Source organism: Asparagus officinalis, chromosome 3, assembly GCF_001876935.1.
Source record: "Asparagus officinalis chromosome 3, Aspof.V1, whole genome shotgun sequence".
NCBI lineage: Eukaryota > Viridiplantae > Streptophyta > Magnoliopsida > Asparagales > Asparagaceae > Asparagus > Asparagus officinalis.
The window spans coordinates 51,244,683-51,307,239 of NC_033796.1; the positions used below are offsets into that span (position 1 = coordinate 51,244,683).

At 39.1% G+C, this 62,557-nt stretch overlaps 2 protein-coding genes across 2 annotated transcripts; one reads left to right on the forward strand and one right to left on the reverse strand.

Annotated features, from left to right (window-relative positions):
- LOC109834097 (cyclic nucleotide-gated ion channel 2-like) lies at positions 29,643–52,008 on the forward strand. The gene is made up of 8 exons (XM_020402007.1): positions 29,643–29,760; positions 31,549–31,764; positions 39,035–39,360; positions 40,299–40,410; positions 40,790–41,026; positions 41,143–41,229; positions 41,675–42,171; positions 51,644–52,008. The coding sequence occupies exons 1-7, from the start codon at positions 29,686–29,688 to the stop codon at positions 42,158–42,160; spliced, it is 1,539 nt and encodes a 512-aa protein (XP_020257596.1). The 5' UTR covers positions 29,643–29,685; the 3' UTR covers positions 42,161–42,171; positions 51,644–52,008.
- On the reverse strand, positions 47,916–49,025 carry LOC109835101. The gene has a single exon (XM_020403098.1). It carries the CDS (start codon positions 49,023–49,025, stop codon positions 47,916–47,918), a length of 1,110 nt encoding a protein of 369 aa, XP_020258687.1.

The following is a 62,557-nucleotide window of genomic DNA, read 5'->3' on the forward strand; positions in this document are numbered from 1 at the left end:
TACCATGCATTATGTTTTTAGATTCTATCTTATGTGTTTATTTGGCTAGCATTAAACAACTTATGAAAATAACCTTGGCACCTCTATTTTTTATCGTCATCCACTACTAAAACCTTTTTATCTTCACTCTTGATGCGTCTAATGTTACCTATCTTCACTCATGATGATAAGCTTATATTGTTTTCATTAATCTTTCCAAAACTTCTATTAACAACATTATGGGGTCCTATATCAAATGCTAAACTCATGATAGTAAATTAAATAAAATATTTGGTCATTTTTTCTTTTTGAAAAATCCACAGAAATTCATAATAGTTTCTTGAAAGTCACCCATAAATAAATAGACAAATAAATAAAGTGTCCTGTTCATGTGTGCTTCGTTGTTCCTTCCTCCTGTTTGTTTGTGTATTCTTCATAATTGTCATCATCAAGTTGGGGATTTTATCGGAGAAATTGGACCCAACTTATCCCTTACCTGGACGAGGACCTTTCCCAATTATACATGTAGGGTATAAATTAATATCCAGAGGAGTATGCTTATATTTGTATGGTAAAGAACAAACTGAATATAATCCTATCTGATCTTTCACGAACACGTTTTGTGTAGGTAATGTATCTAAGGAGTGACACCCCTATTTGACCTAATTTTCAGAATTAGAACCTGAACTTGACTTGTAATAATTATTTATATATATTAAATCCACATTAGTGCTTACATATATACTTGTCAGGAATGGTTCAAATCCCATAAACCACAAATTTAAAAGCGGATTTAAAAAAAAATGATACCAGTACGTGAGTCATGTGTTGGTCCATGAAAAGGGTGATCAACCTTCGGAGACATGTTAGATTATAAAATTATAAGCCTCAACTCTCATCACAACTTTGGAGTATTGGTGCAGTGACATGAACTTTAAGACATAAAATACCTAACCTTGTGCCAGTGAACTTTAACTTAAATACTTTATGTCAGTGCCTTTGTCACCCATTGTCATTGATACAAGTATTTCTGGGATCATTTATTTTACTTGTGAGATATTTATAATTTTCTCTAAGACTGAAATTTAAGATGTTCAATTATGTTGAGGACATCAACCTCTATCTGATAAAGTAACCTGCATATGAAAAGATTCAAACATTTGCAAACATAGAAATTGATAGTTCGGAGGTAAATTAATGTTAAAGCTCATCGATATTTTCTTTTTATTTTTTGCTGTTTATGAGCCTACATGTCTATCTCCTAAACATAACTTCATCCTTTTTGGTGTTCCATTCTCTCTTCTTCCTTATCTTCTCTCTAAAAGGTCCTTCTCAATAAATCTATATCAATCACCAAGATAGCGATTGCTGCTTAAACATGGTCTTCTCTACTTTCTAATCATCCCTAATAAAGTACAAAAACGTTGCCTTTGCTTATTCTATCTGGAGCCTTCAGACAGTAATCTGTTATCATTGATAAAATTTTACATCACAAAGCATGTACACATAATCTCCGATGCTGTCTGATTTCTAGAAGGACAAAAGAGATGTACTGAACTTCTAAACTTGTGACGGAACCTTAAAGCCATACTGGTCCTAGTCACAGAATTCACAATTTCTTCAAAAATTTTGCAGGCTTTTCAAGCACCAGAGGAGAGAACATCTGGTTCTTGTTTAATTCTGTTCTCTGCAAATAATATTCCTTGGTTGTGGATAATGTAATTTTTCTTCATGTTAGTTTTGTAGCTTAATGCTACTCCAAACTCAAAGGTCTTACTGAATAACGGAACTTTTGATACTTGCTCTATTATTTCAAATACACTACTCTGCAATTACCATGAGAGAAACTATCAGGTGATCCAAGGTTGAAGAAATCTTAGTTTAATCTTCAAACACTCTTTTTTTATTTTTATTTTTATTTTAAAATTTTGGTTGCTCATCTGAAGGTTCTTTTTCTACCAGCATCAACCATAATGTCCACTGAATAGTTTCTCCTATAATTATGATGCGTATAAAGGTGAAAGCCCACCTGATTATTGCGCAGAGCTTCTCCCCACTTGATGTAGGAAACTACAAAACCTAGCTCTTCTGTCTTTTTGTATGCAGTCCATTCTAGAGGAATATTTTTACTAGAAGCTCCAAAATCGGAGGGACCCTTGTCTTAGGCACTTTTAGTATTTGGTACTGATTCAGCGGACAAATAATCTTGGTTTAAATCATAACTCTTCAATTTGCTTTGTTCAATTGAAGGCATTGGCGTTTGGTCAAGGAGCTTTCAAGTGTATATTAGTAGTAGGCCAACCCCCTTTGTTTTCTTGTTTATGATTGCACCCTTCTTATGTACATATTTGTACGGATAGAATTATTCCAGTTTATGTATGTATATCTAATTAATGAGAGCACGTATATTAGAGCAAAAAAATACTGGTTTATACTGGAGATGTTGACTAGGACTTGACAGGATTCACATGCAATATCCGTTGCTCGGTGTGTGTTGTTATCGTACCTATATAGCAATGGATAAATAGGCTGATGCTCTTAAAATTTACATGTGGTAAAAGACTAGAATTATAATTTGATACTCTAATATGTTTCTACAGATTGAGCATCTATTTTAGTGACTGAAGGGCTCAAATCTGGGCATTCTATGCAGTGACACCTTTGCTTAACCCAATTTTAGTGCTAGTCTGGTGAGACGTAAATCTAAATGCTATCTTAAGATGTCTTCACTACACTAAAACTCTGAAATTATGATAGAAGTTGAGGATTATTGTTTTATATTTTAATATACTAGTATGTACCCCGTGCCAAGCACTGCCCTCGCATCTTTTCTACCATTGCACTTGGAACACCTCTCATCTTAGTTTTAATTACATATTATTATTGTACAATTAAAATTATAAAGCATATTAAACTTTATGTTTAAACAAATTTCCCATATGACACGTACATGAAGTTGCTATAAATTATTCCCTTCTGCTGATTGGCACCCGTGTCTATTGTGACTTATTGCCTATTTAATCTAGACTAATGGTTGAGTTTCTGATTCTTGAACTTGAAAGCATAACACTTTGATTCTTAGGAGATTGATGGCTCGAAACACAAACATCTAACTGTCCTAAAGATATGACATACAACGTGACAATTGATGAGTTAGTTGAAGTCATTGAGGATAAAAGTCTGCAGCATCAGGTTTCGAAGTCATGGCTCCAAAGAACACTACTAATGAGATTGCATTTTCCGCAATAAGACGTAGCATCAACAATCATTTAACATTAGTCGCAAAATATAAAAGAGAGAGATGTGGATATACTTAGTTATTAATTAAAAAAAGGGAACAAATTAGATAAAGAAAGACAATTATGTTAAAGGAATACAATGAGTAATATTATATTGCAAAAAGTACATGATCAAGAATAGGCCGTACAAAGAGTGATATTAAATTGCAAATTAATGCAACCAAATTGCAAGGAACAGACCAAAGCCAAAAGAAGAAAATCTGAAAATTTAAATTTTATATATGTAGAAATTGTATTAGAAAAGGAACATTAAAAGACATAGTTGTTAATTAAGAACATAGTTAAATAAAAGTTGTTATGATATTATTATTCTAAGAGTAATAAGAAACCATGGGTATCTAAATATTTGATTCATTCTAATTTCAGCTTCTACTTGGAAAACAACATAAACCTGATTTGAGAAGGATGCGGCTAGATTGATGAGAAGACCTTGAAGCTTAAAAACTGAAACCTGGCCAACAAAAAAAAAGAATAACATTCGTATTAGAATTAAATTAGCACATAAATTATAGCAAAAGAATATAAAATTATGGCATATATATCAGTTTATATACTCAAGGTTCCTAAAAGAAAAAATGGAATATAAAGCATTTTAATACTTGGTAGAGAAAAAGAAGACAATAACAAACGAAATGAAACTTCCAAATAATTAGCAATATTTCTTCCTTCTATTACATGGTTTTCTTCTGAGGATTGCTTTTGTGAGGTTTTTGATATCTGAAAAGCTCGACTACATATTAAAGGATAAAGAGTTGAAACAATTGAGATTGCCATGAGAGAGTTGGAAAAAAACAACTGACATAGTCAATCAAATTGCACATAAATTTTTTGTGATATTCAAACTTCATAACTGATGAAATTGATCAAAAAGGATTCCTATTAAGAAATTAAATCAATGTTGAAGATAGAAACAAAGGAGAACAATAAAGGACATGATTTGCAGCACCTTATTGAATTAAAATGCATTGAAACTACTAATGAGGAACAATCTTAGTTTTTGAAAGAGAAATTTTCCACATTAATGAGTAAAAACCTTAGTTCTTTAAGGATTAGTCAGTCCGATGGGATGAGGAGTTATGACTATATATATTTCCATGTCGATACGTTTTGACTTCCCTTTCAACAGCTCTGTTTATATTACAAAATCTTGGCATACGACCAACGAAAACTCAATTATTCCCAGTCATTAGCTCAGCGCGAGAAACAAAATTCGTATTGTTCACGTGCCACGTTCACAACGTGGGTCCCCACGTTCACTTCTCTCACGCTCGTGGCCCCACGCGCTTTGCAACCAACAATTCTCTACCTAGGCGAAGTTTTTCCAAAACTGAGCCGACATCAAAGCAACCAAATATCCCACTTGTTGCATCTAGTATGAAGTGGAATAAATTCACGACAATGGACTCAATCCATAACAAGTCGGGAACTCGAACGAGAGCTCTAACAATCTTCCCCCATCGAAATCAACTAATCCAACCAGCTGTATCGAAAAGACTGCCTACGTATCCTCTTGCCCAAGGAATCAAGCCTCACGTAGTTCATCCAAATGGCCTCCAAAAGCCTCAACACGGAAGAATGTTCAAAACCTCCAAACAATGATCAAACTTAACACCCGAAACAACTTTGGTCAACATATCTGCAAGGTTATCCTTTGTGTGGATCTTCTCTATTATGACATCTCCATCATCCAAGACATCACAAACGAAGTGGAATCTGATATCAATGTGCTTCGTGCGTGCATGATAGACCTGGTTTTTCGCCAAATAGATAGCCAACATGCTATCACAATATACTCGAATGGTCTCCTGTGATATCCCCAAGTCCTCCACTAATCCATGCAACCACAAAGCCTCCTTCACAGCTTCAGTCACTACCATATACTCCGTCTCTGTAGTAGAGAGAGCCACTGTAGATTGAAGTGTACATCTCCAACATACCGGTGTTCCTACCAATGTGAATACATACCCAGAAGTAGACCGGCGCTTATCAAGATCTCCCTCATAATCTGAATCCACATAGCCAATACAATCCTGCCCTGTCTTCTCATTCTTCTGAAATACCAAACCAACATCCATGGTACCTTTGATATATTGTAGAATCCACTTCACGGGCTTCCAATGACCCTTCCAGGGGTCGTGCATGTACCTAGATACCATGCTCACGACCTGTGATAAATCTGGCCTCGTACACACCATAGCATACATCAAGCTACCGACCGCACTGGTATATGGAATCTTCGACATATATTCTCTATCCTTAATTGAAACATGCGACATCTTAGCTGAAATCTTAAAGTGGAGAGCCAATGGAGTACTCACTACCTTTGCATTTCCATCAAAGCTGAATGTCTTCAACATCTTCTGCAGATAACTCCTCTGTGTAAGCTTCAATCTCCCCTTCGTCCTGTCTCTCTCGATCTCCATACCCAATATCTTCTTCGCCTCTCCAAGATCATGCATCTTAAACTCGAATGACAGCTTATTTTTTAACTTTCGAATAGCCAAAGAATTCCTGGAGGCAATAAGCATACCATCAACATATAATAACAAATAGATGTACTCACCATCCTGTAGCTTGTGCATGTAAACACATGGGTCATATGGGCTCCTCGTATACCCTCGGCCAATCATAAAGCCGTCGAATCTCTTCTACCATTATCGCGGCGATTGCTTCAATCTGTAAAGAGACTTCTTCAGCTTGCACACTAATTCTTCCTTTCATGCAGCTTTGAACCCCATAGGTTGTGTCATGTAGATCTCCTCTTCTAAATCTCCATGTAGAAAGGCTGTCGTAACATCCATCTGGACCAAATTCAAATCCAACTGTGCCACCAATCCATCTGGACCTGCGAAAACATGCATGGTCCGGACCCGGGCCCGGCCCAGAGATCGGGGCACCAAAACCGGGTCGAGCGGCCCGGGCCCGGACCCGGCCGCAACGGTCACCAGAGGTGACCGTTGCTGGAAAATGCCGGGTCAGGCCGTACCAATGGTCACCTTTGGTGACCGTTGGGCAGAATTGACCTGGTCGGTTAAAAAGGACCGTTTTGACAGAGCTGTCCGGCCCGGCCCGGCCAAAACGGTCAAATAAATGACCATTTCGGCCTTTTGTCATTTGCCTAGGAGGCTGCCTCTATAAATAGATGGAGGTTTTCACTTTTTCTCACACCAAAACTCATCTACTTCTCTCTAATACTCTCTTATACAATCTTATACTCTCTTAAAATCTCTTATATTTTCTAATACTTCTATCCAATGGCTTCTGGATCTGATTATGAAGAGCAACACCTATCTCCTACCGATCAAGATTTGAGTCATCCTCCTACAACTACTCCTCCTATCGGTGTTAATCCTGAATCTGGTGGCGACAAATCTGCACCAAGAGCTCCTAAAAGGCTGAGATCCGATGTGTGGAATTTTTTTAAGAAAATAGACGTCACCAAAGATAAACACGGTAGGATCATCACCCAGAAGACTAAATGTCCACGGGGCAAGAAGGGGAGAGATCTACTATTAGAGAGAAAGAAAATACAAATAGGGTTTACAATCACACAAAGTCTCACAAATAAAACCCTCAAACAATCTCTCAAATCTCTAAATACAAATAGGGTTTACAATCACACAAAGTCTCACAAATAAAACCCTCAAACAATCTCTCAAATCTCTCACAATTTCTCTCTCAAAATCTCACAAATAAAACCCTCAAACAATCTCTCAAATCTCTCACAATTTCTCTCTCAAAAGGGATGCACAAAGCCTCTTAAAGTCGGCATGGAAGACTGCTCTAGATCTTCTCTCAAAGTCGGCACCTCTGTGTTTTTCTTTCAACTGTGTTCTCACCTTGCTCGCAAAACCCTAGGAACCGACGTGTGTATTTATAAGAAACCATTCGGGTGGGCCTCTTAGCCCGCTGAACTCAGCGCGAGAAACAAAATTTGTGTTGTTTACGTGCTGCGTTCACAACGTGTGTCCCCACGTTCACTTCTCCCACGCTCGTGGCCCCACGCGCTTTACAAACCAACACATTTAATAGTTAAAATCAATAGATTAGACATTGTGATACATGAAAATATAATGTAACTTCATGATAATTGTACCTTTTTATTATTTTAAATTGAATTGTCAAATTCAATTTTAATTCTTCTTTCATCTTACTCCTCACATTTTGTACACTACAAAATTCCTTCTGAGCATGTCTAACTAATTCGACTATGATGAAGTTTTAGTATCGTTTTAGCACAAAAATGATAGAATTTACAAACCACTAAATTAGAAATAATAAAAATTAAAATAAAGGAGCCTAAAATAGTAACAAATGTTGGCCTTCTTGTTTGGATGATGATTTAACAAACAATTTACATCTAATATTGTTTGTCTAGTGTTTGTATTTTGTTATTTATTGTAGACAAACAATATGTTGGAGGATGAATGGAATTGCGCATTCACGATCATATCCAATGGAGGTTGGCAGAATTGCGGAATGAAGCCTATGCAATTCAAAGTTAAAGATTCAAGTTCAAGCTTCATCCGCAAGTGTACCAAGATAGAGCTTCGTTGAAGATCACAAGCTTGGGTAAATTTAGTTTTAGGTTTTATATTATGTGTTATAGTACTTTAAGCTCAATCATATACACACATACACGCTTTGGTTTCGTATATATGTAGTTATATATATACATATATGTTTTGGTTTGATAGTTTTTAAGTTTTAATATGAAACAATTGAATATAATTGAAAATAAATTTCTTGTTTCATACTTATATGCATATATATGATTTCATCAATATCAATTTTATTTTGTTCAATGAAATCATGTTTTAGTGCATTATATGTGTATTTTGATAAAATATTATATTCATGGTTTATAGACTTCATAACAACAGTTTACATCTTTCTTCACGTCTATAAAATCATTTTGTATTGTTTCAAAACATGGTTAAGCTAAAATGTCAAAAACTCATATGTTCATATTTTCATGATTTGGACTATTTTGCAAAATGATGATATTTTTTATTTCGGAGGTCCTTTTTGAAAACCAGTTTTTTAGCATATTTATTATCATGTCTACAATCATTTCCCAAAGTTTTATATTTTTTAGAATTTATTTGATATTTTTAAACAGGATTTTAAAATCAGAAAACTATTTATAAACCTGGAATTTCATATGTCAGTTTGCGGTCGACCGCCCCTGAGTCCAGAGACTCAGGAAGTTTTTTAGAGGCTCCCCCCCCCCCCCCCCCTGCTCTCGCGGTCGACCACCACGGTCGACCGTATGTTTTTCTGTCGCCAGATTTGCCTCTGGTGTTGCTCGCGGTCGACCGCGAAAATTCCCACGGTCGACCGCCGATCGCCCAACGGCTCTATTTGTACAGAATCTAATTTCTGATTCTGTGGGCTGTTTGGTCTTTTGATTGGGGTTTTTTGCTGTTGGTTTCTCTTCCTATATAAACCCTCAAACCCCTCTCTACCAGAGTAGCTAATGAAATGTTTTAAAACAAGTTTAAAAGAGTTTTTAACAAGGGTTTAAGTTTGGTTTAAAGTTTGTTTAGTTTGTTTTACAAGTGGAGGAGATCATCTACATTGATTGAGCTTCATCTTAATCCATCTCTCCATCTTGGTTTTTATTTTTTAGAGAAGAATTTCTAAACTCATATTTAGCTTTACATTTGCATATTTGTTTTGATTATCATTCTTTAAAGCTAGTTTTTATATTGAGTTTAGATTTGATAACTTATTGTTACACACACCCACATTGAGCTTATTGTATTCATACATAGTATATTTGGGTTGGTGAGTGTTGTAACTTTGAGTGTGAGCTTACATTGAGTTCTTATCTATTGTAGAGAACAAATCATTTATTATATTGTGAGATTATAAAGTTTTCGGTTAGCTAGAAAACCGAGTGTGTAGTGGAAATCTCCTCGAGGTGAGGAGCGGAGACATAGGTCGTGGGGACCGAACTCCGTGAATGAAATTGTGAGGTATAAACGTTATTCGGGTGAGCGTAGAAAACCCGGTTGTGATAGTGGATTTCTCCCCGGGAGTGGGAAGCGGAGACGTAGGACGGAAGGTCCGAACTCCGTGATCATTTCGTGTGTTTGAGTTTGCTTTGGCGCATTTGCTCTTATGTTTATATTTCTTATCGTCATTATCCATTGCTCATTATTTATATCATCCACTATCTAGTTTAGATTGTTTACCTTTGTGTTCATTGTATATCATCGCATATATCTCATAGTATATATCATTGCTAGGATATTGCTCTTTGTTCATATTGATTATTCTTGCTTGTAAAATATTGTATATCTCTCTTGCAAGAATAATTTATTAATTAGTTTTAATTGGCATAAAATCGGATTAGATTAGCATAAGACCCTAATCACCACCCCCCTCTAGGGTCTAACACTTAGTACTTTAGCGAATACTTTCTTTGTGAAGTAGGAGCTCTGATTAATTCTTCTGCTCCGGATCTGATCTGTAGGCGGTCCACAAATAAACCCCGGTACCAGCAACGATCCCGCATAAGCAATAGGAGTTAGAACTACTATTGTGTGTAATTTGAAAGAAAGTTATAATTGTTGATTGAAAGTCTTTTTCCCCTATGCTCAATGGTGTTTTAGATTCAAAATATTTGTTCAATCTAAAAATATCGATTTATGGGAAGTCATTGATTGTGCTTATATTGTGCCCATGTTGGAGAAATCCAAGTGGAGCAAACATGATAAAAGGATGTTTACAATGAACTAGATTTTATTAGAATATTTGCTAAATGCTCTTAATTCATCTATGTCTAACAAGTTTGTTCATTTTGATAGTGCTTACAACTTATGGAAACTTATTGAAGCACATCAAAGGGACTTGGAGGCGATCCGACAAGCTTTGGAGGATCCTGCTTCAAGTTCATATGGAGCATCATGCACACGGCCACTAGGCGATAGCCCTAGTGAGGGTTGCGAGTTTGAATCGATTAATGATTTATCTAGTGATGAACTTGCTTGTGCTAGTGAAAAATTATTACATGCCTTTAACAAATTACATAAAGATTTTATTGATTTACAAGGCAAGCATGATAATTTAAAATCCGATCATGAGAAGCTAGCTTCCAAATTTGATGTCATTACAAAAGAAAATATTATGCTTAAAGAAAACAATGGCTTATTAAATTTGGAAAATAAAAATTTGATCTCATCAATTGCTAGCCTATCTCATGCTAAGATTGATGCCATGTTAGAAGTAGAGAACATAAAAATTAATACAGCTTCTTTTATAAATGAATATTTATGTTCTACTTCTAATGTTAATGCACATATGTCTAATGTTAATGCAGCTTCTTTTATAAATGAATATTTATGTTCTACTTCTAATGTTAATGCACATATGTCTAATGATGAGTTGAATATTGTTAAAAATCGTATTTTATCTTTAGATTCAACTCTTAAAACATGCATTGTTAATAATAAGAAACTTATGGACTTATATGCAAAGTCTCGTGTTAATTCTTTCAAATCCAACACTCACTATGCACATATTTATAGCAAAATTTACAAATGTTCAATTTGCAATCGTAAAGGCCACATTGCTAAATTTTGCTATGATGCACACAAATCTTCTAAGACTAATGCTTCTTGTGCATCTCATAAGGCTTCTTCATCACATGCACATGTACATGCACAAACTCATCATGCTCATCATAAACATGCACATGTATTTAAATGTGATCTATGTGGTCGATTTGGCCATTTGGCAAAGTTTTGCTTTGATTTGAAAAAGATTTTATTTTTACCAAATAATTTTAAAAGACCACAGAAGTTTAAGTGTGATTATTGTGGTCGTTTTGGTCATTTGACCAAATTTTGTTTTGATTTGAGGAGAGTTTCCCATTTGCAAAATAATTTTAAAGAATAATCTATTTTTGCAAATGAGTCACGTGCACAACCGTTTGGTCAACATAAGCAAATATTTTTTTCCATTGTACTTATTACAATCGGAAGGGTCATTTGAGTAATTTTTGTTTTGACCGTGTTAGTGCACCACATGTGCCCAAACGGGTTCATAACCCTAGGGCTTCGAGCTTAAAAGATAGGGGTCATGTCCCTAAATCTATTGGTACTAAGAAATCTTGGGTACCAAAACAAATTTGATTTTTAAAACCAAGTATTTTAGTGTTTTTCTTTTTCCTTTTCTTGGTTTTGAAAATTATACTTTAAACTTTGGAACACGAAAACAATTCTTCTTATTGGTCATACTCTTTTGTTTTCATGATTATTGGTTTTGTTTTGATGAGAGGTTTGTATTTATATAACCCCCCGGATTTGTTGAGTGTTTATTCCCAAATCTTGTTTATCGGGTACTAAAAGTCCTTATATGGGTTGTTACAAGCTTAATAGCTTGATAAATTGTTGCCTCTCTTGCATTTTGTCAAAAATCTTGTTTTGATTTGTTTCTTTGAATTCATTATACTTTACTTATATGATGATATTTATGTGTTTGTGCTTATGGATCATCTATGTGTGCCTTATAATGCATTCTATATGTGGTTTGATCAAGTTCTACAAAGAAAGTTCTATTTATTGATCAAACATTGTTCTTGGACTTAAAATTTGATTTATGATTTCATTTGGTTGATTTGTTTTTATTTGAAAACTTTTTGCATGATTCTCATGTTCCTCTTTTTTTGTTTTCATAAATCTATTCTTTTATATGGTTTTTATATATTTTTTTGTGTTAATGAGACACTAATTTCATATTGACATATTTATATGTGTTCTCATTGTCTTTTTGTATGTGAGTTGTGTTTAGCATGTTTTTTTCATCTTGCTTGCTCACATATGTATGCCTTAGCATTCATTGCATATATTCATTAAGGCATTTTGATAGGGGGACCAATCCTTATATCTTTCTATGTGTTATACTCACCCATGCTTATATGTAGGGGGAGCTTTCGCTCTCTTAATTCTTTTGGTTCCCCTTTTTGATGTTGTCAAAGGGGAAGAAACATTGTGAGTATACATTTCTTTGTTTATATGCATGTGAATTATAATTTATATATTCATTTCCTTTCATGCATATATCCTTTTTGTAAATTGTTTGTCATCATCAAAAATGGGGAGATTGTTGGCCTTCTTGTTTGGATGATGATTTAACAAATAATTTACATCTAATATTGTTTGTCTAGTGTTTGTATTTTGTTATTTATTGTAGACAAACAATATGTTGGAGGATGGATGGAATTGCGCATTCACGATCATATCCAATGGAGGTTGGCGGATTTGTGGAGTGAAGCCTACGCAATTCAAAGTTAAAGATCCAAGTTCAAGCTTCATCCGCAAGTGTACCAAGATAGAGCTTCGTTGAAGATCACAAGCTTGAGTAAATTTAGTTTTAGGTTTTATATTATGTGTGTTAGTAGTTTAAGCTCAATCATATGCACACATACACGCTTTGGTTTCGTATATATGTAGTTATATATATACATATATGTTTTGGTTTGATAGTTTTCAAGTTTTAATATGAAACAATTGAATATAATTGAAAATACATTTCTTGTTTCATACTTATATGCATATATATGATTTCATCAATATCAATTTTATTTAGTTCAATGAAATCATGTTTTAGTGCATTATATGTGTATTTTGATAAAATACTATATTCATTGTTTATAGACTTCATAACAATAGTTTACATCTTTCTTCAAGTCTATAAAATCATTTTGTATTGTTTCAAAATATGGTTAAGCTAAAATATCAAAAACTCATATGTTCACATTTTTATGTTTTGGATTATTTTGTAAAATGATGATATTTTTCATTTGGGAGGTCCTTTTTGTAATATGTTTATTATCATGTCTACAATCATTTCCCAAAGTTTTATATTTTTTAGAATTTATTTGATATTTTTAAACAGGATTTTAAAATCAGAAAACTATTTATAAACCTGGAATTTCATATGTCAGTTTGCGGTCGACCGTCACGGTCTTTCAGAGGCTCGCGGTCGACCGTGACGGTCGACCGAATGCTCTCGCGGTCGACCACCACGGTCGACCGTATGTTTTTCTGTCGCCAGATTTGCCTCTGGTGTTGCTCGCGGTCGACCGCGAAAATTCCCACGGTCGACCGCCGATCGCCCAACGGCTCTATTTGTACAGAATCTGATTTCTGATTCTGTGGTCTGTTTGGTCTTTTGATTGAGGTTTTTTGCTGTTGGTTTCTCTTCTTATATAAACGCTCAAACGCCTCTCTACCAAAGCAGCTAATGAAATGTTTTAAAACAAGTTTAAAAGAGTTTTTAACAAGGGTTTAAGTTTGGTTTAAAGTTTGTTTGGTTTGTGAAGTTTGTTTTACAAGTGGTGGAGATAATCTACATTGATTGAGTTTCATCTTAATCCATCTCTCCATCTTGTTTTTTTTATTTTTTAGAGAAGAATTTCTAAACTCATATCTAGCTTTACATTTGCATATTTGTTTTGATTATCATTATTTAAAGCTAGTTTTTATATTGAGTTTAGATTTGATAACTTATTGTTACACACACCCACATTGAGATTATTGTATTCATACATAGTATATTTGGGTTGGTGAGTGTTGTAACTTTGAGTGTGAGCTTACATTGAGTTCTCATCTATTGTAGAGAATAAATCATTTATTATATTGTGAGATTGTAAAGTTTTCGGTTAGCTAGAAAACCGAGTGTGTAGTGGAGATCTCCTCGAGGTGAGGAGCGGAGACGTAGGTCGTGGGGACCAAACTCCGTGAATAAAATTGTAAGGTGTAAACGTTATTCGGGTGAGCGTAAAAAACCCGGTTGTGATAGTGGATTTCTCCCCGGGAGTGGGAAGCGGAGACGTAGGACGGAAGGTCCGAACTCCGTAATCATTTCGTGTGTTTGAGTTTGCTTTAGCGCATTTACTCTTATGTTTATATTTCTTGTCGCCATTGTCCATTGCTCATTATTTATATCATCCACTATCTAGTTTAGATTGTTTACCTTTGTGTTCATTGTATATCCTCGCATATATCTTATAGTATATATCATTGCTAGGATATTGCTCTTTGTTCATATTGATTATTCTTGCTTGTAAAATATTGTATATCTCTCTTGCAAGAATAATTTGTTGATTAGTTTTAATTGGCAAAAATCGGATTAGATTAGCATAAGACCCTAATCACCCCCCTCAAGGGTCTAACAACAAAGGGATCACAAATCTCGCCCATCTTAATTTCAGTATAAATGTGTCTATTTATTTAGGAATAGGATTGAATATTAGCATAAATTTTTGACAATTGCCAAATGTGGATCGAATCAACTTGTTAATATTCTAATATGAGACAGTTCTGGGCTTATTGCCAACAAATTATTAATAACTTTGAAACATTAACTGGATAACAAATAATTAGAATAATTTATAATATTTGAATAGAATAATTAAACGCATGACACTTTAGTTAAATTTGTATATATGAAAATTTTAGAACTTGCAGCTATAAGTTCATAATTGATGATCAAATTCTCACATGCTTGCTTAATCCTTTTCATTCTATAGCCGTAACATATATTTTATAATACATCGAAGCTGCAACATGTATTGTATAATTCATGATAGCTCCACGAACTCACAAAACTTAATTAAAGCAAAAAATACATATTCACATTCACATTCACATTTTTCTCTTAAATCAAGAAAATGCTAACGGTCCATATTAAAAATAATAAATAATAAATAATAAAGAAAAATACGATTCCTAGCAAAATCTTCAACTTGAGTTTTAAATCAGAGAAAGAATAAAAAAGAGCAGAGATTATAAGTTTATCTACTTACCTTTGTAAGTAATTGGTAATTAAACTTCTCGACATCTTCATGACATATTTCCAACTTTTCCTTGAAGAGCATGAGTATCTTTATATGCCTAAAGCAAGTTCAAAAGATCAAATGTTAGATATAATGTCATCAAGCAATATATAACAACTATTGATAATAAATTTCCTCCATTCCTCTCACTTTTTACATCTTTCTTCTTCTAAACAAAAAATTTTGGTTTTAAACAAAGATCACAATACATCTTAACACTGTGTCTGATACTTCTAGCTGTAAAAAAATAGCCTCCCATATCTTCTGAAATAAAGATCACCATGCAATAACCTAAAGAAATTTAAACAAACTCATATCACAAAATTCAAATTTTAAGAGAAAAAAATAATATTTTGTCGATGGTAAGTCTTCATATTGCTTATAGTGGCAAGCTATAGTCTCAACAATACAATATATCAAATAACATCGATTTCTTTGATATCATCAATATAAGAGAAAGTGAGTTTGTCTCAACAATACAATATATCAAATAACATCGATTTCTTTGATATCATCAATATAAGAGAAAGTGAGTTTCTAATATAGCTAAATTTTGATATCTTACATCGATTTCTTTGATATCATCAATATAAGAGAAAGTGAGTTTCTAATATAGCTAAATTTTGATATCTTCTATTGAGAACTAAAAATGGTTGCTTTATGTTACACCATATTACCCTAAACAGTATTCTACATGTTTAATGTACTATCGAGAAATTCAAAGATATTTGGTTGAATGTCCCAACATCTATATGCATTTAGGGACATCTTCTCATGCTATGAAATAATTGATGGGATTTGACATGCATGATTAGTAGACTTTAAGATTTCATATAAAGTGGTCTGTTACTTTGAAGTATAATATCAGTGAAGGAAGCAGCTTCATTTTGTTAATAAAACATATAAATAGAGAGTTCTTGTACGTATATAAAGAAACAAAGTAATTCATAATAGCTTTTGACGATTTCAGTTCTTGGATCCTTTTTAACAATTTCTAGTATTATGCACACTACAGATAGAGACTTTTCATATAATAATTATACAAAGTTAAACATTATACATATGCAACAGTTTTTCTGCAGGACATGTTGTGAGTAAACATAATATATCTTTCTCTATACAAACTCTTTTTAAGAATGGTTTTCTATTTTAAAAACTAGATACATATATCTTTCATTTGGAGTTGGTTTGGTTAAATTTGGAATTTGTTTTCCATATTAAAATATCAGTTAAAGATTATACAAATGCTGTAGTTGTCTGCAGAAAATATATATTTAGTACATCACTTAAATTTCTCATATATAAATAAAATTATGAATAACCCTAATGATCATGATCATGATACTATCATAAACAGTAAGAAAAGATTACTAATCTAGCATTAGTTTAAGATTTACTATTAAAAATCTGATTTTTAATACCTCAGGTTAAAATTAAAGCATGAAAACACATGTTCAACATCATATTAATCATCTACACTAGTTATTTAACTATGGGGATGGGTTTGGATGAAGATAATCTTGCCTTAAATATCTTTCTAAGCCTCTGAGATAAACAGCAAGCAATCCATGAGCATAAACAACCCGTTCTCCCTTGTCACACGTCGAAGATCTTGCCCTCGTGTCGGTATTGTGCTCCACAAAGCTCTCAAAATTCATAAAAAATATCTAGGGCTTTTGAGGGGAGAGAGTGGCTGCTAGGATTCATAGATATAATAAAAGAAATGAATTTTCATGAAAAACACAGGTATTTATAGAGGCAAACCCGAAACAAACATGTTTGACCCAAACCAGGAAACCTAGTCTGACTAGGATAACAATCTTCGGTATTTTAGCCATAACTTTCACGTCCGACTTTGGAATGAGGTGATATAAGAGTTTTTGGAAAGATCTTGAAGATACCTACAACTTTGGTCTTTTAAGTTTTTTCATATTCCAATTGCTTCAGTGTGTAAAATGCATATACTTTTAACTAGTCATTTTTTCCAGATTCAGGCACGTGCACGTGTGCATGATATCACTTCTATATTCACATATATACATTAAATTGATCTCAAATCAATTCCTAGCATACTCAAATATTAACAAATATTATTTTTTCATAATGCAACACATTTATTATTTATTACAAAATGATCAAACTTTTGGGGTTTTACAAGGCAGGGCTTCCTTTGTGATTGTATATGGAAGACTTCCGAATCATTATCTTGATCTAGTTCTATTACCTAAGATTCTAGGACAGAGTATTCTTACAGATCATATGGCCGAAAAGATACTACTATCCAACAGGAAGTGAAGGAGAAGATAGAGAAGTCTAATGCTAAATATAAGGCTGATGCTGATCGACACATGAAGAAGAAGGTGTTTGAAGAGGGAGTCATGGTGATGGTGTTTCTACGAAAAGATTATTTTCTAGTGGGCACCTACAACAGGCTGAAGACTAAAAAATATGGCCCATGCAAAATAATGAAGAAGATTAGCGACAATGCTTATGTCGTTGACCTTTCTACAAATTTGGCTATTTCTCCTAGTTTTAATGTTGCAGATTTGTTTGAGTATTACTCGCCAGGAGAAACAACTCTTCATGCAAGTATAAGCTCGGGGTCAAGCTCTTTTCAAGCAAGGAGGACTGATGTAGAACACACGGTGGACATATTTATGGGTAAGCGGGACAGACACAAGCCCAAACGCGGACCCAGTCGAGGAAAATAACTTGTCACGAAGAACGGGTCATATCTTTCAAACCATAAGTCGGAATTGGACGAATTATATATGAAAACCGTATATTTTTCGAGACGGAGCCAACCAAACCAATTGTTGATCCGTTGACCGCCGTCAAATTCCCTCCGGATTGAGAGATATAAGCGTTTTGTTAGTTTTTTTACTATTTTAGGTAACGTTTTAGGAGTCTGTTTTGATTAGGAAGCAAATCCCATTTGATCTAAATTTTGACCGATTTACTTTCCTAATCCTAGGGAGTCTTTTTTAGGTAGAATTTTGTTATTTCTATTTTTGTTAAAGTTTGAGCCATAGGAGGAATCTTGTTTCTTTTCTATTTAAGCACAGTATTGTAAGCCTTAGAGGCATATATTTCCATCAATAAAATTTCTCTTTCAATATTTTCTTCGTGGATTCAGAGATTGTTTTTTATGGATTCAGAGAACATCTCTTGGTGGATTCCGAGGTTTTACTTTCGCGCTGCGTTAAAATGTTTGTATACTTTCAATTTTTGAGCTGCTCATCTGTCTACTTATTAATTTTCCTAGGAGCGCATCAGAAACGTTTTTCAGTGACCTTATGGTCAAATGTGACTCTCAATCTAAATGAGGAACAAACGCTACTAAGAATGTTTGCGCTTTTACTTCTGAAATCTACTACTATCATTTCTTCTCATTCAGGGCAAATCATGATTGTCTACTAAGTGATAAATGATTATGGTTGAAGAAATGAATTTCGCACTCTGTTATAGAATCCCTTTGGACCTATTGCCAGCAAGACTGCACGATGTGCAAATCCAGATGGAACGCTTGAATAGCTCCGGATGATTTCACACATATTAACCAATAACAAAGTTGATTATAGCCTCTTTTATCCCCCTTAATCATCACAACTAAGTCATCAAACAAGTTTGTTTTGACGCACCGGAAAGGTAACCCAAGTTGAACAGCATGCCCTCAACTTGCGCATATAAATACGACAGAATCCTTGGCCAAACCAGTATGAAAACTGATCTATTGTCTTCATGTGATCTCAATCATTCATAGTATGCCTGATGTACTTGTGGCGATGAGACTGGGGATTTGAATGCGTGGAAGGCAAAATGTGGAGAAGAGCTTCGTATAGCATCAAAAGTCCCTATCATTTGCTAGTCTGAAGCTTGAACACGCTCTGTAGCCCTTTTACACTAGATAGGTAGCAACTGTTGAGAACGTTGAGGCTGTGTGGATAGCCTTCTCACCTACCCCCTCTACAGTGTTCACCTACCCTCAAATAGTGTTCATCTATCCCCATGAGAAAACTTATAAATATCCCCCTAAGTTTGATTTGTAAAGTATCTCAGTAGCAAAGAGAGAAAGAGAAAGATACAAATATAAATAATATCATTGAGAGATCTTAAGAGAGGATTTGTGAGAATTATTGGAGAGTATCTTGATTAAAAGAGGGTGTTCTCTTTTATCTTTTTTCCTTTGTAATCTCGAAAAAAACATAAAGGAATTTGGCGTCATCGTTGCCCTATGGAGTAGCTCCGTAAGAGTGAACCACGATATATCTATGAGTACTGTGATTGAATTCGTGTTTGCTGGTTTTATTCTGTGATTCCAAGATCGTTGAGGTGTGTTTTGTGTCTTTGTTTGAAGTGTTCTTGTTAGCGTGTACCCTAACAAGTGGTATCAGAGCATACGGTTCAAGAAAGATTGAATCTTTCGCCATGTGATTTATAGTTGAAGACAACAGGATTCAGATTGAGAAGTTCGGTGGCCAAAATTTTAGGTATTGGAGGATGCAGATAGAAGACTATTTATACTAGAAGGATCTCTTCCAACCCTTCTAAGAACAGGCGAGAACCTGAGAAGATGGACGACGATAAGTGGAAGGTACTCGATCGTAAAGCACTTGTCACCATCAGGCTCAACCTTTACCAGCATGTGACTTACAACGTCTCGCATGTGACCACCACCAAGGAGTTGATGGAGGCCTTGGAGGCACTGTATGAGAAGCCGTCTGGCTCAAATAAGGTATACCTGATGAAGAAATTATTCAATCAAAGATGTAGCAAGGAGCTCGTGTAGCGGACTTCCTGAACAAATTTCAGGTTGTGGTGCAATAGCTTGCTGCAGTGGATCTCAAGTTCGACAATGAGATCCAAGGTCTTCTGCTACTTTCTTGTCTACCAGATTCATGAGAGAATATGGTGATGGCGGTGAGTAACGCCAATGGCAATGACAAGATGAAGCTCAACACGGTGATTGAGGAAATTATGGATGAAGAATCTCACCGCAAAGTCTCAGGAGCTAAGGCTTCTAGCAGTGGGAGTGCTATGCATGTCAAGGCACGAGGGCATGAGCAGAAGAAGGGTAGGGGACGACAAGGCCGATCAAAGTCCAGAGGGAAGTCTAAAGGGTTGACCCGAATGGTTACGGTGAAGAAAAGTGCTTCAGATGTGGAAAGAATGGTCATTTTCACGGGACTACAGATCTTCTATTCCAGCATTAATAAGGGATGATTAGGCTGACGGTGCAGCCAATCTTATGCACGAGACGGATTCGGATGCGCTTTTCCTATCACTTGAAGACAATAGTGATGCATAGGTCATTGACTCTGGTTCATCTTTCTATGCAACTTCACAACAAAAGTTGCTTTCATCGTTCGTGAAGAAAGACTTGGGGACAGTCTATCTTGGCGATGATCAACCTTACAAGGTATCTGGGAAGGAAAATTGTACCCTCAAGATGGAGGGCGGGACCACCTTGACGCTGAACGATGTTCGGCATGTACTGGATCTCAGGAAGAATCTTATATCAATCAGGCAACTGACTAACTCCAGTTATAGAGTATCCTTCGAGCAGGGAAGCTAGAAGGTGTTCAATGGTGCCCTGATGGTAGCACACAACAAATGCGAGGGGTCTCTCTACATAGACAATGGGAAGATCGACCGCTTGCTTATCGCAGGACAAGCATCATCATCCGCCGACTGCATGACTTGGCATCGGCGACTTGGCTACATGAGCGAGAAGGAAATACAGATTATGGCCGCGGGAGAGAGGCTTCCAGGTCTGAGAAAGATCGATCTGACTTTCTGTGAGGATTGCATTCTAGGCAAACAGAAAAAGATGAGCTTTAGCAAGATCAGGCCGTCTCCAAAACTACAGAAATTGGAGTTGGTGCACACCGATGTGTGGGGACCTGCACAAGTCCCATCTGTTGGTAACTCTATTTACTTTGTCTCTTTCATTGATGATGCTACTAGAAAACTGTGGGTGTTCTTCTTGAAGCACAAGTCAGATATTTTCATCATCTTTAAAAAGTGTCTTGCCTGTGTGGAGAACGAAACATGCAATAAGCTGAAGTGTCGAAAGCCTGATAATGGAGGCGAGTATTGCAGCAAAGAGTTTGAGAACTTCTGCTCATCCCATGGGATTAGGAGACTGAAGACCGTTCCAAGCACACCTTAGCACAATAGAGTGGTGGAGCATATGAATCGCACTATCTTGGAGTGCGCCAGAAGTATGAGGATCCACTCCGGATTACCCAAGGGTTTTTGAGCCGAAGCTGTCAACACTGCTGCATACTTGATCAACCGTGAGCCATCCGCGATTCTTAGTTATGGGATACCTAAGGAGGCTTGGAACGGAAAGAAGCTGAAGCTAGAGCACTTACGAGTATTTGGTTGTGACGCCTATATCATGACCAATCCTGCAGACCAATCAAAGCTTGATCCAAAGTCAAAGAAGCTCTCTTTCATCGGCTATGGAGAAGTGAGTATGCGTACCATTTTTGGGATCATGATGCGCGCAAGGTGGTGCGCAGTGGTGACGTCGTGTTCTATGAGAATTCGGTCAAAGAGGTGAGTGAGAGTCAGCTATCTCCCCCTCTTTTCCCAGATATTACTTACAGTGAGGACGACGGTGAGATACGGAGACCAAGAGAACATGTCGGATGCATAGCAGAAGGATTCAGCAGAGTTGTCGATCGTAATTCGTAAAGCTCCAAGAAATCTAAGGGTGTCAGAGAGGTACCTTTCCACCATGAATTAATTTCTCCTGACTGACAGTGGTGAGTCAGAGAACTATGAGGAGGTACAGCAGAGCGATAAAGCTCGGGGCGAGTAGGAGTCTGCCATGAAGGAAGAAATGAAATCATCGACGACGAATGAGACTTAGGAGCTCGTAAAGCTTCCAAGAGGGCAAAAGACTCTTCGCAATCGGTGGATTTATCGGGTCAAGGATGAAGCCGATGGACGGAGACACTACAAGGCGAGGCTTGTAGTGAAGGGCTATAAGCAGAAAGTAGGGATAAACTATTCTGACGTTTTTGCTCCTGTCGTCAAGTTGACCACGATCCAGACTGTGTTGAGCATTATGGCAGTTCGAGATCTCCATCTAGAGCAGATAGATGTGAAGACGATATTCCTTCATGGATATTTGGAGAAAAAAATCTATATGCATCAACCAGTGGGCTTCGAGGAACGAGGCAGGGAGGGCCTCGTGTGTCGCCTGCGCAAGAGCTTGTATGGCCTGAAGCAAGCTCCGTGACAGTGGTACATCAAGTTCGAGAACTTTATGGAGGAGAATAGTTTTCTCAAATATGACACAGACCACTATTGTTTCATCAAGAGGTATGGTGAATCCTATGTGATACTCTTGATTTATGTTGATAACATGTTGATTGCAGGGCCCGACTTGGCCCGCATTGAGGAACTCAAGGGGTGTCTCTCTGAGTGCTTCTAGATGAAGGATCTGGGTCCAGCAAACCAGATTTTTGGGATAAGGATCATCAGAAACAGATCAGCACGTAGGCTGAGGTTGTCTCAGAAGGCTTATATTGAGAAGATTCTTGAAAGTTTGGCATGGAGAAAGCTAAACCGCTGGGCTCGTCATTTGCGAGCCATTTCAAGCTATCGAAGACCCAAGCACTAGAGACTACTGAAGAGCATGAGTTTATGGCCAACATACCATACGCATCTGCCGTCAGGATTTGATGTATATGATGGTGTGCACGAGGCCAGATATTACACAAGGAGTGGGAGTTGTGAACCGCTTCATGAGCAATCTAGGGAAGCACTCCTGGGATGTGGTCAAGTGGTTTCTATGCTACTTGAGATGCTCGTCCTACCGTTTTGTTGAGTATGATAGAGCGGATTTACAGTTAGAGGGATTTTGTGATGCAGACTACGCCGTGGACATAGACTCAAGAAGGAGCACGAGCGGCTACATCTTCATCTTGGGTGGTGGAGCGATAAGTTAGAGATCCAAATTATAGGATACTATGGCTATATCCACAACCGAATCGGAGTACGTGTTTGCACCAGAGGCAGCAAATGAGTTGCTATGGTTGAAAGCTTTTCTTCTTGAGCTTAGGGTACGCTTTGAGAAATACTTCATCCACCGCGATAGTCAAAGTCTCATTCACTTGTCAGAGAACGACGCATTCCATACTCGGACCAAGCATGTTGACGTGAAGCATCATGCCATACAGAGATGGCAAAGCAAGACTGATATGAGGTACAATCCAATCGATATGCTAAACACGCCAATTCCGCTCGAGATGGTGAGGCTGTGTGCATCCTCATATGACCTCTGTTGAGAATGTTGAGGGTCGTGCAAGACGCCAAAGATACAAGACATCTGGATGATGTAACCAAGAAACAGAGTTCGTTGAGAAGACTCTCCAAGTTGGAGATTGTTAAGAACGTTGAGGCTTTATGGATAGCCTTCTCACCTACCCCCTTCTACAATGTTCACCTACCCCCAAATAGTATTCACATATCCCCTGCTACAGTGTTAACCTATACCCCTAAATAGTGCTCACCTTCCCCTATGAGAAAACTTATAAATACCCCTAAGTTTGATTTGTAAAGTATCTCAGTAGCAGAGAGAGAAAGAGAAAGATACATATATAAGTAATATCATTGAGAGATCTTGAGAGAGAGTTTGTGAGAATTCTTGGAGAGTATCTTGATCAAGCGAGGGTGTTTTCTTTTTTTATTTTTTATTTTGTAACCTTGAAAGGAATATAAAGGAATTAAGCATCGTCGTTACACCATGGAGTAGCTCCGTAAGAGTGAACCATGTTATATCTATGAGTACTGTGATTGAATTCGTGTTTGCTGGTTTTATTCTGTGATTCCAAGATCATTTAGGTGTGTTTTGTTTCTCCGTTTGAGGCGTTCTTGTTGGCTTGTACCCTAACAGCAACCCCATAGGCATCTGTATGAGTCTACAAAGGCCACATTTTTTAGAGAGGAAGAATACAAGAAAAGTAGCGAGCGGATGCCTAATACAAGCAAGATATGTTGTTGTAGACCATTAGACCCTTCATCTTAAGTTAGTTGGTCTGGTGTTATTCAACTCAGATTCTTTATGATAAATGAGAAGGGAATGCCTGATCAGACCCAACTGCAAACGCTAAGCTATTCTTAGAGTTTCACTAAGTAGAGCAGTCTACATAGTTTGCTTGTGTTTTGAGCTTGGATGCTTTGGGAAGTTGCTGTTATTGGCCTTTTTGTTTTGATGATATTTTAACAAATAATTTATAACTAATATTGTTTGTCTAGCGTTTGTATTTTTGCATTTATTCTAGATAAACAATAATGTTGGAGGTTAGACGGATTGCGCCATAACGATCATATCAAATGGAGGTTGGCAGAAATAGTAGAGTGAAGCAATAAATCTTAAGTTAATTCAAGTTCAAGCTTCATCGGCAAAGTTTACCAAGATGAGCTACATCGAAGATCAAGATTGCTTGAGTATAATTAGTTTAGAGTTTATACCTTGTGTGTTGATACTTTAAGCTCACTCATATTACACACACACACACACACACACACACACATTGTTTTTGGCTTCATAGTTTTCACGTTTTTATAAATATGAAACATATATACTTGTTTACATATATACACATTCATATTTATCGATTTTGCTTAGCAATATGTTTAGTCACATATATATATATATATATATATATATATATATATATATATATATACGTATTTGTTTCATATCTATACATGCAAATAAACATGATTTCATTTATGGGTTAAAGAAGTTTATTTGCATAATTATGTGTTTATGGATTTAAGACTTGTTTATACCATTTTATATCTTTTCCAAAGTCTATAAATCCATTCAAAATATTTCAAGAGTTTGTTTAAGTCATTTTGTCAAAAAACATGTGTTGTTGTGTTTTCATGTTTTGGACTATTTTGTAAAATGATGAGATTTCACAATTGGGAGATGCAATTTAAAATTTTTTTTTGTAACATGTTCATTTTCATGTTTTCAAGCATTTCTCAAAGTTTCATAATTTTTAGAATTTATTTGCTAATTTTGAAAGAGGTTTGAAATTTATTTTTACTATTCAAAACAGGCTGATATTGTGTTATCGGTCGACTGATGCATGAGATCAGTCGACTGAAGAAATTGTCTGGAAAGTGTAAAAGTTTCTGCTTTTGCGACTGATGAACTATCAATCGACTGATGAGTTTATCAGTCGACTGATGAGATCTTCAGTCGACCGATAAGCTGTGAGCTATCTGTAATGGTCAGCTCATCAGTCTACTGATACTAATCATCAGTCGATCGACGTCTGTAACGGCTAGTTTTTTTAGCTTTTTGTTTTTTTTGTCTTTTTTATGGGTTTTCTTGGTTTTTGAGATTTGGTTTTAATCCTATATATACCCCTTTGCCATAACTATTTTGAACTACCAAAAAGAAAGGTTTAAAACAAGTTTACAAGAGTTTAAGATTTGTTTAAATTTGTTTTAGTGTTTATTTGGTTTGCGAAGAAATTTTCACAAGAGCTAGAAGAGATCATCCTTTGGTGTTTGAGCTTCAATCCCTCATCTCTTTCACTCTTGTTTTTCAGAGAAGTTTCTCTAAACTCAATTTCTAGCTTTACATATAATTGTTGTTGATTATCTTTTCATTAAGCTAGATTTTATATTGAGTTTAGTTTTTATTTCACTCATTTGAACACACACAATCTTTGAGCTTTTAGTATTTCATACATTGTATAATTTGGGTTGTGATGAGTGGTTCTTGAGTGTGGGCTTAATTGAGTTCTCACCATGTTTAGAGATCAAATATTTGTAATTTGAGCTTTATTGTGAGATCACTTTGTAATACACTTGTACACCGAGAGAAATATGTGGTGACAGACGGGGTTAGTTTTAAGAGGAGTGGCGTCGGTAGTCAAGCCTAGAGAGATGTCATAAATCCGAGCACTTAAGAAAGGACACGGGCTAGAGACCAACACTTAGAGGGTGTAGAGTGTGATTGCAAGAGTGTGAGATTGTAGAGTTTTCGGTGAGCTAGAAAACCAAACTTGTGAGGTGTAAACATTTTTTGGGTGAGCATCGAAAACCCGGTTGTGTAGTGGATTCTCCCCGGGAGTGGGGAACGGAGACGTAGGTCGAAAGGACCAAACTCCGTGATCATTTCCTTGTGTTTGAGTTTGCCTTTGCGTATTTTTTTGTGCTTTGTTATATTTCATATCGCCATAGGTTCATGCTATTTTTCCCTTGTTTATATTGTATATCCTTACATATAATTGTTGTATATCATTCTTGCTAGGATATATTTATTAATTAGTTTTTAATTGACATTAATGTCGGATTAGATTAGCATAAACCCTATTCACCCTCCTCTAGGGTGCTTTTAGCTGTTAACGAGTCTCTGTTTGTTGTTCTGAACTGACTAATTTGAATCCATTCGAATAATGATATTACAGATTTTTAATGCCTTTAAACATAATATTTAGGAAAAATTGTGTCAAGGCCCTAAAACTAAAACTTTCATGTCTTGCAGCCCCTCCACTTTTTTCCCATGTGATTCAGCCCTAAAAATATCACATCATGTGCTACAGTCCTTTTTCTTGTAATTATCATGCCAACTAAGAAAAAAAGAGAGAAACAAACATAAAAGCCCAAAATACCCTCATTTCCTCCTCCTTCGTTCTCTCCAGATCTATCATGTTAGGTCTAGTTTGATTCTTGTTAAGTCTAATTTAATTCCTTTTAAGTCTAATATAAATCATGTTAAGTTTAATTCAACTTGTTTTAGGTCTAAAAATAAGTTGAATTAGAGTTAACATGAATCATGTTAAGTCTAATTAAAATAAGTTGAATTAGAGTTAACATGAATCATGTTAAGTCTAATTTAACATGTTTTAAGTCTAATTTTATGTTAAGTTGTTAAGTCTAATTTAACATGTTTTAAGTCTAATTTTATGTTAAGTCCAATTTGATTCATATTAAGTCCAGTTTAATTCATGTTAAGTCTAATGTAATTCCTTTTAAGTCTAATTTTAAATCATGTTATGTCTAATTCAACTTATTTTAACTCTAATTTCATGTTAAGTCCAATTTTATTTCATGTTAAGGCTAATTTGATTCATGTTGAATTTAATTTAATTCATTTTAAGTCTAATTTTAATCCAGTTTAGTTTTAAGTCCAGTTTAGTTCATGTTAAGTCCAGTTTGATTCGTGTTAAATCCAATTTGGTTCGTGTTAAGTCTAGTTTAAATCATTTTTAGTCTAATTTAAATAGTTTTAAGTCGAATTTAAATTATTTTAAGTCAAATTTAAATTGGACTTAACATGAAATTAGATTTAAAATAAAATGAAATAGACTTAACCTGGATTACATATTAAGTCCAATTCGGTTCATGTTAAGTCCAATTCAATTTATATTACGTCCAATTTAAATCATGTTAAGTCTAATTCAACTTGTTTTAAGTCTAATTTCTCGTTAAATCTAATTTAGTTCATGTCAAGTCTAATTTAATTTCTTTTAAATCTAATTAAAATAATGTTATGTCTAATTTAACTTGTTTCAAGTCTAAAAACAAGTTGAATTAGATTTAACATGAAACACATTAAGTCTAATTCAACTTGTTTTAGGTCTAATTTCATATTAAGTCCAATTTGATTCATGTTAAGTCTAATTTGGTTCATGTTAAGTCTAATTTGGTTTATGTTAAGTCTGATTTAATTCGTTTTAAGTCTAATTTATATTATGTTATGTCTAATTCAACTTATTTTAAGTCTAAAAACAAGTTTAATTAGACTTAACATTAATTATGTTAAGTCTATTTTAACTTATTTTAAATCTAATTACAATCATGTTAAATTTCTTTTAAGTCTAATTTAAATCATATTAAGTTTATTCAACTTTTTCTTAAGTCTAATTTCATGTTAAGTCCAGTTAAACTAGACTTAAAATAAGTTGAATTAGACATAACATGATTTAAATTAGACTTAAAAGAAATTAAATTAGACTTAACATGAATTAAATTAGACTTAACATGAAATTAGACTTAAAACAAGTTGAATTAGACTTAACATTAATTAAATTAGACTTGAAACAAGTTGAATTAGACATAACATGATTTAAATTAGATTTGAAATGAATTAAATTAGACTTAACATGAATTAAATTAAACTTCACATGAAATTAGACTTTCATGTTAAGTCTAATTCAACTTGATTTTAGATTTAATATGAAAGAATAGAGGAGATAAGGGCACACTTTGGGGTTTTTATTTTTGATTCTCTCTATGCGTAGTTGGCGGGTAATAATTATTACTAAAGAAGGGTTGCATAACATATATCTCCAATTTAAGAGCTAAAACATATAGGAAAAAGTCAAAGGGGCTGCAGCACATGAGGTTTGGTTTTGAGTCCTTGGCACAAATTTTCCTAATATTTACAAGGTAGTTCACGTAATGTTTCAATCATGTTGCCCCACTCCTGCTGTGTATGATCAAAACGGAAATCATGCAGGCCGGTAGCTTATCAGATGATACTGAAGCTATACTCTGAAAGAGATTTTGAGATAATGCACCAAGAAATTTCTGAATTTACCCCGAAAATGTTTGTCAGTTAGCAAAAAATCGCAGAGACGATCAAAAATCCTATAAAATTTACGTTCTGCAAGGGAGACGTGAGCGAGGAGCTCGCCCCTGCCGCTGGCCCATGTGGACTGCCACGCACGTGGCACCCGGTTAACCACACCACCTAGACAGGGGGCCCCACTTCCCAATAATCATCCGTGGAATCAACGATACATCCTCGGCAGCCATATGAGCTCCCTTACCCCCCCCCCCCCTACCCCCACCCCTACCCCTGCCTTTATATCTCACTTCCCTTCCTTCACGGCCATCAAACATTTCTCGCAGTCATCACTCTCTCTCTCATGCGTTCCTGTAATTTTATGGAAGAGGAGGGAAAAGAAACATGTCACTGCTATCTAAACTCCACTCCACTCTCTCCAAACTCCGACACATTGTATCCTTCCGGACACAACAAAACCCGCTCCGACATCGACGAAGACGACACGAACCCTCCAGCACCGAGCAGCCGCCGGTTCCTGCGCCGCCGCCGAATGCTACGCCTGCACGCAGGCCGGCGTGCCGGCCTTCCACTCAACGAGCTGTGACCAGGCCCAATCCCCGGAGTGGTCGGCCAGTGCCGGCTCCTCCCTAGTCCCCATCCGCCACAACCCCCGCCGCCGAAACCGCGCGTCGGGGCCAGCGCGGATGGATCTTCGGGTCGGTGCTCGACCCGAGAAGCAACTGGGTCCGCAATGGAACGGGCTATCCTTTTGGCTCGGGCGGTCGCCCTCGCTGTCGACCCGCTGTTTTCTACTCGCTGTCGATCGGGCGGGGAGGGGCGCGTGCTTGTACATGGACGGAGGGCTGGCGGTGATCGTGACGGTGCTGCGCACATGCGCGACGTGGTGCAGGTAGGCGCACGTTGTGGCTGCAGCTGAGGATGGCGTACGTGTCGAGGAGTCGCTGGTGGTTCGGTTCGTGCGGAAGCTGGTGTGGGATGCAAGGATGATCGCGGAGCATTATGTGAGGTCGGTGAAGGGGTTCTGGTTCGATGTTTTTGTCATTCTCCCTGTGCCTCAGGTGATCACCATCTAATTGACCAATTAATTAATTAAACTAACTTAGATCATGATTATAGCATCATTAACTAATGTTTGTGTAGTATCATTAATTAGGGGAGAATGCTATGATTGTCGTAGGAGGCGTATGTTAGCTATACTTGGAATGAATATATATGTAACTAGTGTGATTTGGATAAAGATACGCATAGTGCGTAACTTTATTGTCATGTTGGCCAAGTTTACTAGTTAACAAATGACTACGTATCTTTCAGCCAAGCAGTCCGTGAGTCTACAATTGGGATTCAAATTCTTCCCATAATTACTAGCAGACGGATAGTGGAGAAATAAATTCTTTAATCACGTAAGTTTATTATTTAAATGAGTGTTAAGGTTTTCTGTTGAATAAAAAAAGCAAGTGACGCAACTTCGAAGAGATCTTATGATCATTATATATAATTCTAGCGAGGTATAAAAATAGCAACTTAAACTAGATCAAGTTCGGCCTTAGGTCACAGAGAATGCACAAAACTTACCCTGGGTGTCTCAACGTGACCGAGGCCAACTCAAATCAAGCCAACTAGCTAGGTTTTGATCCGGGTTTGGTCCAGGCTCATGAGAGGAACGCAATAATAGAGTCCGGAGAAGGGGACTCATCTGCTTCCCTTCACAGAAACTGGGTCCCATAATGGGGAAGTGTTTGTTAACACAGGACAAAATTGGACCGCTCGCTAGTGATCCTAGCATTAATCGTACCACCGTGTACAAACAAAACAGATCACGAGGAGCGCCAGACGTTTTTGATCTGTGCGGGATATTTTTTTTGCTGTAAAACAGCAGCAAACAAACGCTTGGCGCTTTCAGCCGAACAAACACAGGCATGTACTCTGATTACTGGTAAAGTGCAGAGGGCTTTGTTTGTGTCGTCTTGCCAAACTACAAGATGTATATTATTTGCGATTGAAATTATTTTTGAGAAAAAAAACATATGTTTGATATGTTGTTTGAGTATCGTGTTTATGGTTCGTACGCTGACCGCGACCTGTGGAACAATAGCGTACGAGTGGAAATGAAACAAACGTGTGTACGCCACAGTCGTATATGATAATGATGCTAGAATGCTAGATTAAATACCTGTAGGGTAGAATATTTTGAACTCCCTTGGCTGGTAACGGAATACTCAGTGTTGTACTCTGTTGCTACTTCGACTTTTGGGAAAGTTTATGGTAGTTTACTAATAAAGCTAAAATGCGAATGGGTTTAAACCCAATGAATATATTTTATGAAGGTCTTTTGATTTCGAACTAATGACTGCTGTGCTACTGCACAGAAAACATTACAACTGTATGAAAACTATGTTTTTCAGAGCCTTAGAAGATCTCCATAATATCCTAACAACAAAAAGAAGACTAGATTTGGCTTCACCTGTAGTTTCAAATGACATTTTGGCCTAAAAAAATTAGACGAAATGTTGCAACTTTGATTTGTACTTTTGTTTGTTTTACAAGGTTGATTAGTGATCCTAAACATATGTTATTTATCTATTGTATGCCTAGATTTCACTAAGTATGTTGAAATTACATTTTAGTGTGTTATACTACATATGCAAACATCCGTTACGGCATTCCGATATTTACCACATATTCCCGATTTCTGCAATCCGATATGAATATTAGTCATCCGATATTTCCCCGATATTCGATATTTACAGCCTTGCTCTGTTTATTGATTGCAAATAAATTCTTCTACATCTCCCGTACATAATTTTGTGGTTCCAAGTACTAATTCATGTTGGTTCTATTTCATTCAGGCAATATTCTGGTTGGTGGTACCAAAACTGATAAGAGAAGAACAAATTAAGCTCATAATGTCAATACTTTTGATGATGTTCCTGTTTCAATTTCTTCCCAAGGTATACCACAGTATTTGTATAATGAGGAGGATGCAGAAGGTCACTGGTTACATCTTTGGAACAATCTGGTGGGGATTTGCGCTTAATCTCATTGCCTATTTCATTGCATCACATGTAAGTGTATTTATGAAGTTGCTATATTTGATTATCTCAGCATGTGCGTTATTTGGAATGCTCAAAATGTAATATACCAGTTTAGAAGGGTTAAGTGAGGGGTTAAGGAGACTTAACCCCTTCTTAACCCGCCAAACACAAAAATATATACAAGGGTTAAAGTGAGTTAACCATCCATAATTTGCCAAACATAAAAAATATAGAAGGATTAAGCTAACCCTGTTGGAAATTTGTCAAATAATTAAGATTATAGCATGAAATAAATCCGAATAAAATAAATAATTAAATCTGGCCTGATCGGGAGCAGTAGTGTATTCACTGTCCTAGAAGATTGAGGACCCGCCTATCGCCCTAGCGCAGATGATCCCCTCTCCCCTAGCGGTAAAAACCCCCGGAATCGACCGGCCTCTGTACTCGGGCGAGAGTACAGAGCTTCTGCTCAGATGAAGAAAGTTGCCCAAAAATAAAACCAATACTATGAAAAAATAATATGAAGAGGAGAGAAGAGACTTGTTGTTTTTCTTGTTGTTTTTCTGAGAATGTGAAGGGCTACTTATATAGGGGTCTTAGAGAGCCGTTACAAATCCTAGCAATCAATACAGTAACGTACGCCATAATGTCGACCGTTACGCAATAAACCCGTAATTAATATGGTAACGTTCGTCATAATTATATATATAGCCATTATGCACGTATTAATTGCTGAGGAAAATAAAATATGTAAAACATGTTAAATTGTCTTTTCTTTAATAAAATATCCAACAAACCCCTCTAGAGGGATTGAAATGAGTTAACCCCTCAAAATAAGGGGTTTACTAATACTCCTATTTAGAAGGATTAAGAGTTAACCCTTCTAATTATAAAAAAAAAATTAGTCAAAATCCTTATTATTCCCAAACACTTCAAATGATCATAAGGGTTAAAATAAAACTTTTATAAGGGGTTAATAATTTAGTCATTCAGATTATCGAATGGGCTAACTATGTTAATCATTCTCCTTAATTCCTCTTTCTTAACTCTTTGCCAAACGGGGCCTGAATGTGTCATATTTTAAAAATTATAAATGTAGTAAGACAATTACTGACGTGAAAGCTACAAACAGTTTGTTCCACATGATGATATAAATAACTTTAGCGATGGGTGTACCAACTTTTAAAGGCGTGGAGGTTGCAACTTGACATTCGACGTTGTCTACATTTAACTCATAGAAACATTGGTTTATGGTCTTAAATTCATATAAAAAATAAAAAAATACAAATAAAAAAAATAAATCTGAGTTACTTATCAATATCTCGTCTCTTGTCAATAATGAACTTAATCACTAAGAGAAGCTTCATATAGAACTTAAGAGGTGACTAAGATGGGGAAGTCTACATCCGACGCAGTCACTCAGGCACAGGGCATCCTATTAGAAGCCACTATTTCGCATTAAATGAAGGCCTATAAGGATAAGATGAAAAATTGAAATCCAAAAGTTCAAAAAGAAGGCCTATTTTACGAATAAATAAAAAGAAATCACATGGATGTTGGCTTTTGCAATAGGATCGGCCCGAAATACAAGACCTGAAAGCTTTGTAAAACCTGAAAGCAAAGCTTCTTTACCTGATTTTGGAGAAACCGAACACCAAATAACCACCCACGGGACTTTACTGCAGGAAGTTTTGTGTCTCTGCTCCTGCACTTGCTATTGGCCGAAAACAGAGCCTGGGACCTTTCCTTTTGGGACCGAACAACAGCCAATTGAGAGCTCAGGATCTGATTTGTTGGTGAACACAAAAGAGAACCTGTAAACAGAGAGAAGAGAGAACGAACAGAGGAGAGAGGCAGGAACTTTTCTGGAGTTTTCTTTTTATTTCACGTTCTACTACTTACAAAGATTGTTTACATATATATAGGAATAAGATTACAACTCTAATCTTATCCAATAACTAGAAAAACTATCCTAACTAGTATTCTATTCTAACTAGAACTCTATTATAACTAGGACTGATTAACAACTCACATTCTCCCCCTTAATCTGGACTAGACTCTAAGTCCCTTACTCCTAGAAGCTCCCGCATCTCGATGAACTTCACCCTCGCTAGTGCCTTCGTAAGAATATCCGCTCGCTGCTCGCTCGTGCTCACGAACTCCACTTTAATCTGTCCTCGCTCAACACACTCACGAATGAAGTGAAACCGTGTGTCGATATGCTTGCTTCTTCCATGGAAAACTGGATTTTTCATCAAGGCAATCGCGGACTTGTTGTCAACGAAGAGTGTGACCGGCTTGGGCTCACTCCCAATCACCTCGCTGATTAAACTCCTCAACCACAAGCCTTGGCATGCTGCTGCAGTCCTCAACCACAAGCCTTGGCACGCTGCTGCAGTTGCCGCCATAAATTCTGCCTCGCAGGATGATAATGCCACCGTCTTCTGCTTCTGTGATGTCCAAGTGACCAAACTGTCACCTAGATAAAATGCCATGCCGCCTGTGCTGCGCCTATCATCAACATCTCCCGCAAGGTCACTGTCAGTGAATCCCACCAACTCTTCATTGCCTCGACCTCGTTTGTACACCAATCTGTAGGACATAGTACCCTTCACGTACCTCAAAATATGCTTGACAACCTGTCTATGCAAAACTGTAGGGTGCTCCATGTATCTACTCACAATCCCCACGGCATATGTGATATCGGGTCGGGTGTGAGTTAGATACCTCAAAGATCCGATAATGCGTCTATACTCCGTCACGTCCACCGGTGTTCCTTCAGAATCCTTTCCAAGCTTTAGCTTTGTTTCCATAGGATATTGCGTCGGGTTGCAATCCATCATGCCGAACTGACCCAAAACCTTCTTCGCATAGGCCGCCTGCCTTAGTGCAATACAATCATCTCGCTGATCCACCTCGATACCAAGATAATAGGAAAGCAATCCAAGGTCACTCATCTCGAACTCCTTCATCATTTGTTGCTTGAAAAACTTTATCTCATCCGCCCTCGAGCCCGTAACGATCAAGTCATCTACGTACACGCCAACAATGAGTGTATCCCCTCTGTTACTCCTTGTGTATACCGCCTGCTCCTGAGTGCATCTTGCAAATCCGATGCCCTTCATGCACTTGTCGAGGCGCGTGTTCCATGCCCGAGGTGCTTGGCGTAGACCGTAGAGTGCCTTTGAAAGCTTGTAGACCTTGTGCTCTTGATTCTTCACAACGAACCCTTCAGGTTGAACCACATACACTTCTTCCTGGAGATCACCATTTAGGAAGAATGCCGACTTCACATCCAGATGGTGCACCTCCCACTCATTCTGTGCTGATATGGCGAGGATTATTCTGATGGTATCAAGCCTCGCCACAGGTGCAAACACCTCATCAAAGTCCACGCCTTGCTGCTGGACGTACCCTTTTGCTACAAGTCTTGCTTTGTACTTGAGAATGTTGCCTTCATTGTCCTTCTTCAGCTTGTACACCCATTTGAGACCAATGGGTTTAGAACCTCGCGGTAGCTCCGTGAGTATCCAAGTCTTGTTCTTCTCGATGGCCTCCATTTCCTTCTCCATCGCTGCCTCCATTCTTGAATCTGATGCCAGCCTCGGAGATAGGTTCGTAGCGTTCTTCAGAGATTCAGAACATGTTTTTCCCTCTGCAGGAAGCGTGATCACCTCCGTCTCCGCCATAAGATGGTCCGCAAGGAATCGAATAGCCGTAACAGGAGTTTCATAAACTGCGAGGCTTTCAGGGGGCGAACGCTGTCCAAAACAGTGGGCGTCGCTGGCCTCCGCTGCAGTTTCTGACCAGCGTGAGCAAACTACCCTGCGTTCGCCTGCCAACAATGCCAACATTTTGCGGGTGTTTGGCCTGCAGCAGTGCAGCAGCAGCAGCTCCTGCCATGGAGCTACTGTTCGGTTGTGCCGGCTGTCAGCGGTCGTCTTCCGCGTCAGCCGCCGCCTGCGAGACGAGTTCCTGCAGGGGCTGTTGCGGCCAGCAGGTTGTTCCAGGAACAAAACTGCAGCAGATCGGCTCTGCTTGCTGCTCCATTTTGGACTGCAGCAGACATGCGGCCGGTTTGTGGGTCGACAGGCTGCAGTTGTCGCCTTCACTGTTATTCCATAAACCAGCTGGGTGCTATCTTTCTGACTCCTTTCGGCTCCTTCCCACTCTTTTCCTTCCTCAAACGCGAACACCCTGCTGCACGTAGTCTTGTTATGTTGAGGCGTCGTTATAGGCGATGCGCTTTGCTTCCTTCTTCTACCCCAATATACACCATTGGCGTGCTCCGGTCGTCGAGTTTCTTATGAGAAGGACCTGCAATCTTCACATGCGCCATACATCCAAAAACTCTCAAGTGTTCTAGGTGGGGTTTCTTACCAAACCAAGCTTCGTAGGGTGTGTGGTCGTGCAACGCCTTGGTTGGTAGTCGGTTGAGGATGTACACCGCGTGCCTAACCGCTTCGCCCCACATGGTTCCAGGCATATGCATGCTCTTAAGTAGGCTTCTCGCCATGTCCATCACCGTGCGGTTACGCCTCTCCACTACACCGTTTTGTTGCGGGGTGTACGGTGCAGTGAGATGACGCTTGATGCCGTATTCTTCACATAACTTGGTGAACTCCTTTGATAAAAACTCCCCACCACGATCCGTCCTCAATGTCTTCACCTTGTGGTCACATGCATTCTCAACCTCTGTTTTGAACTTCTTGAAGGTTTCACAAGCTTGACTCTTGGCCTTCAACATGTATACCCACATCCATCGGCTGAAATCATCAACGATAAGAAGGAAGTAGTTGTTCCCAGCAAGTGTAGATGGGGTGATAGGACCACATAGGTCAGCGTGTAGTAACTCCAGCGGCTTCTGAGCTCTGAAATTTGCTTGCGAAGGGAACGACAGTCTTGCTTGTTTGGCGACAAGGCATCCTTCGCATAGTTGATTCGGGTGCAAGATCTTCGGCAATCCGGAAGCCATCCTCTTATCAGTCATCATCTTGAGGGCGAAGAAATTGACATGCCCAAGGCGAGCATGCCATAACCAAGCTGGATCGTTAATGTTCGCCATCAAACACGCCGGCTTGCAAGTCTTTAACTCTATCCTGTACAATCGGTTAGTTGAACGTGTCACCCTCATCAAGAGAGCACCGTTCCTATCAAACACCCTCAGGAACTCACCAGAAATCACAACGTTGCTTCCATCTTCAGTCATCTGACCAAGGCTAATAATGTTAGATTTCAAACTTGGAATATAATATACCTCAGGTAGTAGCCTTTGATCGCCGTTGTTGCACTGAAAGAGGATTGAGCCTTTCCCCTTGATCTCTACCGCGGATCCATCACCAAACTTGACGGTTCCCTTGATGTTCTCGTCGAGCTCCTTGAACTTGTCTCGGTGGCCGGTCATGTGATTGCTAGCTCCGTTGTCAAGATACCATGTGTTGTTGTCAACGTGTGCCTCCCCCGCTGTAAGTAAATCCGGCATCACCTTCTCCTCATTAAGTAAAATAACACTTGACGATTCTTCTAACATAGCCATCATCAAGGTTGGCTCCTCGTCATATGCACGGGTGAGATGAGCCTCCTGTTCATGGTTGCGGCGTTGCTTGTGACACTCCGACTGAAAGTGCCCGTATACTCCGCAATTGAAGCATTTAATGTTGGACTTGTCTCGACCACCGCTTGTGCTTCTCTCCCCTTCCTGGCGAGCTGCACCTCCATGTCCGAAGCCGCCTCCCGGATGTCCTCCTATGCCGCCGAAACCTCCCCGGCCCACCTGGCCTCCCTGAGTTCCTCCGCGGCCTGCCTGACCCACACGGTCAGACTGGCCTCCCTGGCCTCTGCCTCGGCCGAACTGGCCACCACGGCCTGCCTGGCCGCGGCCTCGTCCACGTCCTGCTCCGCGTGCACGGCCTCGTCCATTGCCGTCACTACTCGCCTGTGTGGAGAAGGTGTTTCCGTTGCTCTTCTTGCCCCTTGCTTGCCACTCCGCATGTGTCAACAATAGGTGATCGTCGACGTTGTTTCGAAAAACACGTGCCCTCTCCTCGTGGGCTTTGAGGCGCCCGATCGCCTCCTCGAGTGTCATGTCGTCGATGTCCCCGAACTGTTCAATCGTGGAGACGATAGTAAGGAATCTCTCCGGTACCGCCCGAAGTAGCTTTCTGACGACGTAGTTCTCCTCCATCTCGCCGCCTAAAGCCCGGATCTTGTTGACGACTCCTGTCAACTTCGTCGAAAAATCGTCGACGTTGTCATTCTCCTTCATCCGGAGAAGTTCGAACTCGGACTTCAAGGTCTGCACCTTCGCGTTCCTCACACGATCCGCTCCTAGGTGCATAGTTTTCAACGTCTCCCATGCCTCTTTTGCCGTTTGCTTCTCTGCGATCACCATCAAAGTCTCTTCAGGAATCCCCTGGTAGATGGCCGCCAACGCCATCTGATCCTTCCTGTGTTCCACGGACGCGCCTGCCGCGGGCTCAATGGCATCCCACACGTCTTGAGCCTTCATGTAGACTTTCATCTTGATCGCCCACGAAGCATAGTTGTCCCTCGATAACGTCGGGTATTGAAGAGTGAGCGAACCCACCTTGGTCGTCATCTTCTCCGAACTCGTCATCTCTTCAGATCTTGGTTGGTACTTAAGCATACACCGCTCTGATACCACTTGTTGGCTTTTGCAATAGGATCGGCCCGAAATACAAGACCTGAAAGCTTTGTAAAACCTGAAAGCAAAGCTTCTTTACCTGATTTTGGAGAAACCGAACACCAAATAACCACCCACGGGACTTTACTGCAGGAAGTTTTGTGTCTCTGCTCCTGCACTTGCTATTGGCCGAAAACAGAGCCTGGGACCTTTCCTTTTGGGACCGAACAACAGCCAATTGAGAGCTCAGGATCTGATTTGTTGGTGAACACAAAAGAGAACCTGTAAACAGAGAGAAGAGAGAACGAACAGAGGAGAGAGGCAGGAACTTTTCTGGAGTTTTCTTTTTATTTCACGTTCTACTACTTACAAAGATTGTTTACATATATATAGGAATAAGATTACAACTCTAATCTTATCCAATAACTAGAAAAACTATCCTAACTAGTATTCTATTCTAACTAGAACTCTATTATAACTAGGACTGATTAACAACTCACAATGGATAGATCAATAACGAGGCCTAATCAGCAATCTACAACTGAGTAAATATAAAACATGCAACGTTCACAATGGAAAGCTTGTGATCCATCAGATATTTAGACTCTCATTGTAAATTATCAAGGAATTTGAAATTTCACATTGTTGTATACTTAGGTCGCTGGGGGGTGCTGGTACGTTCTTGCCATTCAGCGCGTTGCATCCTGTATCCAACAGGAATGCGAGAAGAACAACAATTGCGACCTTGTGTCGTTGGCCTGCTCCAAGGAAGTCTGCTACCGTCTTCCATTACCCTCAGGCTTGGACGAACTAGAATGTCAGAGTAATTTGACGAGTGTCGGGATGCAGAATAATTCAGCATGTTTGAATGTTAATGGGCCATTCCCTTACGGGATATACAACTGGGCGCTCCCTGTTGTTTCAAGCAATTCACTTGCTGTCAAGATCCTTTATCCTATATTTTGGGGCCTTATGACGCTCAGGTGAAATATCTGACTAAACGCAAGAACACGGTCATCACTGAATCACTGATATCAAATCTGCTTTAGCTTTATATTACATATTCATGCTTCGAGAATTCTCCGACACATTCTAGCAGCGGAAAATAGTTTTCAGTTTAGCACGGTTGAATCCACACGTCAGGATCAAACTTGTTTCATGGACATCTATAATTTGTTATAAGAAATCATGGTTTTGAGTCTTTTGTACCTGCTCAATAGCGCTTGATATTTAGTAGTGTTTCAGCACATTTAATGCACATGTACAAAATATGAATGAAACGTTGCACATTGCACACGTACAAAATATGAATGAAGCATGCAATTTTCACAGGGGAAAAATCTTCCATGTTTTGTAATCTCTCAAATAAAAAGCTTATAGACTGGATATTAGGTGAACATTTAATTACACCTCAAGAAACTCTCAGGATAGAAGAGTACATTGAAATTGAAATTTGTGATTATTAAGATTGACATGGAAAAGACATAATATTTTCGAACATCCAGTCTTATTAGGCGGAGTAGGAACATCTTTAGGTCATTCCTTAGACTAATAAATCCTAGGCATGCATTACATATACAGAGATTATATTTATCATACTGTTACAATATATAAACACTACAAGATAATTAGGTATTCATCTGATATGGCCACTTTCCTTAGTTTAGGAGACTGTAGTTATGTAACTATGTCCTTCCGTAATTGTATTTCTATTTATCTTAATCCTAATTCTTTTGATTTTCTGTTGCAAAAACCTTGGACCTAGACATAACTTACTGCAGAGTAATTTAAGACGCGAAGTGCTTTGAGCTTCTGCAATTTTGAGCCGTATATTGTTAAATTCTGTTGCTACAATCTCAAGCAAGATATGTTCATATTAGTCTATTAGATTTTCCTCATCTAACTCAATGTTCTATTGCAGCACTTTTGGTAATGATCTCGAACCTACAAGCAACTGGCTAGAAGTGATCTTCAGCATAATCATTACACTGAGCGGTCTGATGCTGTTCACTTTGTTGATTGGTAACATTCAGGTAATCCTACATATGGAAAGAAATATAAAGGGGTAAATTTCACAAAACCACCAGATAACCCCCTCACAAACTTTAGAAATGTCACTTAACTCCCCTTAAATTTTGTTAGTTACCCCCTTAATAAACATTGCTAGATCCGACTGTGCACGTGAAAATCATGTGCGTCCAAATAACAAAAATGTCAAACTTAAGGGAGGATTTCTGAAACACCCTAAACTTAATGCGGCCTAAACTTAATTCGGGTTAAGTGACATTTTAAAATGTAGAGAGGTTATCTCAAAATCTACCAAACTTAAAAGAGGGTTCGTGGAATTTATCCATTTTAATGCTATAATGGGATCATTAATGCCTCTATTTGTTAATATATTTGGCATGCTAGGTGTTCTTACACGCAGTAATGGCGAGAAAGAGAAAAATGCAACTAAGATGCCGAGACATGGAGTGGTGGATGAAGAGGAGACAACTTCCCTCTCGCTTTAGGCAGAGAGTTCGCCAATATGAGCGCCAGAGATGGGCTACGATGAGAGGGGAGGATGTAATGGAGATGATCAAAGACTTGCCTGAAGGCCTCAGGCGAGATATCAAGCGTTATCTCTGCCTAGATCTCATTAAGCAGGTAACTTTACAACAACGAAACTTTGGAGATTTTAGATGTAAGATCACAATATTCATTGAAATGTATAGGATCGATATAGTATTCATGAACTGACCAGTTTACTACTCGTTTGTCAGGTGCCTTTGTTCCACAACTTGGACGAACTGATACTCGACAACATCTGTGACAGAGTTCAACCTCTGGTTTTCTCCAAGAATGAAAAGGTACAAAATGTGATCCATGAAGGTGTTATGACACGTAATATAATTGAAGGCGAATTGCACATTTATAGACTCCTTTTAGTATCGTTGTTTTGATCTTACTGTCCCTGTAGTTTCATCGGAGCTTTTTTTTTTTCTTTACTCTTTTTACCCTCAGATAAGACTAACCAATTTCACCGAGGGGCCTTATCTGCTAAAATATCAGTAAGTGCAAAGAGTCAAAAAAAAAAAAAAAAAACCCTGGGATCTATCTGCAAAACGAAACTACCAAAGGTAGTAAATGCAAATCGATGATACTGCAGGTGTCTATGTGCAATAACCCTAGAATCAAATCTTGAGTTTATACCGCTCCTAAGTTTATATACGAGTAATAGTTCCCTATGGGAAAGAACTAGAAAAAACGGCTTAAGCTTTTGTGTTAATTTGGTCTGGTCAAACATTTACCCAGGTAATCAGAGAAGGTGACCCGGTGCAAAGAATGGTCTTCGTTGTAAAAGGCCATCTAAAAAGCAGCCAGCCCCTAAGCAAGGGCGTAGTCGCAACATGCATGCTTGGGCCAGGAAACTTCCTGGGTGACGAGCTCCTCTCATGGTGCCTCCGCCGCCCCTTCCTCGACCGCCTCCCCGCTTCGTCCGCCACATTCGAGTGCATCGAACCAACCGAAGCCTTCGCTCTTGACGCGCCTCATCTCCGGTACATAACCGAACATTTCAGATACAGGTTCGCGAACGAGAGGCTGAAGAGAACTGCGAGATACTACTCGTCGAACTGGAGAACATGGGCAGCTGTTAATATTCAACTTGCTTGGCGTCGATACAGGACGAGGACGAGGGGCGCGGTGGTCGAACCGCCGGAATTTGGCGACAGTGACCGCCGCCTTCGGCAGTACGCGGCGATGTTCATGTCCCTCCGGCCTCATGATCACCTTGAGTGAAAGAATCAGAGGTATATATATTTGAAAATGATTCTACTCTAGATGAAATGATTTCGTATCTTCGTAATTAGGTATCAAGCTGGATCAGTGGTATTTGGTTTTTTTTTAACACTTGTGGCTCTTTCTTATACCGACCTCCTCTGTAATAAATGAATAGTATCGGATCTAAGAAAACTATGGGATTCATATGTTGTAATTACAACATGAAAAGCAATTCTTTTAATAATACAAGTACGTCCTATTTATCCAACAATAATGCGGATATTGTCAAAGGTACGACGTTATGATAAAAGTGGGAGGGTTAGGGCCTGTTTGTTTTACTAAAAAAAAAGAGGGAAATCAAAGAAATGAAAAACTATTAAAATGAAGAATTAGTTTGGGAGTGTTTGGTTGGCTAAAAAAAGAAGGAAATCAAAAAAATGGAGACGAAATGATGTTAGTTGTCATATTATTATTGGATGATGTGAGTGATTTTTTAAGAAAACTAGTTTTGATGTTGTTTGGTTGGCGAAAAAAATAAGGAAATGAATTATAAGAAACCTAGTTCCTGTAGTTTGTTGTTTTCTTTTGGTTTGGTTCATTCTTAAAAATAAGAAATGAAATGAGATGAGATGAGTTGTCATTGTATTATTGGGTGATATGATCCAAGATTAAGAAAAGTGTTTTCACAACTTTTTGGGATGAAAACAAAGAAATGAAATGTTAATGAGATGAGGTGAATTGTTATAATATTTTATTGGATGATGTGAGTGATTTGAAATGATGAAAAGAGATGAGTTGAGTGATGTTTGGATGAAAATAATATTTTATTAGATGTGATGGATGAGTTGTTAGATAAAAATAATATTTTATTAGATGTGATGGATGAGTGGTTAGATGAAAATAATATTTTATTAGATGATGTGAATGAGTTGTTAGATGAAAATAATATTTTATTGGATGTTGTGGGTGAGTTTTAGGGATGAAAATAATATTTTATTAGATGATGCATGATTATTGGTTTAGGCTGAAAATCATGTGCACAGATGATAAACGTCGTCCAAAGTTTTCAAGTCCATAGTTTTATGCGGAAGATTAAAATTTATTAACAAATAAAGGGTAGAATGTTGGGAATTCATATTTATATGATTATACTCTCGCATTGAAAAGATTAAAAAGAATAATGGACTTAAACAGAAATTGGGATTCTTGTTAGTAATTTACAATTTTGAATCGATTTGGTTTAGGATCTACATTTTGTTGTGCGCGTCGCGGAAGCGTGACAACCAAACGGGCGTGCTTCGAGAACCAAATCAAATAAACGTCGAGATAAAGGCCAAACAAATCAAAACAACGACACAAATCCAAACACAATAGTTTTACGTGGTTCGGCAATTGCCTACGTCCACGGGGCAAGAAGGGGATGAGGGGTTTTCACTAATAGAGAAAGAGTACAAACTGAGATTACAAATCACTCGAAGGAACAAACTAATCTCACCAACAAGCTCTTAATCTCTCCAAACAAAACTCTAAACAAATAGCTCGGAAAATACCTCTTTTCTGTGCTCCAAATATCCCCAATTTTTCTTCTCCGACAAAATCTCTCTTCCAATTGTTCCATATATATAGAAATCCTAAAATCATAAACATACTAGGAATTCTAAACCAAAACCAAATCAAATTAGGAATCCTAATAACCTATTACCAAAATAGATTAAGAATCCTAATAATCTCATGTTACCAAAGTAGACTAGGAATCCTAATAACCTCATGTTACCAAAATAGATTAGGAATTCCCTATCCAACACATTTTTTGGGATAAACTCTATTTATGCATTTTGGGACTGTAAAGGGTCTTTTGTAGTTCTATGCTTTAGCAAGTAGAAGGTAATATTGAAGAATAATTTAGCTTGTACATTAAACACTCAAAACTTGTGGACGCGGGGGACCAGGGGGGCCCACCCACGTGGGTGGGGTTTCGTGGGCGCCTGCCCATCTGCGCTACGCCGCTTGCGGCCATGACGAGTCGTGGGCTCGAGTTCATGCGCCCGTGTCGTGTCGCCCTGTGCCTGCATGCCCACGACGCGGTCGAAGACATCTCGAGCACGCGCGCCGCCTGAGCTCGTGCTCGTAAACGAGTTCGAGCGCAGAATTTTCTTTTCCCGCCACTTGTGCCCACCAAAAAAAATGCTTCAGATCTGCCCCCTCCATTTGCTATAAATAGAGGTGGTTGTGAGTTGAGTTGGTGTGGGGAAAAATCTCTTAAGTGGAGTTTTGAGAGAAAAGAAAGAGTGAGTCGAGAGAGAACTTGTAATAGTTTGGTATTCTCCTCATAGTTAAAATCCCCTCCCGTGGACGTAGGCAAGTTTGTCGAACCACGTAAATCTGTTGTCTCGTCTTTTACTATGAGTTGTCATAGCTTGTAGGTTCCCTCGACATTTCAGTCTTAGAACTGATGAGAGGAAGAGTGTATATTTTACTTTAATGAAATATATCACTTTCGATTCTTGTTTCCTTTGAGAAATAAGAATTTCACTATCTATTCTAGTTTCCTTTGAGAAACAAGAATATAGAGCTTGACTTGTGCTTTTGTGACTACAAAAGTCAGGGCTATCTCTCAGGTGATATCGTATCCGCGGCGGTGGGCGTGACTCTGCGCCCAACAATTAAAGTTGGAAAAATGATTTTTCCTATTGGAGGATGCAGATGAAAAATTCGCTGATTTCGTAAAAAATTACACAAAGCTTTGGCTGGAAAAGAGAAGAACAAAAATATGTCTGATGAGGATTGGGAGGAGTTGGATCTGGAAGCACGGACGTCGATTATCCTTTGCCTTGAAAGGGATGTAGCTTTCTTGGTGGAAGGAGAGGAAACGGCTACGGGCGTGTGGTTAAAATTAGAGAGCACATTCATGACGAAGAGTCTAACGAACCGGATTAATTTAAAATTCAAATTGTATACTTGCAAGATGGAGGAGGGTTCATCAATCCGGGAATACATCAACAAGTTCGATAGGATCTTATCGGATTTGAAAGACATTGAGATGACAGTGGAAGACGAGGATCGGGCACTTCTACTACTTCTATCTCTGCCAAAGTCTTATGAGAATCTGGTTCAAACACTGATGCTTGTGGGTGACAGTTTATCGATGGATGAGACTAGAACGGCGTTTCTATCAGATAATCTTCAAAAAATTACAACTAGTGATATGGCCACTGGTGGTAACAAGGAACAAGCTCAGGGACTGTTTGCCAGAGAAAGAGGCAATGAGCGAGGAAAAGGCAAGGGAAGAAAGTCTAGATCTAAATCGAGACCTCTTGTGGAAAGATCGTGTTTCAAATTCGGTGAGCTAGGGCATTTCAAAGTCAATTGTCCTAACAAGAGAGTAGGTGGGAAGAAGAACAACAACAAAACTGAAAGACGAGAAGGCAAGGAAGAGGCGAGCTACGCTTCAGGGGAAAGGAGCGATAATGAATGCTATGTCGTCACGGGTGGCGAGGATACCTCCGGGAAGTGGATAATTGATTCTGGTTGCTCTTACCACATGTGTCCAAATAAGAAGTGGTTTACTACCTATAGGAGCATTGATGGTGGAACAGTATTGATGGGGAACAACCATGCTTGTAAAACTGTGGGACTAGGCGATATCAAGATCAAGATGCATGATGGAGTGGCTCGAACCTTGACGGATGTAAGGCACGTTCCCGACTTGCGGAAGAATCTTATTTCAGTTGGTGCTTTGGACTCCGAGGGTTGCAAGATTGTAACAGAGAATGGAGTGAAGAGGGTTGTTCGAGGTTCCCCAACAGTGATGAAGGGTGTTCATCACGGTAATCTATATACTCTCTCGGGTACAACTGTGACGGGAGATGCAACAGTTGGAGCTGAAAGAAGTGGTGGAGACCCATGTGATCACACACGGTTATGACATAGGCGGCTTGGGCACATGTCAGAGAAGGGTCTAGATCTGCTTGGTAAAGAATGTTTGCTAAAGAATCTGAAGAAACCTTGCATGGATTTTTATGAGCATTGTGTGTATAAAAAGGCGCACAGGGTCCAGTTTCTTAGGAGCAAGCACAAGAGCAGAGGGATACTAGATTATGTGCACATGGATGTTTGGGGTCTAGCTTCGACAACTTCCAAGGGTGGTTCCAGATATTGTCTCATTCATAGATGATCATTCGAGGTATGCTTAGTTTTATTTCCTAAAGCATAAGAATGAGGTATTTGAGACATTCAAGAAGTGAAATGCGATGGTTGAGAATAGGACGGGCAAGAAATTGAAGACACTGAGATCTGATAACGATACAGAGTATACAGATGGTGCTTTCAAGGAGTTCTGTGATCAGGAAGGAATTTCTAGACACTGGATAGTAAGATCTACACCACAACAAAATGGGGTCACGGAGAGACTGGACCGAACACTACGGGAGAAAGCAGTGAGTATGCGATCTTATGCTTGTTTGGGCAAAGATGGTGGGCAGAGTCGACTGCTACGGGTTGCTATATAGTGAATCGATCTCCACATTCGACATTGGATGGTGATACACCCTATTGGGTGTGGTCAGGGGAGCATGCAGATTATGAGAGGCTCCGAATCTTTAGGTGTACCGCCTACTATCACGTCAACGAGGGAAAGCTTGACGCGAGGGCCAAGAAGGTAATTTTCTTGGGGTATGCAAAGGGTGTAAAAGGCTATCGCCTTTGGTGTACAGAAGATTCGAAGTTCATGATCAGCAGGGACATTACCTTTGATGAGAAGTTCATGATTGCTAGGATGCCCAAGGATGATGGTGTTGAGATTGTTGGGAATTCTAAGTCCCAGGTTATTGATATAGAACCTAAAGACCAACCAGGTTCTAGTCGTGTTCAAGTGGAAAATCAGGTAGATGATGAGCTTGAGCAGGAGGAGGTTCAGCAGGAGANACAGGTATTACAACAACAACAGCTCGAGGATAGCTTGGCTTCCACTAGGCCAAAACGAGCATACAAGTAGGTATAGAAACTAGGGGCTGATCAACCCCTAAAGCACTATAGACAGGTTAATTTGGTTGAGTACACACTCTTGGTAGAGGAAGATGAGCCAGTTTCCTTCAAGGAAGCTATTCAGGATAAAGATAGCGAGAGTTGGTTGGCTGCGATGGAGGAGGAGATGGAATCTTTTCGGAAGAACCAAACATGGGAGGTGGTCTCATTGCCCGTAAGAAGAAAAGCTATTGGTTGTAAGTGTGTATAAGAGAAAGGAAGATCCTTCAGAGCTCGGTGGTACAAGGTACAAGGCCAGGCTAGTGGCCAAGGGGTTTGCACAAAGAGAAGGTGTGGATTATAATGAGATCTTTTCTCCGATGGTGAAACATACCTCTATTCAGGTTCTATTGAGTATTGTTGCTCATGGTGATCTTGAGCTGGAACAACTCGATGTAAAGACGGCCTTCTTGCACGGAGACTTGGATGAAGAGATCTATATGCATCAACCTGAGGGTTACAAGGTTGAGGACAAGGAGAAACATGTATGTCGCTTGAGGAAGTCATTTTACGGATTAAAGCAATCTCCACGATAGTGGTACAAGCGATTTGACTCCTTCATGCTGAAGCATGAGTTTTCCCGAAGCGACTATGATTGTCGTGTTTACATTCGGAAGTTTCGTGGAGGTGATTATATCTATCTTTTTTTTTTTTGGTAAATGAAAAAATTTTATTCATTTTCCCAATTTTGAAATGAGAGCACATCAAGAACCAGAATGGTCTGGCAACCAAGAACAAAAAACTAACTTATTTACAATCTATTAATTCTTTCTCTCAAATGGTCTGGAACTTTTTCCTGCAGCACTTTCATAAGGACAGAAATCTTCACCTCCCTCACAAGTTGATCGGAGCTTCTACATTTTTGCTGAAAAATTCTTGAGTTCCTCTCCTTCCATATCCAATATATTGTTGCTGACAGCACCATTCTCTTCACCTTCTTCATAAATCCTAACCCCTTCAGGTTGTTATTAAACCAATTCATCACACAATTCCAATCACATGATCTCCAAGTAAAGCCTAACCATTCCATCATATCATTCCAGACAGAAGCTGAGTATTGACACTCGAAGAAGAGGTGATTTTTAGATTCAGGCCTGTTTGCAGAGCCTGTGCACAATACACATTGATTCTGATTAGCTTCCAAGATCTTCATGCGGTATAGTCTGTCTTTAGTCAGCAGCCTCGAGAGGATGGCAAGCCACATAATCAAAGAGTGTTTGGGATAGTGCAAGCCCCCCCAAACTGACTTCGACCAGTTTACAGTAGCTGAAGAGTAAGAAATGGCCTTGTATATAGAAGAGATTTGAATGTTACCATCTTTGAGACAGCTATCTAGAACACCTTGAATATTCCCCATACTTCCAAATCTGCTTATCACCAAATCTCTCACTTTTAAGAGTTGGCGCCACATCCAAGAGTCATTCTTCCTCGGTTGAATTTGCCAAATACTCTGATTTTGTAAATAGTTCTCATGGACCCATTTAATCCACAGTAAATCCTTTTTAGTATGTATCATCCATAGTAGTTTAATACCTGCTGAATAATTCCAATACCTGGCATTGAAGAGACTCAATCCTCCATGTTCTTTATCCTTGCACACTTCTGACCAGGAAACTAAATGTATTTTGTTCCCCCATAGGAAAGCAGAACACATTTTATCAATCTTTTCCAAAACCTTTATCGGAAGGATATAGTTGCTTGTCCAATAGATTTGAATTCCCATGATAACAGATTTTATTAGTTGGATTCTTCCCGCATATGACAAATGTCTCCTGTTCTGCCAAGATTGGAGTTGATCAGAGACTTTAGATATTAAAGGAGAGCAATCAAGAAAGGAGAGCCTCTTAGAGATCTGTGGCATGCCCAAATATCTATCTTTTTTTGTATGTGGATGACATGCTTATTGCATCGAAGAACAAGGTGGAGATAGATAAGCTGAAATCTCAACTTAGCAAAGAGTTCGAGATGAAGGACATGGGCGCTGCAAAGAAAATACTGGGTATGGAGATTAGAAGAGAGCGGGCGAACTGGCAATTGTTCTTGAGTCAGAAGGGCTACATAGAGCGGGTGATCGCGAGGTTCGGGATGCAAAGTGCAAAGTCGGTGGTGACCCCATTGGCTCCATACTTTAGGCTTTCAGGTAAACAATCTCCCACTACAGCGGAAGATAAGACACACATGGAGCGTGTCCCTTATGCTAGTGCAGATGGTAGTTTGATGTACGCAATGGTGTGTACACGTCCAGATATTTCACAAGCGGTTAGTGTGGTCAGTAGATTCATGGCGAATCTGGAAAAGACGCACTGGGAAGAGGTGAAATGGGTCCTGAGATACTTAAAAGGTACCGTGGATACTGGTATGTGTTTTGGTGGAGATACATGTCAGGTCGACGGGTATGTGGACTCAGATTATGCAGGCGATCTAGATAGACGGCGATGGTTATGTATGTAGGATACATGGGGCTCCAGTTAGTTGGCGATCGATGTTGCAGGCTACAGTGGTACTTTCTACAATAGAGGTCGAGTACATGGTCATGGCGGAGGGAGTGAATGAAGCATTGTGGTTGTGGGGTCTTCTAGACGATTTGGGGATTGAGCAGGAGAGTGTGAACTTGTGGTGCGACAGTCAAAGTACGATTCATTTGGTGAAGAATCAAGTTCACCATGCTCGTACCAAGCATATCAACGTCAGATATCATTTTGTGCGGGATGTCATAGAGGAAGGCGATATTTCTCTCATGAAGGTGCATACGACGTCAGATATCATTTTGTGCGGGATGTCATAGAGGAAGGCGATATTTCTCTCATGAAGGTGCATACGAATGAGAATCATAGAGGAAGGCGATATTTCTCTCATGAAGGTGCATACGAATGAGAATCCCGCGGACATGTTAACCAAGATGGTCACGGGTAGTAAGTTCCAGCATTACTTGGGCTTGTTTTATATCAGCCCGTGTTGATCTGCCTAAGAGGGCATGGCCCTTCGGGTCGGTGATGAAGGTGAGGTGGTGACTATGTTGAAGAATAACTACAGAACTACGGTTAGCTTGATCCCGGTGGAGGGTACGTAGACAGTCGCGGTATAGTGACGTAGCTGGTTTGGCCTGGTTTTTTGGCCTGTATCTCTCTGGTGGAGTTCGTGGGAATTCTTCTGGTATTCGTCCAAAATTTGAGGTTTATCAAATGATGTACGAGGTGAAGAATTATGGACGCGGGGGACCAGGGGGGCCCACCCACGTGGGTGGGGTTTCGTGGGCGCCTGCCATCTGCGCTGCGCCACTTTTGGCCACGACAAGTCGTGGGCTCGAGTTCGTGCGCCCGTGTCGTGTCGCCCTGCGCCTGCATGCCCACGACGCGGTCGAAGACATCTCGAGCACGCGCGCCGCCTGAGCTCGTGCTCGTACACGAGTTCAAGTGCGGGATTTTCTTTTCCCGCCGCTTGTGCCCGCCAAAAAAATGCTTCATATCTGCCCCCCTCCATTTGCTATAAATAGAGGTGGTTGTGAGTTGAGTTGGTGTGGGGAAAATCTCTTGAGTGGAGTTTTGAGATAAAAGAAAGAGTGAGTTGAGAGAGAACTTGTAATAGTTTGGTATTCTTCTCATAATTAAAACCCCCTCCCGTGGACGTAGGCAAGTTTGCCGAACCACGTAAATCTGTTGTCTCGTCTTTTACTGTGAGTTACCATAGCTTGTAGGTTCCCTCGACATTTCAGTCTTAGAACTGATGAGAGGAAGAGTGTATATTTTACTTTGATGAAATATATCACTTTCAATTCTTGTTTCCTTTGAGAAATAAGAATTTCACTATCTATTCTAGTTTCCTTTGAAAAACAAGAATATAGAGGTTACCTTGTGCTTTTGTGACTACAAAAGTCAGGGCTATCTCTTAGGTGATATCGCTCCCGCAACGGTGGGCGTGACTCTGCGCCCAACAAAACTTCTGCCCTAGTTCTCGTACCTTTTGCTTGTGCATTGAACCTCGAGCTAACTTATGGAAAACAATCAAGCATGTCATGCTAAATCTTGCCGATTCATGCATCGTGAAATTAATATATACAAAAATAAGGAGTTGTACGCTCATTTCTATCTTAGGAAACAATATTAATACAAAAATTATCAAAGAATTTATAACTTGAAAATTTTCCCTCTCTATTTCTCTATTTATGGCCTACGAATTGATGTATCAAAAGAGAGATAAGCCAAATACTCAGTGAAGATCTAAAAATTGCAAGTTTCAAATAGGGAAGATCACCAAGGCCCCAAGTTTGATCCCTTGGTGTAAGGTAATTATTTCTTTGTATTTTACTATGTTTATGAGTCATCGAAATATAATTATGACTTTTATCTTTGAAACTATTCTCTTCCCCACACTTCATTCAAAATAAATCATAGCCATCCTCTACTAGTTTATGGTAGTTTCGTGCAAACTCGATAATACTTGGTGATAATAGATTTGTGAAATTTACCCTTTTTTCTTTAGGAAATGATGGAATTGCCGAAGCTAGAAGCTGAGACAGACTCAGAGAGGTCAGGTACAGGAAGTCAGTTACAGGATAAACATGATCAAGAACTACGTAGTAAACATGATCAAGAATTACGTACTGTCAAGCAAGAGAATGAAGATTTAAAGGTTGAGAATGAAGCATTAGTCGAATTGATTAGAGAGACTGAGGAAATCATGGAAGTAATAAGAAAAGAAAATGATTTAATCTGCAAAGAAAATCAAGAGATGGAGTTGGACTTGGAGAAATTTGTGAAAATTAGGCTTAAACGTGATGCAATTTCATGTGATTGCATTTGTTGTCTTGGGTAAAGAAGAAAGATACAACAGAAAATATATAATATGAGTTAGAACTTTATGAAATTAACAATCTTTATTCATTTTTTTCCTCCTCCTTACATTTGGGTCGAGAGCAATTTTGAATGTATTGTTTTAATTCTGTCATTGATCTCGAGTAGAATGCCAAAGAAACAAAGAAACATGATGTCTCGTCTTGGTTACAGTTCATTTATCCGTGTATATCTTTACAGTTGAATACATTAGGATATTTGTGAGAATGAAAAAAAAACATTTTTGAAAAATTGTGGCAATAAATGTTACTCTTGCACTGATGTTAACATCGTGTTTTGAACAAGTTTAGCAACTTGGAACACCAAGAATTAAAAAATGACACATGTTAACTTTTCCATGGTCTCAAGCACACATACACATGTAATACATAACAATAAAAGTTATACGACAAATATATTACCGAACTAGATTCATATACTACATGTGTATAAAATGGATACAAAACAATCCCAAGAGTTTAATCGATAAACATTCTGCTTATCAGGCGTTTGAGCAATAAAAGTCAATTACAAACATATTGTTAATTTAATCTTATAAAAATTTTACAAATATCGTCCCACTAAATGATGTTATCAATAAAATAAATACTTCTAGACCATCGTCTTATACATCATGGTCAAGTTTTTATTCAGGAGTTCTATAAATACTTTTAAAAATAAGATTCATTAGATATTTGTTATAGTTACTATACAAAGCTTATGCTTAGAAATGTAAACTTTTGAAAAGGATGAAAATTGTAAGATTCAAATCTTGGTAGTGTTTGAGTGTAGAATGTGTTGGATACACGACATACAAGAAGACAGAATATGTATATCGTGACTATTAATCAAAATTAATCGAAATCAGAATATACCTGGAACACCTTCCAATCTTTCATAATCCATCTTCCAAGATCTACATGAAAAAATCCATCTCCCAAGCTCTATCTGAAAATTCTAAAGTTTTTTCAAGAGAAAAAGCCTCCAATTGAAATTTACTCATCACCAAGGATGAGGAATACTGAGAGATAAGTTCTCAATTTTCTATTTTCTCTACTCTATTCTTCATCTTTTCTAAATAAGATTATATGCGTCTTCATAAGGCTACATATGAACCATATATATAGGATTAGACCAGCCTTATAGATTATAATTTTAAACAATTCATATTTGTTCAAAACTCTATTCATAACAATTAAACATAGAATAGAATTGTTCAAAAACTCTATCCATAACAATTAATGATAGGATACTCTTTCCGTAACAATTAAGGATAAAAATAGAATTATATTGCATGTAAATCTCTTCTAATAACATCAGTGAGACCAATTGGGCTCTATATCGAGAATCAATTATAAATCAAATTAATAATTTTAATTTTACAGTCAAATCATTATCTGACCAACTATTCATAAAAGCTTTTCTATAATATGGAATTAATTATTTATAAATAATATTTTACATCCAGTCCCCTCTAGTATTATTTATTTTAGGCAACTTTTTTGAGTAGGATAATTTACATATTTGCTCATGCCTAAATTGTAATTCGCATTAATATAAATAAAAATTATTTTAAAATATTAAAATATTTTATTTTTATAAAAATATAAATTTTGAAAAATATTTTTCAAAATCACCCGCTGGCGGGAATTTTATAACTTCATGGGAGCACATAATAAATTAACTTATTATAATGAGCATACTGGATCCTATCTAGATATCCACCATTTCCCTAAACAAAATCTAGTAACCCAACTTTTAGGTTGTGTAGCACTTGCTAAACAAGTTTAACATTCACATCAAAACATACAAAATTATCGAATCGAAAATGACAATATCGTCAAGTCAAAATGGGTCATATAACAATTTGAATTCTCCATCTCCTAGGTGACTCATCGTAGAGAATTCAAATATAGTCTAGTGCTACACACATCACAATGTGTGCTTATGACATATACCCGGGAAATCCTCATTCTCTATGGTTGAGACTCACCACCACATCTCACATGTCGGTGTCATACATAATACCCTATTATAATAAAGTTATCCTTTACTAGTTATATGTTAAGCACAAATTTAAGAAATCTCTTAAGTTAGATCACATCTCCAAGCAATTGGCCATCACAGTGTAAGATCTAATAAAATAATTTTTAAGGTATTATAACAATTATAGAAATGTTACCCAAATTATATGTGCAACAATAAAATCTTTATTAACATTCAAAAATGTTACATAAGATATATTGGATGTTGAAGAGCATATCATTACTATGCTAGTAGAATGCCCTTAGTTATTATTATATACTATGTATATTTAGGTCCATACTATATAATCAAGTGATCACTATGAAATAATTGGTGTCGATTCGTGCATGCTAGAAACAGGACTTTTAGCGACGGACAAATACGTCGCTAAAAGTCGAAAATCCGTCGCTAAAACTTTTAGCGATGAAAAAAATAAAATTTCGTCGCTAAAATACTGTCCGTACATTGAGGGTAGCTAAAATCACTTTTAGCGACGGATTTTCCGTTGCTAAAAGTCAGCGACGAAAAATTAGCAATAGAAAATCCGTCGTTCTATTTTTTCAAAAAAAGAAAAAAATTATTAGCGACGGAAAATTCGTCGCTAAAAGTAACAGTAGCGACGGATTTTCCGTCGCTAAAATGGTCTATAGCGACGACTAATCCGTGGCTAAATATTTCTAATATTTTTTTAAAAATTATTTTGAAAATTGAAAAAACATGTACAATAATATAATAAATTTAAAACCTTGTTCAATCAGCAGTATAATATTCATTCCAACGCATATATAACACATATATTTTAATAAAAATATTCCAACATAATTAAAATTGTTTATACAACACACACTATGTAAATATTGTTTATACAGCACACACTCATTGTTTTCAAAGGTAAAAAACAAATCAATCCTCCTGATCATCATCATCATCATCATCCTCATCACCAGCTCCACCTTATCTAGAAGTCCAGAACTGCAAATATAAATCAAACGTTAACAACATGGCATGACTTGCAAGTATAACAATAAGAGAGTATCATGACATATTCTTATGTATTATATGTTTTGAAGAGAGTATCATGACATATTCTTATGTATTATATGTTTCGAAGAGAGTATCATGACATATTCTTATGTATTATACGCACGCACATATTCTTATGTGCACGCACATATTCTTATGTACACGCACGCACTCGTACACACACCAAATCCGCACCACCTAAGCACAACCCAACCACACTCAACCCCCACCCCCTCCCCCTCCATCACCACCACCATCACCAAATCCTCACTCCTTCCCCTCCCCCACCACAACCAAACCACCCACCAACCGATCATACAACCAACCCTACGCACGCACACACCACAACAACACAACCACAACCAACTAACCAATTCACCAACCAATACCACCATCACTATGCATGCATGCACCATCAACACCACCATCACATAAAAATATTATACGTATATATTTTGGGCTTTGTGTTAGGGTTAGAGTTAGGGTTTGTATGTAACAGTGTTTATCGGTGTGTGTGATATCATTTAGTCACATGGCATATTCATAACTAAGTAAGAATTATATATTTAATTCATTTAATTTAAAAAAGTAAAGTATATATATTACCTGATCTACCATAAATCGTCTCCTATATGCCTCCTGAGCCTCCTGAGACTGAGTCGACATGAACTGTGTGAACTCCAATTCTCTCTGCTCCCGGCGCCTCCGTTCTTCCTCTATAATCCGCTGATATATTGTTTGCTGCGACTGCTAATCTTCAATTACTTTCAACCACTGCTCCATCAAGTCTTGATATGAACTGCTTCTTGGTGTTGTTGGTGGTGTTGCAGACTCGTAGGTGCTACTAGCCGGGCCAGAGTGCTAGAACCGACCTGAGACTGAGACATTTGCTCATGTAACTTAGCATGTAATTTCTCCTGCAATAAATCAAAACAACCCGGGCAAGTTGACTTATTAATGATGTATTGTTATGAAATTGAATATACAAATGAACTGCTATTTACAGCCAGATCCTGGTTCTTCGCTTTCTTCTCTTCATCGGCGTAATTCAGGCACCAGGAAGTCAGAATACAATCTGCAAAATGTCCTAGATCTCCCCTTCCCTATTTTATTCAAATATATCATTAATACATAACACACAAATTATACTCAAATCAATAACTTAAAAGCTAATATATTATATACCTCAAGCTCCAAATGATAATAATGCTGGCTGAAGGACCTAGAGCCCCCGTGATGCTCATAACTACGGGTCGCGTTGCGGTTAATCCTTGCTATTTCAGCTTAAGTCTGCAAAACAATGTCAAATCAAAACAATAAAGAAATTCAAACAATAAATTAAAATTTTTTTACTTTAATAATACCTGAATTTCAGTCGTGTCCTAATAATCGCAAAGTGCAAAAAAATCTACTCCATCCACACACTCGTCAAGCTACCAAAATCGGTCACAATCTTCTGTTATTTGAACAAAATATTTTTTCTTCACCCTCACCTTCACCCTCACCCTAACCCTAAACCTAACCCTAACCCTCAACCTCACCCTCCCCTAATCCTAACCCCAACCCTCAACCTCACCCTCACCCTCACCCTCACCCTCACCCCCACACTCACCCTCACCTAACCCTAACCCTAACCCTAACCCTCAACCTCACCCTCACCATCACCCCCACCCCGACCCTCACCTAACCCTAACCGTAACCCTAACCGTAGCCCTCACCTCCTCACCCTTACCCCTAACCCTAACCCTCACCTAACCCTAACCCTAACCCAAACCCTAACCCTAAACCTCACCCTTACCCTAACCCTCGCCTAACCCTAACCCAAACACGATGGTCTCATATCCGCCAACCATCCCGTATGCGTATGTGACCGGTAAATAAAGAGATTATATATAGTATTTATTGGACGGGGATTTCTACAGCTCGAAAATATGTGTGTGTACAGTTTCTATGTAATTAGTAATATAATAGTTATGCTAACCTTCAACATAACGCTCACTATAACCCTCACCTAACCCTAACACTCACCTAACCCTAACCCTCTCCCTCGCCATAACTCTCACCCTCGCCCTCACCATAACCCTCAACCTCGCCCTCACCTTTGCCCAAACCCTAACCCTAAACCTCACCCTCACCCTAACCCTAACCCTCACCAACCCCTAACCCTCGCCCTCGCTATACCCCTATCCCTAACCCTAACCCTCACCCTCACCATAACCCCTCGCCCTCTCCCTCTCCCTCACCCTAACCCTAACCCTTACCCTAACCCTCACCCTCGCCTAACCCTAACCTTAACCCTAACCATATCGCCATACCCCTAACCCTAACCCTAACACTTACCCTCACCTAACCCTGACCCTAACCATATCGCCATACCCCTAACCCTTGCCCTCACCATAACCCCTACTCTCGCCATAACCCCTCGCCCTCGTCCTCACCCTAACCCTCACCCTCACCCAACCCTAACCCTAACCCTCGCCTAACCCTAACCCTAACCTTAACCTACATGTTTTCAGATATCGAGCTAGATTACTACTAAATAGAAAACCCTAAAATAAAACTAAAAACTGAGCAAAAAAAACGAGAACTTACTCCAGGGTCGAATCCAAAATAAGTCGGTCCCATAAATTTGGGATGTGATTTTTTTACTTATGTACCCTCCAAATTAACCCAAATATCATAAGGCACCAACAAAATATATAAACCTAGCCATCTAATGTCTTTGGTAGACTGCAGATTCCATCCTAGCTATGTCCCATGTCACCCCACCACTACGTGCATCCCACACTTTACAACAAAATACAAAGTATACACTACAAAAGTTAGTCAATAAAAATACTTCGGACCCTCAACAACCAATTATGAGCCCTGAACTCCCTCTCCACCATCAACCTCTTTAATTGTTCAGCCAAATCACACAAGCATATAGTAAACGGCATGTCCTCACATGAACAAACACCCATACTCCCAATTGTCTCCAAAATATTACTTGAAGCCATCAAACTCCAATTAATAAAATATAATTAATAAATTCAAAAAAAATCTCTCTTTCTCTCTCCCCCTACATCTCGCAGAGAGGAGAGATGTAGGAGGAGAGAAAAAGAGAGATTGATGGGGAGAGAGAAAGAGAGATTGAAGGGGGAGAGAGTACCTTGAGAGAGAGAAAGAGAGAGGGAGGCAGCGGCTCGTCGGTAGGGAAGGCGGCGGCTCGTCGGTAGGGCGGCGGCACGGGTCCGGTGCTAGCGAAGAGAACGAGAAGGGGGGAGAGAGGGGGAATGAAGAGAGAGAGGGGGAAATGAAAAATGAGAGAGGGATTTGGGGATAAATCCCTCTCTCGGGCACGTGCTGCCCAAATTTTTTGGGCACGCCCGCGCCCAAAATTTTTTCCAACTTTTGGGTTTTAGCGACGAAAATTCCGTTGTTAAAACCCCTTTTAGCGATGGAATTTCCGTTGCTAAAAAGGGTTTTAGCGACGAAAATTTCCTGACAAAAAATTTCTATCAGAAAATTAATGGCGACGAAAATTTTTTGTCGCTAATAGTGAAATTTTCGTCGGCAAAACTTTTTTGCCGATAGAAAAATAGCGACGGAATTTTTCGTCGCTAAAGTACCGTCGGCAATAGTTTATTTTCTAGCAGTGATATAGGTGAGATGAATAAAAGTTTACAACATAGAGATGAAAATTAATGGGGGATTACTATGAATTTTTATTTTTATTTTTGTGGATCTTATAGTAATGATATTTTACATTCTAACTCCTATATGTATGTATGTGTGTATGTATGTATGTATGCATGTATATATATACTAGTTTTTATGCACGTGCAATGCACGTGGTTAAATATCAAAAAATTTATTCTTTATTTTATTACTATAAATAAGTCAGGTTCATTTTAATTATTAGATTTCCTATAATTTTTATTTAAACATTATAAAAAATTAATGTGTAGGCAATAAAAATTGCCTTTAATCCTTATCAGAGAAGTTCAGAACAAAACTGCTAAAACCTCATCCGAAATAGCAAAAAGGGAGAAAAAACACTGATAAAAAGGGGAAAACGAGGATATCTCCCAAACCGTAAGGAATTTGGCGAAACAGAGGAAGCGAACCAAAGCCTTTGGCTTGGTTCGGATGGCTCCATCTCGTCGAGATAGGCGATTTTCATATATAATTTGTCTAATTCCGACTTACGGTTTGAAAGTTACGGCCTATTCTTCGATCCATGCTCAAGAGCTCGCATGCAGCTCGAATTTCGCCTGCAGACCCAAGTCTGCCTGCACACCCGAGTTCGCCTGCAGTCCTAACTCGCCTGCAGTTGAAGCTCGCTTACAGCTCGAAATTCGCCTGCACGATCAAGCTCGTCTGCAGACCCAAGTCTACCTGCAGACCCAAGTCTGTCTGCAGACCCAAGTCTGCCTGCAGTCCCAAGTCTGCCTGCAGTCCCAAGCTCACGAGGACAAAACTTCCTTATTTTCCGTGATGTGAGGGTAGGGGGCATAATACTCCAGGCTCGTCAGATGGCCGTCCACAGTACGAATGAGCGGACAGGCGCCAAAACAGCCTGCACCCTCATAAATACAGCTTACCTCACTTGTCCAAGCAAAAGGGAGGGCCGCCGGCGCTCAGTGAGTTGGCCATATCCACTCGAGTATCTGACAGCCGCTGTCACGCATACGAGGAGGGGCTTTCCCATTCCTAAGTGACGTGAGGTAAAACATGGCTCATCGAATGACCGCTCCTGTTGCAGGTGAACAGCAGGATATCTTTGAACGACGTGTGGACACATCCCATAATTCAAGGAGCAGTCAAGCTGTCTCCCTCACCTCTATTAGTGGTCAAGTCCCATGAATCAAGGGATGGCCCATGCCATCCCTTGCCTATTAAAACCCATCTTCAGCCAGCATGAAGGGGGGATTGGCTGTTGCATATTCTGCTGGCTAATCTCCCAAAGGTTGAACCTGGACCTTTGCCAAAGGCTCCCTCATTTGAGAACTAAAGCTCCGGCAGCAACTTCGATCGGATCGTCCAAGGGAAGCAGACTCGGCACGAGCACCGAGCGAGACGTCCTATCACCACCGAGGAACCCACGTTAAACAAGGAGGGCATTCCCTCCGCTTCTGTTGTAAACGTTTGATTATTAGTTTGTAATAAGCCGTTCTTATCAATACAAACGAAGTTCCCTATTTTTAGGAGATTAAAATTTACACCTACAGAAGATGGCGACCACAGTGGGAGAATCCGTTCATTCAGATGAATTGATGGTGGCGTAGTTTGATGAAGTTGTTGCAGGGACTACTGTTGAGTCCCTTGTGATCAAATTCGAAGGGTACTTACAATCGTCCTCTTCGGGCAGCAGTACATCTCGCGATGGCTGCAGAGTCGTGCGGGTGGCCCAGCCCCAAGAGGCCGAGGCAACCAAGCCTGAGGGATCTGCCCAAGCCGAGGCAGGGGGTTCTTTTCCCCCCGAACCAGTTAAGACCGAGCCGAGATTCGAGAATGCGGGTCTAGGGGCTGTTGAATGGGTCGATGAACGATCCTCGCAGACCCCTGTACAAGAGGAATCAACCATTCGTGTCGACGCAGACTACACCTCCGCCGTCGACATGAACGCTCCTCGTTCAAAAAGATCTAAACAGTGGCGACGAAAAGCTCTCACTCGTCTCAAGGCACAATCCCTCATCCCCCACGACAGCCTAAATTATTATTCAGGCTTGAGAGGAATCAACCTCTTGAGCCAGGTTCCCAGTACGGGCGAACCGCTCAAATCGGGCGAGCCTAGCAGTTTAGGCGAGCCCATCTCTTTGAGCTAGGCGAGCTCCACCTTCTGAGCCAGGTTCCCATTTTTGGCGAACCGCTCAAATCGGGCGAGTTTAGCAGTTTAGGCGAGCCCCACTCTGTGAGCAAGGTGCTCAATTTTGGCGAGCCAAGGGCACCTGGCGAACTCTGCAGTTCAAGAGGGCTTCGTCAAACAAGCGGACTTCACCAAGCTCGCCTGACGACCCAAGTTCGCCAGAAAGGCGAAGCAACAGCTCGCCAGACAGGCACAGGCACACTGTACCAATCTCGCCTGACGGGCGAACCTCACCAGCCTGAACCTCGCCAACACGCTCATGCTCAAATGGGGGTGGCCACCCCGTTTGCTGGCACGGGTCTGACGTCCGTCTCTGACAACGACAACGACGATTGCTCAGCAGTGGCAATGTCGCAGACTTCAAGCTCAGTTCAGGGCGAGCACGCAAATGTGCACATGACCGATATCCCTGATGAGATATCCAGGAGACTCGACGAGCAACAAGCAACCATCGACTCCCTAAAGGAGATGTTGGAGCAGCTCCTGAGCGAGAAGAAGAGGAAGAGAGAGAGGACTTCGCGGGCTTCGCATAAATCCTTGAAGCACAAAGAGCGGGTGCCTACTCCTTCTCACTCCTCATCCGAGTCATCTAGAGGAGCGTCATCTTCGGGCCATAACCCAAGAGACAAGAGGTTTGACGATCTCCAAAGTCAACTCGACGCCTTGAAGCTCCAGAAGCATGCGAACAAGCTGGGGGTTGTCAGACCGTATCCAATTGAATGGGATGCGGTCTCCTACCCGGCAAAGTTCGAGCCGCTGGACCTCCTGCAGTTCAATGGCAAGGGTTCTCCTACCCAGCACATCTACTACTTCCAGGCGCAAACTGGACACATAGTGGGAAACGATCCCATTATGACTCGACTGTTCATTGGTACCCTCAAGGGGGTCGCTTTTGAATGGTTTCGCAGATTGGAGCCCGGGTCCATCACCTGCTGGAAGGACATGGAAAGGCTCTTCGTGGCCAGATTCTTCGATGATGACACAGAAGTATCTATGGCCACCCTGCTAACTGTGAAGCAAAGGAAGACAGAGTCTGTAAGTAACTTTGTCAAGAGATTCAGAAACCGATCGCTGCATTCCCGCGATCGAGTTTCCGAGGCCACGCTCATCGAGATGTGCCGGAACAATCTCTCTATCAGCGTTCTATCCAATATGGGCGCTGTTGAAGCTCGCTCATGGAAAGACTTACTCCGCCAAGGAGAACAAGTCGAGGGCATGCTCAAGCATATGGGTGACGAAGACCCGCATGAGTTTCAAGGAGATGATGACCAAGATGCCTTGGTAGTGGAGACCATTTCCTCATATCCTATGATTTCCCCCGTTGATCCTCTTCAATAGGACGGCGGGCCCACAAAACTATCAAGTTAACTATTATCTCTGCAAGTTAACACTACACCTCTGACAATCTCCCGTCGATCCTCTTCAATAGGACGACGGGCCTACAAAGCTATCACGTTAACAATCACCTCTGATAGTTCTTCGACACTCCAACTGGTGCATGAGTTTAAACTGCTCCCTTAACACTCCGACAAGTACACGAGTATAAACTGCTTCTTCTGATCCTCCAACTGGTATAAGAGGTTAAACTATTCCCCACACTTCCACTTCTTGAGCCAGGTTCCCAGTACGGGCGAACCGCTCAAATCAGGCGAGCCTAACAGTTAG

Excerpts from the sequence above, each read along its gene's own strand:
- LOC109835101 (XM_020403098.1), bottom strand. The coding sequence starts at position 49,025 with ATGCCACAGATCTCTAAGAGGCTCTCCTTTCTTGATTGCTCTCCTTTA.
- LOC109834097 (XM_020402007.1), top strand. The coding sequence starts at position 29,686 with ATGATCGCGGAGCATTATGTGAGGTCGGTGAAGGGGTTCTGGTTCGAT. Across the intron at positions 31,765-39,034 it reads CCTATTTCATTGCATCACAT|GTCGCTGGGGGGTGCTGGTA; the intron begins GTAAGTGTATTT and ends TTGTATACTTAG. Across the intron at positions 39,361-40,298 it reads TGGGGCCTTATGACGCTCAG|CACTTTTGGTAATGATCTCG; the intron begins GTGAAATATCTG and ends GTTCTATTGCAG.